This window comes from Psammomys obesus, unplaced genomic scaffold (assembly GCF_907164565.1).
Source record: "Psammomys obesus unplaced genomic scaffold, mPsaObe1.curated_primary_1811, whole genome shotgun sequence".
NCBI lineage: Eukaryota > Metazoa > Chordata > Mammalia > Rodentia > Muridae > Psammomys > Psammomys obesus.
Window position 1 is genome coordinate 12,294,149 of NW_026589732.1, and position 72,089 is coordinate 12,366,237.

The window sequence follows — 72,089 nt, forward strand, 5'->3', positions numbered from 1 at the left end:
TTTATTTGTCCATCTTCAGGCTGAAGAGTGGAGCTGAGAATGTTGGAAGAGCGAAGAAACAAAACAAAACAAAAGTAGGAAGAGGTGGTGGTGTACATTCCACCCAGTGTCTACGCCTGCTGGAGAAGGCTGAGGTTCCTGGCTCCTGCTATAACGAGCTGGAGAGATCTGTGCACAAGGACGTGGCTAACCCGGTTTCTTCAGCAAAGACAGCTACAGAAAAAAGCTCCAAGGGAGAGAGGCAAAGAGTAGAGAGTGGAAATAAAGAGGTAAGAGAAACACGGGAGTCCCCACGGCCACAGCCCCACCTAGTGGGTGCCCCACATCTAGCTCCTGGGAGGACTCTATTTCCTATGACATCCCTGACTTTCTTCCAGGAGCTTGACCAGAACCTTCTTAAGCTTCTAGACACTTCTCCAGTCCTGTTTATTCAGATTCTAGTACTCTGGAAAAGGACTTCAGAGCCCAGTCAAGACTGGTAACAAAGACCAGAATGCCCTGTTTAACTTTCCCCGGAATCACAATCCCCATGCCAGAAATAGTTCTCCCAGTGCGCAAGGTGAGTTTTATTGCATCTGCATATGCACGTGGAGCATGCACACCCACACATACACACATATCAGACCCCACCCCGGAGAACACTTCTGTTCCCGAATCCTGTAATGTAAGCTAAACAGTAACACCTTGGGAAGCACTCAATTTGGACAAGCTTTATCTAAAACAAAACAGAACAACAATAAAATAAACACAACAAAAAGCAAATTGGTGCTGTTTCTCAGGAATACTGTTCATCTCCGTTTCGGACAGGATAGCTCAATGGCCTGGAACTCACTGATTAGATAAGCTGGCTGCCCAGCAAGTTTCAGGACTCTACCATCTCTACCTTCCCTTTGCTGGGATTACAAATACACAGCTATAGCCATGCGGGTTCTGGGGGGGTCAAACTCAGGCCCTCATATTTAGCTTTATAGGCACTTTATCTCTCCAGCGCCCAGAGCCTGGTATTTTTAGCAGAATCAACCACCTCTCTTGTCTTTAGTCCTCTCTCTGAAGAGAGCTTCAGAGATTGTGGCGGAGACTGTAGGAGAAGGCCTGTGAAAGCAGATTTCACATTTCCAGGAATTCTGCAATGTATTCACTGCTGGGAGTATAATGAATACTCTGTAATGAAAGGACTCTCACCAAAATATAACCAAGCACAGCCAATCAAGTATTTCTTCTCTCACCGTCTTCTGGCTAACAAGCAGACCACTCACCCTGACCAAGCACTTTCAACTTGCCTAGGGACTCAGTGTGCCATGGAGGCAGGATCCTGGAGCCACAGAGCCCTGCACAGGAAGCTACCCGTGCAATCAGAAGAGCAGAGATAGAGGTTTAATCCTTTTCAACTGTTTTCCATATAGAGTAACCACACTGGTTAATTGAGAACCCTTCCCTTGGGACTGATTTATATTATGGCTATGCACATCTCCCCAGGATACTCTGAGAGCCAGATATTGAATGGCCAGGCTGTAACACTAAAAGTATGTAATAAATAAGTCTAGTTCACTGAACTGAATAGTCCATGCTGCTCTCGCCACCTGAGCCTTAAGATAAGTGTAAACACAGCAGCTGGACAAACCAATGTCACTGTGTTTTGTTTTGTTTTTGCAAACCGAAGAAAGCTATCAAGTTCTCCTGAACTGTGGCATTAACCATAGAGGGTGGCAGTTTGGTGACAGAGCTCAATGAGCACCTTGCCTAGCCACTCCTCTGATATTCAGAGGCTTGGCACTTTCCCTGTCTAGGCCTCAGTTTCCCTCTCGGGCAGCAGAGAGAGTTGAGACCCAGGAGTTCTAACTGCAGAGATCTAGGTATGCACACTCGGATCAGCTCAGCAAGCAGAACTCTGCACAGTTTTCCACAGCTCATTGGCCCATAGTTTCCTTCCCGTCACTGCTGCTGTTGTCCTGGGGATGGTTTGTTTGTTGTGACTGACTCTGCCCAGGATGCACGACAGATGCTGATGAAATTGTCCTCTGTGTTGCAGCCCTGGGCCACGCTATCTCGTAGAATCTCACCCAAGCCTGGGCTGATTTTCAGTCACTTTCCTAAACCAGGCAGTTTCAGACACCCTCGGCTTCAGATGAAGCAGGGGAGACTGCCTCTGTCAATGCCAAGACTCTCTCTTGAGGCCATACCTGCATCTGTCCTATTAGCCAAAAAACAAAAAAACAAAACAAACAAACAAACAAAAAAAAAAAAAACAGCGTTTTTATTTTTCCCAGCCTCATGACCACCCACAAAGCACCCAGTGCTGTTTTTGCACTTCGTAGTCATGAAGTTCCATACAGGCTTCTGATACCCTCTACCGTACCTCTCTGTCTGCAGTCTCTTCACTTACCACCTTTCTCCCCAGCTCCAGCCACATTGGCCTCTGGCTAATTGGGTTCTTGCTTCTCCCCAAGTCAGTCCTTTGACTGTCTGTTTAAATGGAACTTTGCCACATTCCCAGGGACTACCTTATATGAGTGGGAACCTGCTGCTTCTCTTTCCCAAGGCCAGTCTCAAACCAGTTTGTCGTCACCACTGATGATAGTATTTGTATACTTCCTATATGCTGTCCTTTCTCAAAATGCCAGTCTTTCTAGTTGCTGAATCCCCAGTGCCTAGGTCAGTCTGTTGTATCACAGACGTAGCTATTTGATCTATGATTGGGGAGAACTTTTTTTTAATGGATTTTGTAGTTGTGAACTTTCTCACTACATTTTTTTTTAGCTCCCCAAAACAAGGATTTCACAATTGCTCACAGACATATGTTGAACAATGAAAAACTTGCCAAAACGTCTGTCCCCAGATGAAGCAATATTGTCTTATTTCTGTTTTCAGCTACAAAAACAAATACTATTTGTGGTATATTTGGCTCCATGTATTTTACACTTTTGTGCCTTTTGTTAGTGAATTCATTGCTCCCAAAATAGTGTTTTATTCTCCCCCTCCCCTTATTTTGCACAGATTAGAGAACCTCAGGACTCACACATGACACAAGTGATCGGCCTTGTTTTTGATACTCCTGCGTCAGCCTCTTGATTAGCTGGCATTAGGCGCCTGCTCCACCAGTCCCTGTTCAACAGAACCATCTGGTATTTCTCCATATAAGAGGATATGATGGGGCTTGCAGAGATAATACATTTACCAAAAAAGCTTTATTCAGAAAGAGTGCAACTTGATTGGTCATGAGTTCAATGTTAATGAATCAACCACGCATATTAAGAGATCCTTAAATTAAAAACAAACCTACATGTACAGGTGTCCCATGATTTACAGTGAGCTTACATGCCAGTAAATCCATAATAGGTTTAAGAATGTTTTCAATTCAGCCTCCCTGCGGAGCATCACAGCCCTGTGATGCATGGGCTGCCTCTACTCATGAGAGCAAGACTAGCTGGGAGCTGCAACTCACTTTTCTAGTCAGCATGAGAGGGGCAGCATGCTGTATACTGCAAGCTGGGGGAAAGACAAACTTCAAAAACTAAGGTTCCCACTGAACGCACATTGTTTCTTCACCATCATGAAGTACAAGTACAGTGTAAGGCAAAAGGCGAGAGCCGTCGCTGTACATTTGATCTGTTGAAAAAGAGGTTAGTAGAAGTTTTCAGAGCTCAGCCTTTTACTTCACCAAGGATGACTGTAGAGTACTCAGTGGCTTAATGTTCTTGGAGACACAGTGACTGTAAACCAGAGCCACTACGACAACAAGAATCCACCCAGCTAGGTTTGAATTCTGAGCATTAGCTCATCAACCGTCGTCATGAGCTTGGCAAGTGACTCCAACTCTCTGAGCCCCGTGTTCCTAATCCATAAATTATAGTGATTATATCTATCCTCATGGCTGTCCTGAAGACTGAAGGAGATGATTGATGTAAGTGCTCAGTGCCTGACCCACAGAGGGTACACCATGGACAGCTACTCCCCTCGCATTCCTCTTGTTCACAGATGAATCTGCAAGCCACAGGGCAAATGCTATGTGGTTCTCACGACACTGAAACCACCACAAGCAGGGCCAATCCGTTCATCTATTGACCACAGGGTCTGTGCTGAGGATTGAACTATACCCTGAGCAATATCTTTTAAAGTAGTTTTTCCTCCTTCCAAAGGAACTTTGATTTATATATATAATCAACTCCCAGGAGAGGAGTTATATTCTCATGGGTATAAACACATGTGAAGAAGGACGGAGAACACCTTCCCACCAATGGCAATAGGAAGAGGCTTCTTGGCAGAGATGTGCCTGGGTGTGTGCATGACTTAGAGGTTATTAACGTGATTTATCCATCACCCTTCAGTTCCTTACTTTGCAGAGAATCTAGATCTTGGGGCGAGGAAGAAGTTAAGGAAAGAGAAAATGAGGTGATTACGATCACTTAGTTGAAGTTGAGGACCAGGCTTCTTCGCCACTTTCTCTCAGGCCAGTATTCCTTTCACTATACTAAGGCTAGGGTAAAAGTTAAGGGACTCCTCCAGGGAGAACAGTGCTACTTCCCTGTTCTTTTAAAACCCCTTGTTTTGCAGAAATGAGAGGATAGACTTTGTTTTCCATGGAGAAATTGAAGAGCCTCCTGTGTACCCTTTCTTTATTCTCTGTGTCGATACAGAAGAGAATGCAAGGGTGGAATTCAAATGAGGCCAGTACTGCATTGTCCTCACCTCTCCCATTCAAATGCTTCTCACTCAGTTGTTTCCTGTAGGAAGAACAAAGATTTCAACTTTGAAGCAGTACTTTTCTGATAAGAAGATAGTGGCTCGTACATATAAATCATTGTGACAGTAATTAATGGTTCCTAGAGAATGGCAGGGCCTCTAGGAGTCATCCACCCTATTAGGACAACTTTCAAGCTGCTCTAGAACTTAGCTGTCTTCTGTGTCTTGGAAAGTCCCTGATGATATCGGAGAACAGGAACCGGAAAGTTTAGGTTTCATATGAAGCTGCTTTTGGGCTCAGAAAGGACAGTCCTTGTACAGTGCCAAATCAAGAAATAAAAGGTCCCTTCGTAAGTCTATTATCTATTAATCTATTAATAGTTCCCATGCTGAAACTCAAAGCCAACAAACCCCAGTGCCTTGGAGCGACTGGGTGGTTAATGAGGAAGTCATTGGTTTACAAATACCTCTGCAGCTATCATCTTGGGGTTGGGAAGATATAGCCCAAGCTGCCATCAACACAAAGGCTACTATCTACTCAAGGACAGAGTCTGCACTTTTTTCTCTGTAGAAGGCAGCGGCCTTCTGGTTTTGCCCAAGATTGCCTGACGTTATAGAATGCAAGTGGGGAGGTAGAAAAGGAATAACATCCCTTGAAAAATATTCATTGTCCATAAAACATCTCAATTACCGTAAATATTCTGCAAAAGAAAAAAAAAACCACAAAAAGCAAAAATAATAATTTCTCCTCACAAAACCCAAAGCCTTCTTTTCTTCCCATTTGGATATGATTAACTCTTTTTTATTCAGATCAGCAAATGTCATTTATGATGTGGGAGAAAGGTAGACTTCTCCATAAAGCCAGTCCATATTTGTCCACAAAATTACTTAGATATTCTTATATTGATACCAGCACCATTTGCCAAGATTTAAGCAATCCTCTGCAAAGAGTCCACCAGCAGCTGCTGATTTGGTATACACTCAAATTAGAGAAAGATGTGAACAAAACATGAAGCCAAAAACTTATTCAATTTCTTTAACCCCTACTTCAAAGTGAAAAACAACAACAAAACCTATGGTACGTCCTGCCCTTGAGGAGCCTAGAAGAGAGACAGACAGATCAGGAAAAAAATTAGTGTTATGTTACAGGGCATGGATATAAAGAAGTGTAAATACAGAAGGAGAAAGATTTGATGTTGGAGGAATGGGGTGATTATGGAAGACTCCATCAAGGAAGTCTCCTCTGGCCCTGTGGGCCTTGTAGAATAAGCAGGAGTGTTCCAGATTAATGACATGTCAAGCTAACGTGGAAGGCACTAGATTGGAAGCAGAGGAGGCAAGCAGATGGAAAAGGTAAGAGGATGTCAGGATGAACATGTTGGGATGGAGCAGGCAGCAACAGCACACCTGAGAATTCTCCGAGGCAGCAGCCTGTGGACTTTACTAAGTAGGAAGCAGGCAACAGAGATAAGATCTTACAAAAAGATGAGAGTTTTCCCATGGCTTCTGGAGAAGCAAGGAAAGAAAGGGCAAAGGAAGGCATGTTGGGGCACTTGACTGGAGAAAATTGCCCAAGAAGCTGAAATCCTACAAAACAGGTCATGATCGTCAAGACAGATCTGGAAACAGCTGAGCTTGGTGACAAATTATTAGGTCCTCTAACCCATGGGCTTTGCCCCTGACTAATGCATTTGCAGTCTTACAGAGGGAGAGAGATGGAAGCCGCTCTTAGGTTTTCTATGGACCCAGTGGATGGACACCTCTCTGAGGCTCAAAGAAGGCATCAGCAGAAACCAGCTCAGGCTGAATACCACTGCTGAACAAGCAGCAGAGCCAGGATCTGGGGCTTTAAATGACTGTGATGTTACTGTTGTCACTCAGAAGGTAACTCTGCTAAGAAGCTTTGGGGAGCCTTAGACAAGGGCTTCATTGCCACAGACATTTGTAAAGCTGCAACATACTGGATAGAGTGTTCTTGCTTGATGGATTTTCTGAAAGAAGAAAAGATAATAAAGCAATAAGAACACTCCAAAGTTATATTTTTGTGGGAAATTTTTTCTCAATCCTATTCTGACTAATTTATTGAGTTTCATGTGCCTTCTTGATAATGTGGATGCTGGGGAAAAGAGAAACTGCAAAAGTATGCAAAGATAGGAACGGGTGCCAAAAATGAAAAGAGTGGTGCCCCACATATAATTCGTAGACTTCTTTTCTTCTCCTCCTCTTCCTCTTCCTTCTCGTCCTCCTCCTTCTTCTTCTTTTTCTTCCCATTTAAAGTATCAGTCTTCTCAGATGAACAAGAAAAGAATCTGATTCGTCCCCCCAGGCCAGCTCTATGAACATAGAGATGATAGCGACCACACTGTCTGTGTTGAATTCTGCCCTGGAAGTGCAGAAGAACACAAGGCTAAGGTTGCTCTGGTACACAATGGGGTAAACAATGCTGAGGGTCATAAATCATCATTTTATGGGATGCACCATGGAATATACTCGAAGCATTGTTTAAAAGGTTTTATTAGACCAATCTTTGAAAGAGCATGTCTTGTAATTTTAATTTCAGTTATTATAACTTGCATCAGTGGATTCTGGTTCTACAAGCCCTGCTACTCAAAACTATTTAAAACAATTGGCAATTCTTTCCTTTTGCAGCCCACAAATTACACTTGAAAGTATTGATAATTTCTACTAATCTTTTATTTTGAACATGACAAGAATGGAGATGGACGTGGGACTGAAATATTTTATGAAGTTTCCAGTTTTGATCCAAAGGATGGATTTGTCACCACATGAAAGCACAGTGGGTAATTACCAGGTGGTTGAAATGACAATTAACCCCATCCTTAATAATTATAATTTGACAGACAATAAATCAAGATGGCAGCCATCTGTAAATAAACGCCCACAGAGCCAGCTGAATAGAGTTGCACAATAGCTTACTCTCATAAAACTAGAAAACTAGTTCTGACTAGTGAGCAAGTAAATCTCCTAAGGACCAGAAAGAAACAAATTTTTGGGTCACCATGTTCCTACATTTGTCAGCTGGACACAATTGAAGGCCCAAGTGTTGTTTTGTTTTGTTTTTATTTGATTGTTTTCTGGGACAATTATTGCTATTTTCCAGAAAACATTAGCTCATTTTAAAATATGGGATTATAACTTTCTGGTTCAAGTGAAACTGTCCTATTAAATAGCTGGACCCAGCATGCCCTGCAGCGTGCTTGCCTCGGCCATGGACTATCTACAGGATCTACTGCTCTTATTTCTTTAAAAACTTTTGTTCATTTGTACACTGTTATAGCCATCCAATTCTTTATATGTTTTTAGAATTCTTTCACAGACGTTAGTAATTATGATGATATTTGTCTCAATAATGACAACAGCCCATATTTGTTATCACCTTCTATGAATTGATTTATGTTCACCTTATTGGTAAGTCATCTGAATTTAAAAAAAAAGAAAAAAAAAGATACCTTAGGGTTTTGTTGTTGTTGTTTGCTTGTTTGTTTTGTTTAGCTGCCCCTGAGAATTTGGAGGCTAACAATAACAATGATTCAGTCATTTTCCCCAGGTCTCACAGTTAGTGAGAAGCAGAGTAAAGATTTTAGTTCAAATCTCTACCCCATTTTCTAAGACATGACACTCACCTCTTCCTATTCCATTTACATTACATATTCTCCATTAAGTAGTCTTTTTAAAAATTGCACAAAAGATGTTTTCCTTGATCTGTCATAGGTACAACCACACAGCTGTCACATCATTGTTGAGGATTCCCGAATCTATCTTTAACCCAGATCTGCCTCCTAAATACCACATCTTCAGAGCAACACGCTGTGCTATGGTCACCGCCCAGACTCTTTCATTCACTAAATACCTGTTGAGTAACTTGTGGGCAGGCACTTTTCAAGGCACAGGGAAATAGAGTGGGAAATAATTCGAAAGCCAGCCCCTCTACACAGTGTCTGTTACAGAAACAGGCAAGTGGAGGAAGACATATATACTGAAGGTCAAATACAAACATGGTAGATGCTCATATATACAAAAGGTAAAACCGTATCAGAAAAGGGGGTCAGGTGAGTATAAGTAAGAAGGTGCCTACTCTTTATGAGTAAAATGGTCACAAGATGCTTCACTGAGGAAATGACAATGAGGTGAAAACCCAAAGGAGGTGAGGGAGATGACTGGATGGGTATTGACAAAGGAAGCGAGGGACAACTTTTCAAAAAAAAAAAAAATCATTCCAGACTGCAAAGAAGTCATCTCAGGTGCTCCTAGGAAGAAGTAGACTGGCCATGACTAAGGAGTATCAAGGACTTCAATATGGCACAAGGGTGTAAGAGAAGGCTGGGGTAGATAAGAGTATCCTGAAAAGCAGAGAGCTGGACTACAGAGGAGGACAGGAGTGTCAAACAGATCACTAGAGTAATACCTGGGGATTAATATGTGGGGAGGGACTCATGTTCCGTAGGTTTCAGACAAAGGGGTCATAATCTGGGTAATCTTTAAGAGGCAACATTAGCGGCTGTATTAAGGACAGGTTTGAAAGAGGGTAAGGTGGAAATGGGCAAGGAGTCTGGAGGCCATCACAGCTATCCTATAACTGCAGAGTGGCTGCAATGGTAGCGGTAGCGGTGGCTATGAACATGTTAAGAAGTGGTTCGCTCCTAACTGTGTTTTCAAGTAAGTGGCCAAAGAGTTTTCAGACAAATCAGGTATTAGACATGAGAGGGAGGAATCACAGAAGAATAAACCATTTTCTGAGACTGGAAGAGAGTGAGGATACGATCATAGGCTTAGTACTGAATGTTCTTAGGTGACTTTGATACATGTGTGCAAAACAGTTACCCACTGTTCCCATTCAGAACACCAACACACACACACACACACACACACACACACACACACACACATGCCAGCACCACCACCACCACCACCACCACCACCACCACACCACATCAAACCCTTACACAGGAACGGGGGCACATATCCCTTATCTCCGTTATATTTTTCACTATACATCTAGCTACTTAAGCCAGATGTACAGGATCTGAATGCTGCTCCCCTCATACCAACTTTGAGGATCTCTAGCTCACCCCTCTGCAGCATCAGCCAGCTGTGCCTGCATGACAACACCTTGTTCTTGGTGCCAGGAACAAATCCTTTCTTCAGTCTGGGAGATCCCTTTGATCATCTTTTAATTCATCTTCTTTGACAAATATCAAGTTACTTCTTAAGGAGCAATTTCAACAGGTCTCTTCTCTAAGCTTCTCATAAATGCACTGGCAAAATGGTTACCTCGTTCCTTTCGTGTAATTACTACTATTCTACCATTCAATATCATTTTTTTAGTCTGAACATCTGTTGGTACCCATTGGTAAAGCATGGGAGTTGGAGAAATAAGAAATGAGGTAAATGGAAGAAGAAATGAACGAGTTCTTGCAGGGCCTTGAAGGTCACTCTGAAGATTGTATTTGGTCTTAAAGTTGATAGAACTGATGGCAGTGACAGGATGCAAAAAAGCAAAAGGCTGGTTCTGGTGTCAGTCTTTAAAGACTGACTTCAGTGACTTCAAAGTAACTCAGTGGGATTCTGAAGTAAAGCAAGAACAGGGGCAATGGGGAAGGTGGAGTCTACTGAGCTAGGGTGTATAGAACTGTGAATAACATTTGTTGATCCTTGCTGTTTGTGAGACATTATTTCGGTCACTTCTATATTAATTCAGCTTGTTCAACTATTTCATGAGAAAAACAGTGATTTTCCTCCCTTTCAGAGGATTAAAGTGCAAATGCATTGAGTATGTTGCAAACGGCGCACTGCTATTAAATAGTAGAGGATGATTTTGAACATGGATATTGCCCCAGGACCCAGCTCTCTTTCTACTTCCTACAACATACTGAATTAATATAAAACTGTGTTTAGCTTCACAAGAACATTTTCCTAACCCAAATCAACCCAAACTGAATGTCTACTTCAATATTATTTTTGCAAAATTGCCCTTCCAAAATACACTGTTTGTGGACAGTACATGCTATATGACTTGTGTTTATATGAGCGCTTAGCCACCATGTGATGTTTTTCTTAGTCTTTTTTTTCACCTTCAGTCAAATGAGGGGAAACATGTAGCATATGGAAGCATTTCTACGCTGTAAGTCATGCTGAAGGGGAATATTATGCAATTTGCAAATACTGTCATATAAAATATAAATATGCATTACAAAAATGCCACACAGAGACAAAAATATCTTTGCATTCAGTCAATTGTTTTTGTCATTCAACAAATGTCCATCAGCCCATGTTATGGCAGGGGCAGTGGGCAGTGATGGAGAGCAAGGGATGACTAAGACTCCTTTATGAGGAAACTCAGTCTTATACTTTTTGTTTTTTAATTTTTAAATAATCATGACTAGATAAAAATATTCCAATTGAGTCTCCTTAACTGTCTCAAGATGAGACATGTCTTTGTGTCTTGATTGAGGTGGACCTGTGGTCTATGGCTCAGGTTTTGGCAGCAGGATATAATGACCTCTGAGGTTCAGCTTCTTCAACTGAGACAAGTCGGCCCTGCATTAGTAGACGGCTGTGAGATTTAGGGCCTATTCTCATCACCTAGAAATCAGTTTGAACCAATGAAATATTTAAATGAATGCTCACTGTGACTTTTTTCTTTCCAGTCACCAGCACCATTTCCAACAGGCCAGTCAAAATTTGCAAGTAGGGGAGGTGGGGAGAAGGCTCTGTTTGTAAAGTGTTCACCTTCACACATGAAGATGTCAGTTTGATTCTCTGAACCCAGGTGAAAAAACATGTGCTGTGGCAAGTGCTTGTAATCCCAGTAATGGCAAGATGGAAAAAAGAGACAGGCTGGCCCCTGAATGCTGACCGGCCAGTAATTCTTTTTTTATTATTATTATTGTTTATTATTATTAGTTACATTTTATTAACTCTGTATCCCAGCTGTATCCTGCTCCCTTATTCCCTCCCAATCCCACCCTCCCTCCCTCAGCTTCTCCCTGCCCCTTTCCAAATCCACAGATTGGGGAGCACCTCCTCCCCTTTCGTCTGGCCCTGTTTTATCAGGTATCTTCAGGACTGGCTGCAAAGTCCTCCTCTGACTTGCAAAGTTTCAGGCCAATGAGAGACCTCGTCTCAAACAAAATGTGCAAGTCATCCTAGAAAAACAACTTCAGAGGTTGTCCTCTGACCTCCATTTGCATATTTGTACTCCCACACCTGTGAACAAGGACAGACATACAATTCACAAGTATCCACTCATCTCCCCTTGTTTCTAACCTAGAAGACAACATCACCCACAATAAATGACAAATCCTCTGAGAGCTTTAGAAGGGAACAAGTAACCTATCGAGAACAGAACTGCTTGCGTTTCTGTAAAAACATGAGACCTTGTCAACACTCAGTTCACATGGGGACAGGGAGCAGTCGTTGAGCATCTGTACACATCTGCATACCAGTGAAGGGAACAGCCACCGAAGACCCTATCCCAATGTGAAGAGACAAAGTTGGATTTCTCCTCAAGAAATAGTGGTGGGTTCACATCACACTAAGAACGCCAACATAATTCCCTCACATAAGGACTCAACAGACAAGGTTCCAGGGGCGACATTGGTCCTCTCATGTCTCATCATTCCAGGAACAAATCTACAGGAGACACCACAGGAACACAGTACTGAAACATGATCACACAGGCTCTCCTACCTCCACATTTAAAAGGTAACTAATGGAAGAGCTAATGAGAAGAAGCCAACAGATTCCAAGCACATGAAATCAGATTTGTCTAGCTTTTTTCTTTGGGTGTCTATCATCAAATATTCCCAATAACTCATTGTTTCCTCAATAAAGAAACAGAGTCAGAGAGCCTAAGAGTTCTCCACAGTCTCCCCACTAACATGAAAACTGGATTCATATCTCCCTGTTCATTTTACTTATCCACTTTGTATTTTGGGAATAAGACCAGGTGTCAGTTACCTGAACTGTTCTGTTTCTCAGATTGCTGCTTCCCTGTCCCCATGACAAATTCCTGATCTTCTGTGTCCACTACAAGCTCCTGGAAGCTGATGTCTGTGCTCTATATTACTCTCCCTTGCTCTCTTGGTTTGTTTGAGACTGATCAATGGACAACACCAGCAATCAAGTACAAGGGAAGAAGAATTGTGTCCTTCTAGTACATGGAATAGCACAGTTACTTTCTTGTAATTACAGGTCTTGCCTTTCCATCCTAAAGCTTCAGCTTTCAAGTACTACCTTTTGCCTGTGTTGGAGAAGGGAGTGGCCAATAAGTTTCCTAAAGTAGACAAATTTCTTGACCAAACCTTTCTGGTTCTCTTGACCACCTTCAAGTATCTGTAGATATGCTCCTCCTGAAATCACATTCAGCTAAACCCATTTGGCTATGCTGAATTGTTTTCTGTTAAGACTTTATTGTTACACCATAGTTTAGACTCACGTTGGATCCTGAGTAGCTAGTAAATAGCATCAACTTGCATCATAGTGAAATAACTCAGCTGAGATCACAGGAGGCACATTTTGTTTGGATTTGTTGAGCTCACTAGAGGGACAAAAATTCCCCACATGTAATTGGCAGTCACTCTGGTGAATGAAATTTCCCAGTCATGGGAACGTGATGTTTATCCAGCAGCCTGTGCTACGAAGATGAAATCCAAAGAATATGGAAACACACTTTTCAGACCCTGCCAAGAGCTTTTCTAGAATGTATGCAAAAAGCTAGAAGGATTTGTAACTGTGTCCTAGAAAGGGAGGCTTTGGGTGGGATAATTTGCCTTGCATTGCTGCCACTGATGTGTGGAAACCACGAGTAAAGAATTTGAAAATGAACTGAGAAGTATTCCAGCCTTCGTGGCTGTTTTGAAGTTTTCACAAGGCTCCTTGCCATTATTGGTTTGTCCATTAAAAACTACATGAATCAAAGCAGACAAGTGTGTGACATGAAGTCCACCTCAGTGGGTCTGCAAGGGAAAGGCCAAGATTATTTCTAGAATTAAAATAAGTAAGATTGAGGTTCTTCTAAACTGTGTGCCTCCTATATCAAATGAAAGTGCACCACAGACTGAAAAAGGTCAGCATAGCAAACATCCCCTCCCTTAATCTGCATACAGTCCTACCTCAAATTAGTGACAGGTTTGGTTTGCAGAGGTCTTTCTCTTTGGAAAAATTTGGGGAGACTGCATTGTTGCTGTTGGTTTTCTTTAGACTGGTGGTTCTTGGCCTTAAGATAAACATGATAACTGCAATATCATGCTCTCATTGGAAAAGAAGGGTATGTTTATATGTCTTAGAAGAATATGTGGATTCTTCCTAAGCCATGTGTGGGTTCTTCATGCTCTATCCCTTCCTTTGTGCCTGGACTACACCATCACACTCAGTTTATGTGGTGCTGGGATCAGACAATTCCAAATGAGCTGGGTTCTTTTGAGTGTGTTTTAACCATCACACTTGAAAGCATAATACATCTAATTGTTCATAGCCAGTAGAGATGATTAAATATCATTTAAAATCGAATCCACATAAATAGCACTGTAAAATCATAGAGGTCAATCAATGTGCTTAAATTCATGTAAAGAAGTAAAGGACTAGAGGAGAATTCAACATGTCACTTGCTCACGCAAGTCAGTGATCAAAAGCTGATGAACAGAATCTAAAATATTCTAAATGACCATGAACAATAAAAATAAACCACACACATGCTCACATAAAGTTTCACTCGTTGGTGGCAGATAAGAATGGGTTGTGGGTTGCAACCAGTATATGCCCCAATAAAAACTTAGTGGAAAATTTTCCCATGAACACATGACTAGATAAAGAAATGTGGTAGATACGCATGATGGAATACTAGTCAATAATAGAGGCAAAAAATGTTTGCAAGAAAATGGATGGAATTGGAGATCATTGTGTTAAGTGAAATAATCAGGATTCAGAAAACCAAATATTGTATATTTTCTCTCACATGTGGAATCTTGATATTTTTTTAAGGCTTCAAAGAGGAACTCTTTAGGAAGAGAAAGGAGACAGAAAGAGAAAGAAGAGAGATATATTGGAGCAAAGTGTGCTAAGTAGGACCAAAGAATACTATATACATGCATAAAAGTAATATGAAAACATTCTTACATAGAATTAATATATGAAAAATAAAAAACAGAAAAGTTTCTGTTTTAGTTAATGGGGTATCAGAAATGAGGTTTGCAATGCTGCCTTACAGACAGTTTTAAATTTCCATAGTTGAGACTAGACAGAGAGACCTGTGTAGACATAATCCCAATGTACTTATCTAGCCTGTAATGGGCTGTTAAGGACTGTTTGAATGAATGGGGCTATTTGGCTAGTGTTGATACTTCATTCTACTTCAACACAATAGTCAATCCATCCCAAGGGACCGTTAAGGCCAGTTCCTCAGTATCTCTTGATTCCATCTGCTCTTCTGCAGTTCTCAGTGTTTAAGGCAAGAAACCCTTTCCACAAAATGCTCTAGCAACATTCCAGTTGGTTTCCTGCACCTCATGATCCCTTCCAACCCATCCTCCACAGTGATGCCAAGTAATTTTTAACAATGCAAATTGGACTTAGCATTAAGCTTAAACCCTCTCTTCAGCATCCAAATTACACTTAGGATAAAATTCTGAAGCAAGCCTTACCTTATCTGAGGTGACAAAATGATCTGCTTCTCACCCAGCTACCTCTCCAAGCTCATAGTCTACCTCTCTTTATGCTTTTGCATTTCAACTCCAATGGCTTCTCTCTCTCTCTCCTAAAGCACAACTGCATGACTGTTTCTGAGGTTTTGTATATGTGGTTCTCTCTGTCTAGTGCTTTTTTGCTTTTAGCCGGTCTTATTAGCAGGACTCCCTTACCATCTCATCCCCAACAGCAGTTTTGTAAGGGGGACTTCTATGACTCTCAGATGGGGTTAGATGTCCCTAACAAATCCTCTCACTTAGATGGGGTTAGATGTTCCTAACAAATCCTCTCACTTAATTCCTTATATTCACTTTGTTAGTCTGAAACAATATGCAATTAAATAATTGTGTGTGTGTGTGTGTGTGTGTGTGTGTGTGTGTGTGTGTGTGAAAATCTCTCTATTTAAGTTGTATGCTCCAAACAAATGGAGACCATACTGGCCCTCATCTTGTCTGTAAGCCCCAACACACTCAACAAGTACGGCATGCGTATCTGCTTAATATAGATATATTAAAGTGCTCTTGACTATAGAACGACATGTGACTTTGCAGTGATGTGAAAGAGACACACTTTCTGTAGACACTACCCTTCAAATTCTATATTTTTATCTTTTTCCTAGACTTGTAATATTTTCCAATACTGAGAAGCTATAGCTATGATTTGCCACATAATCAAACGTGTGAACAAATATCTATAATACTGAGTAAATTAATGAATTTGTTGTTCTGTATTTCTAGTCATCGATTTATAGGATTGTTTATATGGGGATCCCCAGTCTTCCATGTAGTCTTAACTACGTCACTCTTTTACCATCCAGGTGTTTGCAACATTAGGGTGTCAGATACCTTCAGACTTGTGTTCTAAATTAGGCTGTAGATCAGTTCAAGTCTTCATTCACGTCAATTCCAATAGAAAAGTGTGGCAAGAAAAGCCAGGAAAGCTCACAGGAAGCATCTTTCCATATTGGGCATTGGCACAAGAGTAAGAATAGATGTTAGGAAAGACTTCCAAAGTAAGAAGACGTTTTATGTGATCTGAAGAGTTGTTTATGAGCTGACCAGGGGTGAGGAGAGGATCAGTGCAGTTGGCATTCCAGGCATATGGAACAGCCTGTGCAAAAACATGGAAAGATGAGAGAAAAGAACATTTGGTTTAGTGCGGCTAAAGACCATGGGATGAGTGAGGTCTGGACAGGGGAAAAGTTTTGTAGCCATGTGAGGGAGGCTAGACTTTATGCAAAGTACAGCAGGGAGCTAATAAAGGAGACATGGCAAGGAAGAACATGACCAGATATGAAATTTTAAACAATTGCACAGACCAAGACTCAAATGAAGGAAAAGACACACGTTCCAAATTTAATTTGCTAAGTGTACTGAATTCAATTTAATACTTGACTTTGTTGGGGCATGTGTCTTGTGATCCTTTTACCACTTGCCAAATCAAATATGCCCACAGCACTGTGTAGCAGTGACATCATCTGCCACTTAACCCTTTCTTTCTCTAGAGAAGGAAGGATTGGATTAACATCTTGCCTGATGGCTTTCACGAACGAAAGCCCTAGCTGCCCTAGATAGAAAGCCTCAAGTTGCCCTAGATAGTTGGATTCTGCCGCTGGTTTAGTGGGTTTTGTTTATTTACTGGGAGCTAGAAACATGGAAACAGCAGTCTGCGTGCGCATCAGCGGGCTTCCCTGTGGGAGACTGAGCTGGCAGTGGTTTTAATTAGCAACAGATTTTATAAGGGCAGATTCTGAAGGGGGAACGTGTTAAGGCCTCTTCAGCTATGGGGTTTGGCAGACTCTCGTGAGTGTGCTTGGGCACAGTAGTCAGTTCTTGACTTCTCTCCATCTTTCTCTCAAGAAGAGCCTGTGCGCAGAAAGAGCTCTCTGTGTATAGAAATCCCCTTGGGGTTTGGAGGACTTATCAGTTTTACACACCATAGCTGAGGATTCAGATGGACTCTGGAAGCCAGAAAATAAAATACTATCCAGGTAGGCCTAATGTCATTTCTCTTTGACTCAGTACCGAGCCTGTTTCACCTCTAATTCCCTTCCTGAAACCAAAACTTCTAGCTACACAACACAGTTCACATTGTCTATCTAATGTCTGCTTTGCCCCTGGAAGATTATTTCTGCTTTTCTTGTCACAATGCTTCCTCACAAGCTGTGTGTATTTCAAATTTTATTGTGTATGTAGGTGTATATATATATATATATATATATATATATATATATATATATATATATATATATGTGCTTATTGATGAGATACGTCTAAGATGAGCGGTGAAGACTCAGCATCTTTAAATTGGTATAACTACACATACCATGATAAGGCATCCTAACTGGATGAATAAAATCAGCTACTATAGTCAACTATAGTCTGCTATAGTTGACAGGCTACTATAGTCTATTCACTCAGCTAATTGTGTAGTAACCTCTGGGCCTTATGAGTGCAAAAGATATGAAGAACCGGATGTCCAATCTTGGAAAACTCTCAATTTAATGGAGAAAGTGACTCGGGGTAAATTTTAAAACTAATCGCAAAGGTGATAATAGACGCATGTGTGGATTCTTGGGTTTGTGAGAGGCAGGAAACAACCTGAAGCAGACTAATAAAGCTGAAGGGGAAGAACTATTGTGTTGAATTCAAAGTCACATTTTGAGAAGAGAGTACCCTCCCCACAATGGTCTGGCGAAATATAGACACAGCAGTGTTCTCAGGATAGAAGACAAAGGAAAAAGGAAGAAAGGCTTGCATTGTAACTGTACTGCCAAATATGCAGGCCATGAAAATCTGTTGTGTATGTTCAACTTTTAGGCTAAAGATGCCAGGATTGTGACCCATCAGGTTGACTTAGCAACAAGTGTCAGAAGTCCATTAAGAAACAGTCCTATGACAATGGGCGGGAGCCCTGCTTTTCTAATTTCTGGTTTCCAATAAAACCTTGTTATGTTCCAAAACCTTCTGAAAGCTAAAAGGTTTTGTAAGGAGCTCTTCAGATGAAAGGAAAGAAGGGAGAGAGGAAAGAAGGGAGGGAAGGAAGGAGGGGAGAAGGAGGGAGGGAGAAGGCAGAAGAAGAAGACTTCCATCCTAGACCATCAACACACAAAGAATGAACCAAAGGGATAAAAGATCTTGTTAATTCACCTTTGAAATTATTTGAACACAGAGAGAGACAGAAAGAGAGAGACAGAGAGAGACACACACAGAGAGAACACAGTCTTGACTATTAAACTATTGGATACATGACCTCCTATTAAATCTGTTTTCTGGACATTTAAAAATTCTCCAAAATATAAAATTGCATTTGCTGTGGGAAGCCAGCAGCTGCAGGCAATAAGTGCAGGCCTTCTTGGGAAAGGGCACAATGAGAGCGGAGATGGACTGGCTACATATTCACTTGTGTGAGGTGGAGTCCACCCTCTCAAGCATTCATTCACAGTATAAATCCCCTTGAGGCCCCTCCTCTCCAGGAGGCTGTGTGGATACCCCTAAGACAAACAAAGCAGTCTCTGATCGCTTACACAGAAGGAGGGATGGACAAGATAGGTAAATGGATGCAGGCCACCCCGAGCAAGGGATGGAGTGCCCGAGAAGTTCAAAAGAGTAGGTCATAGGTAGTAACCTTGGCTCTGGAAAGTTGAAATACAAGTTTACATACCAGGCTAGCTATTTCTAGCTATGTGGCCTTCATCAAGATTTTGATGTTTTGTTTTGTTTTTTAATTGTTTGTTTGTGAGTTTGTGGATAGTGTCTCATTATGAGCCCAGCTAGCCTGGAATTCATAATCCTCTAGCTCTTCCTCCATAATGCTGCCGTTACTGGTGTACCTTTGACATCTTAGGGTTTTCATCTGAAATAAAAATGACAATAGTAAGAATATTTCTCAACCTCACAGGATTATGAAACATAATCACTTTATAATGACTAGAAAATCTTTTGTTTTGTGGATGAAATAGCATTTTTAACAGGACTCAGGGATGGGCTCCTTGGATAAGAACTCACATAAATAATGCAAATGCAGAATACATACTAACAGCATAGAATTTATGAAACTATAAGAAATGTTAAAGAAGAAAGCAAGCCTCCAATCCTGTTTGTAGCCCTTAAAACTATTGAAATTTTGGTAAACTACTGTCCTCTTTTTTTACCCTTTGTATTCTCACCTGTGAAAAATAGATGACAGACTTCACTTGCAAACCGGCCAGGTGTCCCCCTCTCACTGTCAGTGATGCTTATTGCACAGGGCCTCCTCCATCTTATCTAGTGTTTGGTTTAATACATATTGAAAATTATCATCTATGTCTTTCTTCATATCTCAAAACACCACCACAAGATGACTGCAGAAGACAGGAATAGAATAAGCTGAGAAGAAAACAAACCAAGAAAACCAGTTAAATAAAGAGAAATGCACGCTTCACTGCACATTTTTTTATTCACATGTTTCTCTCTGCTATGGAAAGCTCACAGGACTTTTAACTGGCCATTCTTTCTTGAAGAAACAGCTTTCTGGAAAGGTAAAGACTCTGAGAGTGGGTTCTCTGTAACCATCTTACCTCAATAGAATGTACAGATCAGGGACCACAAACATAGAGCCAAACCTCTGTAAACGCACATTCTCAGCGCTGAGCTACATCACATTTCAAATCTATTCATTCAAATCTGTCTCTAATACTCAGACTGAAACCCAGAGAGGTTAAGCAAATTGCTCAAAAGGACCCAGGCATACAAATGCAGAAAGCACAAGAACCGAGTGTATCCATTATTCATAGTGTATGTTCTTCCTTCGGGCTGGACTTCTCTAAGGCAGGTAATGAGAGTGCCACCATTTTACTCTGAAGTACTCAGTCCCCCATTAACTACATTCTGACACTTGCTCTGTTTCGTCATTATCATAACTCCTCCTCCTACACACATTCACAAACAGTAAGCGGGAGTTTTGGAGCAATCTAACTTCACAACAAAACTGTTTAATCCTGGGGGTTGGGGGTTCTTGTGGGCTCTGCAAGCACAGTCTAGCTAGAAGGAATTAAGGTGAGTCAGATTTCTCCTACTCTGGCTCTCACTGCTCACCAACATATTTGAAATGTCCCCTCCCTGCTCTTCCAGCCTGGTTTGTTGTCTGGTTTTGGTTTGTTTAGCTGGTTAGTTTACTGTGAGTTTGTTAAATTCCCTCAAGATATTATTAGAGGTTAGTCAAGTTACACAATCGCTCACAATATCAATCTTGGCTCTTCAAAGTACATGCAGCACCCACTGTTGTGAGGCTATAATTCCTCTTAGTTACAGTTTTTGACAACCGAACAGAACTTTTGTTCTAAACAAAGTTGCAATTACAAATTATTTTTAAACAAAACAAAACACAAAAAAAGAAAACACAAAAAGAGTGATAATCAGTACCTAGAAAGGTTGTATCTGTGAAATTGACTCTCAGAAGTGGGGCGGGGGGGAGGGGCAGAGGAGAGGGAATTGTTTGTCCTGAAATGCAGAGTCACCAGGCCAGGCAGCCCAGCTTCACTTCTGTGGCTGAGAACTTCGGCTTCAGCCTGCATCTGGTTTCCAGAAGGAAGGGAACTTGTCGAATAAGAGGCCAAGTAACTTCAGCGTGTGCAGAGCACTGTGAACACACACACCAATCAAGGAAGCCAGAGGGAGCAGACTGAGTCCCCCTCAGTATAGCTGAGGGCGGGAAAGAAGCAGAACGCTGTTTGGCTTTTCTGAGTAAGTTCGCAAAGAACCGTCCATTAAACTTCATCAAGTGACCAAACAGCTAAGGACATGGCTCTGTGTATGAGAACACTTGCCACACAAGCATGAGTTTGAATCCCCATCACACATGTCAAAAGCTGAGTATGGCCATACTGTAACCCCAGCACTGTGGGGGGTGGCGGCAGGGGGATCAGCCTAGCTCCAAGTTCAGTGGGCAACCCTCTCTCAAGGGAGTAAGACAGAGTCACAGGACCTACAGGCACATGCACCTGAACAGACATGTGGTCATATACAAATACACATACACCATACATATGTTCCTACACATACATACATATACACATATATACAGTTGCCAAAGTGAATACGTATTCGTACAAAAAATTACATTTTTTCAACAATACAGTGTTACCAGGTGCTCTAGAAACATGAAGTTCAGAGTCTTTTTCTAGTCACAAGTTGTTACTAATGGATGCTGTCTTTGTTGTTTCTAAGTTTTGTTTATGTTTGAGACATGGTGTCATATAGACCAGGCTTTACTTGAAGTTTTGATCTTCTGCCTCCACCTCCCAAGTGCTGGGGCCACAGGCATTTGTGTCCACACCTAGGAAAGCCTTGGTCCTCATGACTGAAGTTAATACTATGCAATGAGTGCACAAACACACAACAAGATCTATCTCGCGACCCTTTCATTCTGTAAAACCAGAAATGTAAATGCAGAACAGAGATGCCGCTGCCCCAGAGAAGAGGCCGCTAGAGTGAGATCCTCCTCTGTTCTGATTTTGGAAGCATACATGTACAAAAGAGTCCCAACTTACATCCAGATGTGTGTGACGTGAGCCAGTCTATTATCGAAACGGATCCTTGAACAGACTCCTTAAACTGTTTGAAAACTATGGAGAGTGTCTCATCGTTTCTGAGATTTCTGTTACTGTTGCTCAGAGAACACAGTGAACACCCTATGCACAGCAGCATTTACTACGTGCAAGGTGATGCTTTTCTCTAAGACTCCAGTTCATAAATCATGCAAACAATGTGTCCAGCTCCAGGACACCGCCACTCCTCATCTCTGCCCACACCCTTGCTGTTTCTGTCACATCACCCGCAGTGGTTCAGACTGAACAATTATGAAGTACTCTATGTGGAATCTGAAGCTCCATCAGCGACAGATGCAGATGCTGAGGTAGAGGAAAGACGGCATTCATCCAGTCGGTGACAGATCCGAGGAGTCCCCCAGTACACCAACTCTCTTTTTTTTTCGCCCTCATGCATCTTAGTGCAGTCACAGTAAGTCCAGTCACCCTTCTAGGAGGCTGGTCGCAGCATTACAGAGCTGCAGTAGGCTTGCAAAGGTGCCTATAGAGCAGTCCACAGCAAAGAGGAAGACAATGCTGCTGAGTGTCCGCTGAAAGAATAAGAAACAGTGACTTTGGGGTTAAGAATATAACTCAGAGTTAGAATGCTTGCCTAGCATGCTTGAAGCCTTAGATGCAACTCCCAATACCACAAAGAATAAAAGGAAGAGGAATGGAGTGGAATGGGAATGGAGTGAAAAAGGAGGGAAGGAAAGACAAGGGGAGGGAATGGGAGGAAAGAAAGATAAAAGTGGGAGGGGGAAAAAAAGGACTTTACATCAGTTGTTAAGTGAAGGATGTTGAGATGAGGTGCTAATTTTGAATTACCAAAGCAAACCTGATGTTATCACGACAGACTATATGATAGGAAGCAAAGGGAATCAGAGTCAGACAGAAGAACATTTCTCAGTGGAAGTGCTGTTCTGATGGGTTTTGAAGAGGAAGGAGCCAAGAGTTAAAAGCTCAAGAACCCACTAAAAAACTGCAGCCCTTCAGCACCTCCAAGAGGAACTAGACTCTGAGAGGCAGACCTTAGCCAAGAACACAGGTTTTGGATTTCTGACCTTTAAATCTAAAAGAGGATAAGTATATATTGTTTTAACTTCCTGAGTTTGCTGTGATTTTCTATAGCAGCAGCACAAAGCTAATATAAAACTATAGCCTTGCATTTCAGAACCACTGGGTGACAAACACAGGGCCCAGTAACAAAGAGTCAGGTACGGCATAGCAGAACATAACACAGACTTTAATTTATTGATGAAGGAAAATGTGGTTTATGTTTTAGGTACAAGGGCAGTTTATAAGGCTATATACAGAGTATGGCAGCATTTGGAAAGAAAAGTCTCTATTAGTTAGAAAGAGCATTAACAACAGTGAAGTTTTCTACTCTTCCAGTAAGTTACTATATTTTTCAACTATAATGTAATATGTTTGAGTCTTACAATTAGAAATGCAGTTTTTGATCAACTGACTGACTGATTACAAAAGGTTCCTGCTTTGTAGCACAGGTTGGTCTCAAATGTGTGATCCCCCTGCCTCAGTTTCCTTAAGTACTGAGATTAGGAACATGTAACAACAGACTCAACCGAAGAACTTGTTTTGTTTTGGCAGAAGTTTATTTTTTTCACTCTATGAAACATGAAATATAAATATATGTAAAGCAGAGAAGTTTCTGGCTCAGATGACAGCTACACCAAATTTTGCCTCAGTTCAGAAAGCCTGGAAGCCTAACTTTAAGTTAAGAAGAGAAAGTTAAGAAGTCAAACACTGGATCATCTTGATCAAAGCTATTTGTTCACTTAGTGTATTTTAAAGACAGCAGCAGGCATGGTAGCATCAGAGAAACAAGCTTCCCCTTTCGCTATTTTAAATCATCTGAGGCCTGCCCTTTCGTATCAGGACAGTTAAGTGCCTTCATCCTTAGACCGGTCATCAGGAGCTCTGCGAACCATAATTGCATGTGGCATTTTGCAGACTTGCACAGGATTTCCCAGTGTGGATGCCGCAACGAAGGATTCTTCACTGAAGAAACTGAAGTTACAAAGTCTGTGGGGCTGTGAAGATAGCTCGGCAGTTAAGAACACTCGCGGCTCTTTCAGAAGGCCAGAGTTCTGTTGCTAATACACACATCAGTAGCTCCCAATCACCTGTAACTACAGCTCCAGGGAATCTGATGCTCTCTCATGGCCTCCGTAAACACCTGCATGCATGTGTGTGTCTGACACACACATACACACACATACTACATACATACACACACTTACACCCATCCACACATACACCATGCACACAGACACACACAGACATCACACACATATGCACAACAAACACACATATAGACACACTACTCACGCATACACAACAAACACACATATACACATACATTACACACACAGAGATACACAGATATACCATACATACATGCACATACCACACACAAACACACCATACACATATATCCACATACAACCTACATACACGTACACACACCACACACATATGCTTCACACATACACAGCACACACACATACCACACATATGCACACACATGCACAAACATACACACTACATACATATGCATACATGCACAAATATACACACATACCATATACACACATATACCAAACACACACACACACATACACATACCACACTCACAAAGTAAATAAATAGTACAATCAATCCAAAAACAAAACAAAACAAAATGAGAGCCTGTCATTTACAGCTTGTAGAGCTGAGCCTTAAGCACTTCCTGTTTATTTACTGCTCCTCTGACTGACCCTGTAGTCATGGGGTATCACCCCATCTTTCCTGCCATAAAGACCATTCTGTCTTTATTAAATATGGAGGATTTTCCAGCAACTACAATGATCCATGCACTGAGATTAGAAAGAATGAAAAAGAGTCTTTGTCTCCAATTCACTTCCCATCCAGCAGAGCCATTTCAGGCCTCCGATCCTACATAGGGAAGGCACATTAGAAACTCTCCTAGACATCCAAACACCGTAAGAGTGAGCCTGGGACTCAGCGTTTTAACCAGGAGTAGAACATGTTGTGGGGAAGGGGTCAGGAGTCATTAGTTTCTACACTCAGGAACACACTCCTCACCCTCCCTCTCTGTTCCAGAGCAGAAGGCTTCATTTTCCATGTTCTTTTGCCAACTGGCTGTGGGCGAGGTTCAACCAAAACGAAGCTCAGATAGAATACTGGAGACGGCAGGAAGCTGGAATATGCCAGTGTCTGGTTGTTTCAGGTAGCATAGGGCAGTGGCTGAGCCTGCATCTCGCGCACGTGTGCGCGCACACACACACACCGGTGACACTGACAGCCATAGTCTCTTCTATCCAGGAACACAGCCTTCTTCTCTGGTCCTCTAGCTCCAGGAATCCTAGAAGCTTCCCGCTGGTGCTTACATCCCATAGTCGCCACAGTATCTGCTGTTAGACACTAACAGCTTTTCCAAAGCTTTTGGAATGACTGGAAAGATGAAATCCTTTGTGTTAACCCCTACAGGTGGGGCCTGTCTTACTGGACACTCTGAAGTAACTGAGTAAAACAGAGTTATCCACTGGTGAGGTAAAAGGAGAAAGTCTTCTGTGTACCAACGACAGCAGTCTGGAGTGGAGGACTGCGGCAAACAGCAGCACAGTGTTCCGAAGTCTTCAGGAGAATCATCTTAGAGAATCCCACCTGGTAGGATCAGATCACAGAGGTCTTGCGGCCAGATGGAGGGTCATGGATTTTACTCCATGTGCCTGGAGATGTCATTTGGAGCCCAGTGATCTGACTAGACCTGCTCTTTAGGAATATCTACCCAGAAATGGACAGAGACTGTACCCTGCAATGCTAGAGAAGAGCACACTCAGGGTGGTGTGACAGCAGGCAATCAGCAAAGAGGAGGACTTTCAAGGGTTTGGCAAGACAAGAGCAAGCTGCTACTTGTGTCCAAGAGTTGTTGAGTCCCAATGGCTGAGCAAGGTATCAAGCAGGGTGACCAGAAGGAAACCAGGAAGATGGGTTGGTCTAGTCACTCATTTCAGGTTACAGTTCATGCTTTCAGAGAGAGATTTATCTTAGAAGGCGCTCTCCCACAGACAAATCAGTTGATTTGATTAAAGGCACACTTTGGACATTCCTGTTGACATAAGGCAATCACCCTGATTAAATGAGGACATTATAACTATTTAAATCATTGTCTTATTAATGACCAGCTTGTAAGAATATAGCGCTTTCGTGGAATGGTAATTGTTTCTTTGTACTACCTTTATTGACCTATGCTGTGGAGAGGTTTATGCACTCACACGGTATATGGCACATGTGTGGAGGTCAGAGCATCACTTTCTGAGTCAGCTCTCTCCTCCATGGGTCAACAGGTTTGGCTGCAAGCACCTCTACCGCTGAGCCGCCTCACCAGCCCCACGGCACGGTCGCTTTATCATTAACTTGTTTTTGTTAGTGTTGTAGATAGAATGAAGAAGTGCTTTCATGGCCTGTATTTTAAACACTGGAATGAAATCACATTGCTTTGTGATAAGAAAGAAAAAGGCCCTTGACCAGATATTCTTCCTAAAGGGAACTTGCTTTTTGGTCCATTTTCTGTATTCCAGAGCAGCACTAAGAATACATGAAGAGCTAACATGTACACCCATCTGGCCTGTTCATCCATCTCCCTGTACCCCAACAATACTTGTTATGCAAATGATCCCAAATGTCCTTAGATGAGTAAGCATCTAATTAAAAAATGTGTCAATAATTCTCCTTATAGAGAAGTTAACAGTTTTAAAAGGAATGATGTATTCCCCTATAATGCTACTGTAAGCTGATCCTAAAGACTGATATTGTAGAGTTTGTAAGAGCTTTCTCAGAAATCAATGACTTTAAAGACACAGGCTTTGCCATGAGTCATGTCAGTTGCTTGTGTGCATCTAAGATCCAGTTCTTCCCTGGGCAGACCCATTTGCAGGGATTTGACAAGAATTATGTACTGACCTAGAAGTGAGCAGTTTTAAGACTGGGGACATTTGGAGCTCTTTCTACCCATTTCATGGAGTATTAAAATAAACCTACAGGGAGCTGTTAGCTACCCAAATGTCACGGCTTAGTAAGTTGCAGGACCCAGAATCATTGGCCATCATCCAGCATTCTTACTATGAACTCACATTGGTCTTTAACCTTTTGAGACTGTCACAGCATTTGTCACCACCTTGCCTGAAAGTAGAACTTATCTGAGAGAAGGCAGGGAGTCTGCAAGATCTGTTACTTCCTTCTGATGACAGGTAGAACTCAGAGCAGAGACAAGTCATGAAAACTTCCAATAGTGAAGACAAAGATTCATTAACTTTGTCTGTTGCTGCTCCTCTTCTCTACTCTGTACATGCCCTGCTGGGTTTCCCACAGATCTGTCAACCATTGTTCTGTATCTCAAGACTCAAGATGACCCTAGTCACCTCACTGGCACACAAATGCCACATCATGGCCAAGGGAGATACTGTGATGTCTCAGGTCTCTAACAAAATGAGTGTAAAAATGTGCAGAATGTATGTGGATTTTGAACTCATTCTGCCATAGATTCAGAAAGGTTCTTCTTTATATAAGCTCTTTTTTTGCAGGTTGTGATGAAATTCTAGCGCTGCTACAAAGCCAGTAATTAGTCCAGTTTTCTTTATGTGTCAACCCTTTCAGAAAGGCCCCCAGATATCACCTTCCTTTCAGATAATGGTCTCAAAGGAATGGTGAGCTGGAGAGATGGCTCAGCAGTTAAGAGTTCTTCATCCTCTTTCACAAGACTGGAGTTCAGCCCCAGCACATACATCAAAAGGTTCACAACCACCTATACCTCCAGCTCCAGTAGAGGCAATTCCCTGTTTTGACTTCCCACACAACCATGTATGTGCACACAAATACACACATAAATAAAACAAATATTTCAAAAACAATGAGTGACTCTTCCCTGAACTTGCTCCCCTAAGGTTTCCTTTCCCTCAATGATTCCCATGAGGGGTCTTGGCCTTATATAACCCATATGTGATTGGCCAGAATCTTCCTCTGCTGAAGGAACAGGAAAGTGTGTGTGTGGCTGAGTATCATGAGCTGGTGGACCCTGTGGGAAACTCCTGTGTTAAAACCCTAACACCCGGTATCTCAGAGTATATTTTAATCAAGGGTCTATAAGGAGGCAATTAAAGTTAAATTCAGGCATAATGATGGCCTTTAATCTGACATGACTGGCATTATTTGTCTTTGGGGAAGGGGAACAGTTTGAAACAGGGTCTCTGTGTAGTGCAAACTTGCCTGAACTCATGATCTCCCTGTGCTTTCTAAATCCTTGCATTAGAAACATGAGTCACCATGTTCCACCAACATTCTTAGTAGAAAGATAAGAACACTTGGACATGCGTATACAGACAGAAAGGGCTATATGAAGACACTGTCTACAAGACAAGGAGAGGGGCCTTGGAAGAAAACAAACTTTCTATCATCTTGCTCAAATGGGGAAAAGATAAATTTCTAGGATGATTTCTTTGTATGTTTGCTTGCTTGCTTGTTTGCTTGTTTATTTGGTTTGGTTTGAGATAACCTCTTAAAGATATAGTCCAGGCTGGCCTCTAACTGATGAGGCTCTTGATATCGCATCTTGAGTGCTGGGATTGCAGGCATGCACTGCCATGCCTGGTTGAGTATCTGTTGTTTGAGCCACCCAGTCCACGGTAATTTACTATGGAAACCCTAACACATCAATACATTAGCCAACTGGAAAAGTAACATGAGTCAGACCGTGATTCTAGAACCCCTCATCTATAGGGCAGGAATAAACTATGTGAAGTAGGTCACTTGATATGGTCAAATCTTGCCAAGTTTCCAATCAAAGAAACACAAGCCAAGATCATCAATCTCTCAAGTAATAAATGGGAAGAATGGTCCTTGGAGCAAAGCTGATTTCTTTTTGGCAACCCCAGGGCAATCATATTTCAGGCAGCAACACATAGCCAAAGAGTCTCTTGCCCAAGAAAATATCCATCATAATAAGCCATTTCAGTCTGTATCTCACAGTCCTGGCAAATGAAGACCTTATTAATGCAAACTTCCCACTCATCTGCACTCAGTGATAAGAGTTATACTACACTTAGTCTTCATATAGGAAATGAGTAGATTCTTGAAGGACATCAGTCAATCAACTGCAAGGAACATGGACTCCCTGCTTAGTTAAGCGTCAAGCATGTCAGAGACACACGCGTGGCATGCTGCAACTTTGGTGTAATTATCTCCTCCCAAATTTCAGCTCTTCCTTTCCTACCTTGGAGGGCCACTTCTTAAACTCTGCTCATTTTGAAAATTATTTAAGAGAGATTAGAAAAATAACGGAAACAGAAAATCCCAGAAGCATCAAAGACCAATATCATTTATTGTGCTTAAACATCTTCCGATACAGACAAACACACACACACACACACACACACACACAGTATAGTTAATATTCCATAAGCATTGTCATATCAATTCCATGTAGTATCAAATCTTTCCTTAATTACCCTAATGATAGATTTTCACTCTTGAAATTAACTGAAGCCCTACAAAATCCAAATGTTTAAGAATCATAGAATTAATGCTAAAGCTGAGACTACCATCTCCAACTCCAACTCCTGCAATCTAATGTCTAATAACTGTGAACTCAAGAGACTTCATTCACTCACTAGTAAGCACTTTTGTGTGACAAGGGCTGGGCTTAATGCAGAAACGTTGTTGACAAAATCAAGATGCTTGACCTCCGTCTCCCTCCACTCCCACTGAATTGCTGTCCCTGGATTAGCTTTGTTTCAGAATTCACCATTGTTATTAGGCAAGTTTTCCTTGGTCTCTGGGTGAGTTTAGGATTGGCTGCTGTTCCATGGGTGCAGTAGAATCTCATCGTACTAAAAGGAAAAGAATAAATCTCTAAATATCACTAAGGTCTTTAAAGATGCCTAAGCAGCGTTACCGATGTCATGTTCTGAGCATGACAGGGTACCAGCAATTCTTGTTAAAGTGAACTGAGTATGAAAGCATCAACTGGAAAATTTGAGGAGATATTGGTTGTGTCAGTTACAGTGAAAACATGGAGATAGAAGTGGAGAAGCAGAGGCTGAGAACAAACACTGCCAACCCTTTCATGTGCTTTCTAGCTGACGTTTAATAATTCAGCTCTGACTTCAACAGAATTTATGAACAACCCCAGGGAAGCATGCTTTGCTCCCACATTCAAGCATGGACCAAACACATCACTGCATATGCCCTACTTACAAGCTGGCCATGGCTTATTGATGCCCCCAAGAAAGTAAAATGCAACCAGCACACATGCAGGCTTGCAAATATGCACATATCTGCATGCATACACACACACACACACACACACACACACACACACACACACACAAACCCACTGTGTATTTAGTGCTATGTATTTAGTGCTCTGGTAACAGAGATTTTAAGAAAGTAACAGAGATTTTAAGAAAGACTATTTTGCAGAGTCCCACAAGCATTATTTTCTTTTTCAAGGACAAGACCTGTAATGTAGCCTGACTGCAAACATGCCTTGTAGCTGAGGATAGACTTGAACTTCTGATCCATCTGCTTCCACAATCCAAGGGCTGGGATTACAGGCATGTTCCACCATTCTCATTATATAATGTGCTGAAGATTGAGCTCAGGACTTTCTCTGTGCTAGACAAGCACTCTGTCAAAAAGCTACAGCTGCAAACCCTGGAAGAATTTTGAAAAAAGAAGGGAAGCAGATGTTGATTTGTGAAAATGTTTCATATTTGCAATGACTATAATTGAAATTACATCTTGCTTCTTGTTTTGACAGTTTATCTGATAACAGAATGAGCTCTTCAATTCTAAACCTTAAAAGTAGCAATGAGTAGAAAATTAAACTTAAAATACTGTTTGCAATATTAAAATCTAAACTTATTAGAAAACAATTAAGGAAAGATGCACTCTATCTTGAAAACAAACTTTTTGAGAAAAAAATTAATCTAAATAAATTTATATGCATATGTTTTATAGACAAAACACTTCAATATTGTTAATATTCTTAATGCCAGTAAGCTCCATATTGATAGTAATTATTTATAAAGCAAAAACTCAGTATTGTTAATATTTAAAAATCTAAATAATTGCATAGATAGAATGTTATGTTTGTGGATCAGAAAACACAACTGATGTATAAATTGATCGACGCATCTAACAGATGTCCATCAAAGTTCTAGAAGGTAAGGTGAATCACAGCTTCATCTAGCAGTGCGAAGGACCAAAACAGCAAAAGCAGAAGTGGAAAAGGACAGAAAATTGGTGTGAACCCTACTGGCAAAGAAGATATCCAAAATAGACAAAGAACTTAAGAAATTAAACATCAACAAATCAAATAATTCAATTTAAAAATGGGGTACAGAGCTAAACCGAGAATTCTCAACAGAGGAATCTCAAATGGCTGAGAAACACTTAAGGAAATGCTCAGTGTTCTTAGCCATTCAAATCAAAATGACTCTAAGATTCCAGCTTACACCAGTCAGAATGGCTAAGATCAAAAACTCAAGTGACAGCACAGGCTGGCAAAGATGTGGAGAAAGGGGAACACTCCTCCATTGCTGGGGGTAGTGCAAACTTCTACAACCTCTCAGGAAATCAATCTGGCCTTTTATCTCAGAAAATTGTGAATAATTCTACCTCAAGACCCAGCTTTACCACTCCTTGGCACATACCAAAAGATGTTCCACCATTCAACAAGCAGCTTTATTTGTAGCAGCTTTATTCCTAATAACCAGAAATTGGAAACAATCTAGATGTTCTCTAAACAAAGAATGGATACAGAAATTGTGGTACATTTATACAATGGAATACTACTAAACTATTAAAAACAAAGAAATCATAAAACTTTCAGGCAAATAAATAGAACTAGAGAAGATCATCCTGAGTGAGGTAACCCAGACCCAGAAAGAGGCACATGGTATGTACTCACTTATGCGCACATATTTGACCAATAGTACAGGATTACCATACTATAATCCACAGACCCAAAGAAGCTAAGTGACAAGGAGGGCCCAAGGGAGGGTGCTGGAATATCACTCAGAAGGGGGAACAGAATAAACAACAAAAGTGGATTAAGAGAGGGAATTGGGCATTAGATGGAATTGGGAGGGAGCCAAAGGGAGACAAGGGTGGGGTTTCAGATATGGGGAGAAAGAGAACAGAGGTCGGAGGTGAGAGGGCTGGGAACAAGAAGGGAAACTGAGGGGGGACATCTCTTTGTCAAGTTGGAGGCCATCGACAGGGTAGGCTCCTCAGAGAATATGGGTGTGACTTTAGGTGAGATGTCTCACAGTGTGTGTGTGTGGAGGGATAGGACATGAAGTCCAAAGTGACCACCTTCTAGCCAGGCAGGACTAGTGGAAGAAGGAGAACAACAACCCACCTACAAAACCTTTGATCCAAAACTACTCATCCTAGAAGAAGTGCAGGAATAAAGAGGGAACAAAGATTGAGGAAATGCTCAACCAATAATTGGCCCAACCTGAGACCCACCCCATGATAGAGAGCCAGCCCCTGACACCTGACACCCTGACAGCCCCACATTAATGATGCTCTTGCAGACATGAGCCTAACATTACTGTCCTCTGGGAGGCTCCAGCCAGATAGAGACAGATGCTGGGACTTGCAGCCAAGCATGGGAGGAACTCCAGGGGTCCTGTGGAAGTGTTGGGGGGAAAATGGAAGGACCTGGAGGGGACAGGGACCTCACAAGAAGACCAACAGAGACAACTGACCCATATCCATGGGGGCTTTCAGAGACTGAGACATCAACTAAGGAGCATACATGGTCTGGACCAAGGCCCCCTGAACATATGTGGTTGATGGGTAGCTTGGTATTCTGGGTCACCTGGCACGTGTGTGTGTGTTTGGAGGTGGTGGGGGCTGTTTCTATCGTGGACTCTGTTGCCTGCTTTTGGATCGCTTCTCCCTGGCAGGTCTGTCTTGCCTGGCCTCAGGGAATGAGGATATTCTCAGTCCTGATGTAACCTGATGTGCTGGGGAGGGTTAATATGTGGTGAGGGCTCCTCTTTTCTTGGGGGAGGGAAAGGGAGAGAAGAAGCAGAAAGGTGGGGGAGAGGGGAACTAGGAGGAGAGGAGGGAGAGGGACCCATTGGGGTGTAAAGTAAATAAACTGAAATGAAATAAAATAAAGAAAAGATGATTTACTATGAACTTTAAGAATCATTTCAGGTACACACATAGTTCACATACATGCATGGAGGCAAAACACAATACACTTAAAATTAATACATCTAAAAGTTTTTCCAGAAAAGATCCCTGTGTCCAGATTTTTTGGTTCTGTTGCTCTCCTTGTGCATGTAACCCATGGCAGCTCAGTGTCCAAGTGGGTTCCCTACTAATGGGAACAGAGACTGTCTCTGACATAAACTCAGTGGCTGGCTCTTCGATCACCTCCCCCTGAGCAGGGGAGCAGCCTTACCAGGCCACAGAGGAAGACAATGCAGCCAGTCCTGATGAGACTTGATAGACTAGGGTCAGATGGAGGGGGAGGAGGACCTTCCTTATCAGTGAACTGGGGGAGAGGGATGGGAAGAGAAAGAGGGAGAAAGAGGAGGATTGGGAGGGGATGAGGGAGGAGGTTACAGCTGGGATACAAAGTGAATAAACTGTAATTAATAAAAATAAATTAATTTTTAAAAGTTTTTAATGAGTTAAATATTTAAATATATACTTTATAAGACGTTTTCAAATGAACATAAAAGCAGAAAAGATAGAAAACACCTATACAGATCGAAACCTCAAATAGATATTATATACCCATTGGAATGGCAAAAAAATTAAATGATTGACAGCAGCAAACATTAGCAAAGACATGGAGCAATTCATCACCGCAGCCTGATTTTCCAAATGTTGCGATCACTTCAGAAAACAAGTTGGTGGTTTCTTTTAAAGTTAACCATACATTTAGTATATGCCAACAACTACAGTCCTGGGTATTTACCTTCTAAGGAAACTGAAAGTATATTCACAAAGACTTCACATGAATATTTAAAGCAACTTTATTTATAATCCTCCATGCTGGAAATAATACAAATGATAACCACCTGGTGTGTATAGAGCCAACTGTGGTATACTCAAATAACAAAAAAGTTTTAGTCAATAAAATGTAACAAACTAAGACACAACCACAAAAATAAATCTTAAATATTAGGCTAAGTTAAACCAAAAATGAAAAAGTATAGCTATTATGATATAATTTATATGTAGTCCCCTGTGATACAAAACTAATATTTAGCGAGAGAAATCAGGGAAGTGTTTGTTGGAGGCCATGAGTATAAAGGCTTCAACTACTAGGGGCATGCAAGACATTTCAGTAGTGGTGAAACTATACTGGGATTAAAGTGGCAGTTATGCCGACTATGCAGTTGTCAAATTTTACCGAGGAGTACACCTAAAATGTTATCATTGCTCTGTGTGCCAGTTGTACTGGAATTTGATTTTAAAGTAAATTCATAGAAAAAAAAGCAGAAACATATATCCTTTATGGTTTGTAATGCATCTCTTTCTTCAGCTGATCTTAACTGTTACTACTGCCTTGAATACACAGATTCCCTTGTGGAAATATCATATAGGATTCTGTTCTGTGATTTGTCCTTGAGATGTGGAGTCTGACTTGAGTCTGGGATTTGTCAGCACAGCCTGAAGGAATAAGACAGGGGCCCTATTTTTCATACGCATAAATTATAAAGGATGCTTTGGGTGGTGTGGCACTCATCTAGATGAGGAGAGAAAGGGGTCCACATCAACAGGAGACAGGAGTTACACTCAGTGTTGGTTATAGCAACATGCTATTGGCCAGACATAGTGCCAAGATCTTTTCTAGCAGTTCTCAAAAGACTTCTGGTAGGGGATGGGGGGATAGACATCATGGTTTCCATTTATGGAGAAGGAGCTTAAGCCTCAGAGAAGGAAAGAGACTTGCTCAAAGTAAATAGCTAGTAAGTAGCAGAGACAAGGACCAGACCTGATGGGCATCCAATCCCTATTCCTTCCATGGAAGCATACTAACCCTATATTTGGGATAACTGGGGCTATCTCTTTCTTGGCTAAAGAAACCCAAAAGAGCTGGCTAGGCATGGCCCTTTGAAAAGGATTGAGGTGGTCACCGAACAATTCTAAGATGAAGATGATGCTCTGTACATACCGAGGACCATGCCGGGACCAACACATCTGCTGCTTGATGGATGGAGTGTCAGAATAAAGAGAAGTACCACTCTGAAGGAGCAGGAAGCACTTGGACTCACTAAGCCGTGGCACTGAGGTAAAGAGATATGGGAAATCGGAGCCTGGCTGAATAACCAGGAGACCTCAGAGATGCTTCTGAGAAACTAGAGACACAGAAGCTTTGTGAGATGGAGAGTCCTTGATAACATGTAGTTCAAGTAGCTCCACTGTGCTCAGACTCACTGTCTAGAGACCCATTGTGCTGGTTAATTTTTGTCAACCTCTCACTCCAGAGTCATGTAGGAAGAGGGAACACTAGATGAGAAGTTGCCTGCATCAGATTGGCCTGATGGTGTGATATCACACCAACGACATGTTGGTGTGATATTTTCTCGATGAATGGTTGATGCAGGAGAGTCAAGCCCACTGTAGGCAGTTCCACCCCCAGGCCCATGGTCCTGGGCTGTAGAAGAAAACAGGCTGACAAGCCAGGGCGAGCAAGCCAGTAAGCAGTGTTCTTCCATGGCCTCCGCTTCAGTTCCTGTCTCCAGGTTCCTGCCTTGAGTTTCTGCCCTGAGTTCGTTCCCTCAGGGATCAACTACGAGGAAAGAAACTTCCTTTCTCCCACATTGCCATTAACTGTGTTGTCTATCACAACAACAGGAAAACAAATGAGAGCATCTGTTTTTTTTATTTATAGAAGAAAAATTCAAGCATTGTGGATTATTCAGATTTGCGATGGTATATCATCAGGTGATAAGAATTTTGAAACTAACAATAATAGGTTTAAGTCTGGGGGAGGGGGTTGTTAGATGTGCAAACTCTTGAGTGAGCTGCTTCACCTCTTCCGCCTTCCTTTCCTCAGCTGATGGATACGGATAGCGGTCTCTGTTTTATGGCATGATGGGAAGCAAATGTTTACATAGTGCCTCCCTCAGTGACTGGCAACTGAGCCTACTTTGACTTTCTCTTCCTCCACTGGTTACCTTATCTGGAATCTTGGGTTTATACCTTGATTTGAATCGCTGTTAGTGCTGGTGGTAACGAAATTTCAGAACCCCAGCTATTCCCATGGAATGGGGTATCATGAAAGCCAGTGTGCTCCCCCCGAGTCTGTACAGTGTGCTTATCACCACAGGTCTCTCTTGCTTCTGGAACTCTCAGCTCTACCCTGACCTTATCATGTCTCTGTCAAGCATCTGCTTAGAGGTGTCCCCCAACATTCCCTGCAGTAGGAACTAATGACAAGGTAGGATCAAGTTTCTGTTTTGGTAAAAATTCTTATCATAAAGGCCTATGACTGCTGTGGCCATGCATTGCAGAAATTAGGGAAATAGAAGCTTGTCCATACTTTGCTTTTTGTTTTTTGTTTTGTTTTCATTTGTCTAGTATATATTTAATATAAACCATGGCCTAAACTTTTTTGTTAATAAAAGGCAAAACAAATGTTCATTTTTTTCCTTAGACTTATAAATTTAGGTTTGTCGGTTAGGGTTTTCCAAGAGACTCTCAAAACATTGCAGGCTGTAGGAGTCAGCCACTAAGCCCAGCTCTCCCTTGGATCTCTACGTTTCATTCGGAATTCATCTGAATGTCTGAAAGACATTGTCACATCTTTCCTGCTAGACTGTGAGCATACTTAGGAGTCTTGTGCAGCAAATCGTGGTATCTAGAACAGAGGGGGATTTGGTGAGTGCTTATAGAGCAAAGACATGACTGTGACAAGAATCCAAAAAATCAAGAAGCATGCTTGATAAATGGCAGCTAAACACCATGTAAGTAGACTGCGCATCTAGAAGAGAAAAATCATGGAGTTGATATGTACAGTCTGTGGCCAGTGGATCCTGTGCATCCTAGAATAGGTACAAATGTAGCCCAACACATTTGTAGATGAGCATATCATGTCACAATTTAAGTGGTAAGACATCTCTAATGGACAAAAGAAAGCAAGAGTGGAAAATCCCATAACCAGCTTTGTGTGAGAGTTTCGAAAGATGCCAGTGCAAGGAGCCTACCACAATCAGGGCTGTGGGACCACCCTGCAAAACAACGCTCCCTTCTCAGAACTGTATGGAACCCCCAACTGCCACCCTCATTGTGTCCTCAGGCCACACAATCTGGAAATGTAGTGTCACATATTTTTGTCTGTGCTATGTGCTGGCCCACTCTAAAGTTAACAGGAACAGCATTCTCCAGGCACAAAGAATATACCCAGGCCCACTGATTAGGAATGTATTTTATAAACTGAAAAGCTTGGGAAGAGTTAAGCAGCCTGGAAGCTTTTAGAGATGTGTAACAAATGGAATTCACACAGAGACCTCCCAGAACAGAGGACTCATCCCAGACAGGAATCAAAGCTGTTCCAGATCTGCTACAGATTTCTAGGAGCTTAAATAATTATCAGAGAGCTATTTGTAGTGGGAATTATTGTGAGTGTGAAGACTCCTAGGGTCTATTTTCACATGAGTCCTATAGTGTCTTGCCCAGCTCATAAGCAACATTAGCAAATGCAGGCTTCGTTCATAATACCAGTGGATCATTAATATACAAAGATTTTAGAACAATGCTCCTCTGGCTGTGACTTGTACTTATCATTGGTGACTATATCACATGAGTATTATTTCTTTGTTTCTAAAATTCAGACCAATTGAAATTGGGTTCCCAGAGGACCATACATTAGGACAGTAGTTTTCACAGCAGGTCAAGAGAGTGACTTCTCTGGTCTCAGGACGTAGCTTAAACATTGGTGACACAACTTTTGTTTGACCTATTTTCTCAGAATCCATGCCTCAGTTTCCACATCTGCAAAATGGGAATGATGAGGAGATACCCACAGTAAAGGTCTTGTGTTAACAAATCTAAACTACTATGTTGGGATCTGAGTAGCCACAGAACCAGGATAGGGGTGCTGCTTGCAACATCATCCAACGACTCTATGACCCTGACTATAAGGTCACGTATTCGGAATGACCCTCTGTTTCAGCCAATAACTACTTACTGAGATGATATGCCTAATTGGTACAGGCTCTGAGGCTACAAAGAACAAAGAAGAATGTCCTGGTCCTCTCTCAATTCACTGATGCCTGAGAAAAGTTCCATCCTACAACAAGGTTCAGCTGGTAAGTCAGGGACGAGACAGAAGAGCAGAAAGCAGAGAGACTGAGAGGGGAAAACTGCTTCCAGAGGCACACAGTGAAGGGGTATTTTTTTAAAATAAATAAATAAATAGATAGATAAATAAATAAATAAATAAATAGATAAATAAATAGATAAATAAATAAATAAAAGGGTGAGAATGTGAAGCTGAGCAGCCGAAGAAGGAAGGAAGAACATGGACAAGGCAGAAGTCACAGTGAGGAGCAAAGCAAGAGAGGCGATACCATCTGGGAGCTGTGGGAAGGACCTGAAGAGAGGAGTGTGACTTGCTGTGGCAAAGACCAAGCTGACATGGGCCTTGGAAATGGCAGGAACTACTACATAGAATTCATGAGCTAAGCATGTTCCTGAACCATGACATTCCCAAGAGACAGACTGCCAAGAGGACCTATGCTGGCACTGGAAGATATTTTGCCCTGGTTCTTACTCATGGGTGTCAGTAGCAATCTCCTCCATAACATGATCCATTCTGACACATGAAACTGTCTCTAGATATTGTTGAAAGCCCCAGGTGGGAAAATCACCCCTCGAACACCTTGCTGGTAAGAACTGTACTAAGCTATGGATTTTGAAATTATGCCTAGTGGACTAGAGACTCCTAAGGTTGAAGTAACAAGACCAGGTAGCCACTAAATTTAGATTGTTTTGGCTCAAACAACAGCATAAAGAGAGGCCATCTGGTTCACAGACAATTACAACAGTCTAGGAAAAGAATTATAAAGAACATGGGAATGCTAATGAGGGGATGTGTGTATAATCGATAATTATCATATATGCTAATGATTGTCCTAGCACATATGATATATTTATATTTTGTATGTAACTGGGCACAAACACATTAATCAGACCTACAGGAAAATGTGGGGTGGTTAGGAGAAGAGAAGGGTTATTGTCTTCTTTTTAATACAGGAATCTTTTAAAAGATTCTTTACAATTAACTAGAAAATTATAAATGCCACCATTGTACTTTAAATTTTTACAATATTTTTAAAGATTTATGTTTTGATTATGTGTATGTGGGGTTAGAATGTCTGCCTGTGAGTTCAGGTGTCTGAAGTCAGATCCCCTGGAGTTGGAGTTACGAGTAATTGCGAGTTACCCAATATTCTCAGTTACAGGAAATCGCGAGACACCAAACTCTGGGTGCCGGAAACCAAACTCTGATCTACAAGGGCAGTGTGTGCTTCTAACCACTGAGCCGAATCTCCAGGCACTAAACTTTAAAAACTGATAAATACCATTTCACAATTATTCTCATTGCATTCTCATCACAGCTTCCTAAGAGCCTTGGAGAGTCAATGATTTGCATAAAGTCACAGAGCCTGTTAGCTGTAGAGTGTGGACTCTCATCTTAAGTCCGAATTCCCTTCTCTGTCGCCTGTCTCCTGGAAACCTACGGCTCAGCATACTGACTCATAGCCATCAGTTCAATCTGGGGCATTTCAAAATTAACTTCCTGTAGTTTTTCAAACAATACATTTCCAAGCAAATGATCTCATAACAATGCACAGGGAAGAGAGCCACAGAGCACTCTGGGAAGGGCTTTGTTATGGTGTTAATTAAGAATGTTTTGTTCTCTTTTTCTCCTGCAGTCCAAGCTCTGGAAACAGCCTAGCAGCCCGGTCGAAGCCACGCACCAACAAAGTGCCAGGCTCTGGAAAACTCATGCATCTATGCTGCTGGCCAAAAAGGACACACAGGTCAACTTCTTACTCAGTTTGTTTGATTTTTATTTTATTAATAAGAACTCTTTCTGTTCATGTTCAAATGAAGAGAAAAATAGTGAGTTTATAAGGTTGTTTAATTTTATTTTTAATCAACTTATAATACTTATATATTTACGGTGCACAATGTGATATTTTGACTTCGCATGTTCAATATGGTATTTAGAATAACTCCGTCCATTTAACAAATTTATCACCTCCAATATTCGTCATTTTGTCTTGATAATATTTAGCATCCTAGACATTTTAAGACAATTGTGGAATGCATAGTAATTACCCTAATAGTCTATACACAAGATCACTAATTTCATTTTTCCTGTCTAGTTGAAACTTCATGCTCTTTGACCAACATCTACCCTTTGCTTATCAGTTTTACTCCTTTTAGCTTAGGCGGCCACCACTCTATTCCCTGTGAGCTGAACTTTGTTAGATTCCACACATACGTAAAATCAGCTAAAATCAGCTGTTCTGTCACAATGGTGAAATTGCCTTTTTTTTTTAAGGCAGGAGAGTACTCCATTACATGTAAATATCTTTTTCTTTTTCATTCATTCACTGATAACAGACACAAGGTACAGCTGTATCTAGGCTATGTTGAATAGTGTCATATAAACAGGTGAGCTTATATGTCTCTTTCCCACACGGATTTCAATCCCTTTGTTACCTACAGACATGGCATTGCTATACTGTGGGACAGTTCTATATTTAGTTTTCCAAGAATATTATATATTCTTTTCCATAATGGCTTTTTTTTTTTTCTTGGTGCAAAATTTTCAGCTGATAAATCTGTCTAAATGCTGTTAACAGGTCAAGTGCACTAGAGGCTTGCTCACTATTTTGCCAATCTCGCAAGAAATATGAGTATTTCCCCCAGCTGAGTCCACATCTCATTTGTTCCATTATTTGAAGGCTCAGCTAGTAGCTGCAGCCTCCCACACCCCAACTGGGATTTTAAAGCTTGCCCCATTTCTAGAATTTTTCAATAATTCTGGGATTTAAAAAAGTGATGGGGCTGGAGAGATGGCTCGGTGGTTAAGCACACTGGCTGCTCTTCCAGATGACCCAAGTTCAATTTCCAGCACCCACATAGCTGCTCACAGCTATCTATAACTCCCATTCTCTGACATTCTCATACAGACATACATACAGTCACAACACCAATGTACATAAAATATATATATTTTTTAATGGAAGGAACTTCAGCATTGCCCTGCATTGGGACAAGAAATAGCTCCGGTGTGGGATATCCTCAAGCTATACAGATACCCCTTAGCATAAATTTTTCTTGTGTGTTGTGTTAAATATTAGAAGCTATTTTCTGGTGAGAATTTTGGTTTCTTAAAAATAAAAAGTTACGCTATGTGAATATGATTTTGTTTTAATTCCATGTGTGGGATATGGGGCTACTTCAGACTGTCCACAGCTGCTAAATCTCATATGTTTTATGCAGAAGGCATGTGGCAGCTGCTCCTCTCCCTGTTGCTGTCCCTGCTGCTGCTGCTGTTGCTGGATTGCTGTTTACTGGATTGCTGGTTGCTGGTTGCTGGTTGCTGGTATTCTGACAAAGACTGGATTTGCTGCAAGGAATTCAATGCCCCTAATCAGCAGGAAGTAGTCTAAAGAGGTCTATGCCCCTTTTCGCTTGTAACCTACCTAGTGTTGGGGGCTGGAAAGGATTGTAGTGGAGAAGGATGGATAGAGGAACCCCATAAAGTAGCCAAAAAACCTGGTTACAGATCTGCCCACTGGAGATTGAAAGAAATCAGTATTTACATAGACTTATTATAGCTTAGGACTTAGGCTAAATGGAGTGCCAGTGTGCCACCTTAACCCTAACCCCACAAGAAATCACCCTTAAGTCTTTGCTTTCTAAAAGGAAATAAGACACTCAAAGAGAGCAATAATCTTCCCAGAGACCCCTCAGAGTGTGAAAGGCAGAGGTGATAATATTCACTTTCTCATTCAAACATTGGTTGACCATCTGCTGTGGCCAAGATCCTTCTGGGCACCAAAGACACATCTATGACTGAAACTTAGGAGAGACCCTGAGCCCTTACAGCCACCCCAGATGGGGAAACACGCAACAACCACAGCATATGTAGAGGGTTTCATGGTGGTCATGGGTGCTATTCCTCATATTTTTCTGAGAGTCAGCTTTCAGGAAAGAACAGTGCCAGGTACCACTTCTGAAATGAAGTTTGCCTTCACTGATGTTAGCTTCTCCAGAGCAGGATAGGGGAGCTAGCTCAGTAAGGAGAGTGCTTGTTTGGCAAGCCTGAGGGGATGCCTGAGTTCCAGCGCCAGCATTTATGCTGTTTTGTGAACTTGTAATCCCAATGCTAGGAAGGTGTAGAAAGATGGGGATCCCTGGCCCGACAGCCTGCTCATGAGTCCCACACATGAAATACCCTCTATCTAAAATTTAGTGGATACCAGAGGATAGACACTGAAGATTAACACCTCTGGTCTACACACACACACACACACACACACACACCTGAATCCTATTCACCATTCCCACCTAAAATCCAAATGGAGGTGGCCACTTTGGCTGAAACCACAGGGAAGAGCCACATAGAAGCTCAGTGAGAAAGTAGCAATGCCATTAAAATGAGAGACGCCCAAATACTATGAGTGGATTAAAGTAACAGACATTTAATCCAGTAATGCAGTAAGCTCTACTGTGATTCCCTGCCCTGGGGTTCAATGCCAAGTGCTAATAACTAAGGCAAGGCAGTCTTTTGGGAAGGCACAGTGAGAGAGATGAGAGCATTGTCCAAATCTTATCTGTGCCATTATTCAGCTGAAGAAAATCTCTGTCCTTGAGTTATAATGTTATAGCTCAATTTTACTTGTAAAGTGCAAAGCAAAAGACTCACTTCATAGAATTGCTATACTAAGGTCCGAACCAAGTAGAGCATATGAAATGAAGACCTTCAAGCTGGAATTCTGTAACTTCCAGTACTGCCTCATCCCCCACCTCAGGGACCATCCTTTGTCTCTCCCTTCTTGGGGTTGTAAATCCTGTGTTGTCTGCCTCAAGCTATGACATGACTTCTCCATCAAATTGCTGTAATTAGTCTGCCTTTCCCCTTCAAAGTCAAGACCTTGTAATCTTTGCTCTGGTTTGTCTGTGTCTCTGCTTTCTGCTTTTTCTTTTCTTTTCTGTTTTTTTTTTTTTCTTTTTAGAAAACTATTTATGAGTCCAGTCCTCAGTTTAGCATTTCTCCAACTAAAAATTCTCTTCAGGATGGGTTTCACGTTATGTGACAAGTAGGTATTTGTTCTTGCTTTTTCTGTCCTTCTCCTCATTTCTCTCACTTCATGAGGAAAAGGAAAGAAGTTTCCTCCTACATCACCCTCGCCTCTCCTGGGACCCTGTCAGCCAACTAAAATATGTAATTGAATTAGGCAGGTTTATATCTCTGCGTCCTGTTTCCTGTGTAATTTCTGTCCTTCATTATACATCTGTGAGTAAAATAAAAGGAAAGTGTCTTCACTGCACACAGAGTTTAAAATGAAGTTGTATGTTTTTATTTGCTGGAATAGAAATGAAGAAGATGGTTGAAAATATTCAGACCATCATTCCAAGTTCAGTAGTTCTCAACTCCTTTGAGGTTCGAGCCACCCTTTCACAGGGGTTGTATATCAGATATCCTGCATATCTGATATTTACATTATGATTCATAAAAGTAGCAAAATTATAGTTATGGCATAGCAATGAAATGATATTATGGTTGGGGGTCACCACAACACGAGGAACTATATTAAAAGCATTGCATCATTAGGAAGGTTGAGTACTAGAATCTGGCTTCGTGTTTTATTAAGCAAAATTATACTGATTCTCTGATGGACATTAGATATCAATCATCAGCAAGTCTCAGTCCTAGGAAAATAGTTCAGTGTCTAGGAAATGGACATGACGTGGCATGTTGCACATGGCACGCACAAGGATAAGAGAGCATGTGGTAGGGGTAACCAAGGAGGAGGCAAATGGAGCTGCAGTGTGGAAGTGCTGTTGTAGAGAAAGCTAGAACAGAGGTGCTGGAATGGAGGGCCTAGGTTCACTGAAATGAGAGAGAGGTAGGGTTAGAATGACCAGACACACTCATTCATAAAAAGGACTCTGGTACCATAAGATTGGATGGGGGGGGTTTCTAGGGGGAAAATAAATAAGAGACTAAAAGATTTTAGGTATTGAAATGAACTCTATAGGGAACTTAGAAGCAATAAACCAATGAGATTCATTACACTCTGCTGGGAAATTAAACATATTATTCTCATTGAATTCCTATACCACACCCCCATCAAGAACCAGCTTCTCTAAAAGTTACTATGGCATCCATGGTATCTAGGCAAGGACTATGGTTTATTATAAAGATGAGTAGGGAGGCATAGTCCTTTGTTTTTCAGAAAGGCTGTCTCTGGAGATTGGCATGTGTCTGGGATCAAGACGTCTTTCAGGCATGTCTTTGGGTTAGGATGTACTCGGGTGTCCTGGATTAGGTATACCATTATCTGTGGGAAATCTCTTCCTCAGGATTGTTAGAAATCCAAAATGTCCTATCATGAGTGGTTTCACCACTAAAATGTCTCCATCAGTGTTTGATGCTTACTGGTCTTTCAGTTGGACAGGAGTTACATATAAGTGGTATATAAAGGAAAGATGGATTCTCAGGAAACTCTGCCATTACCAAGGAGGGCACACTCCCAGCCAGAAGTACTAGAGCCACTCTCTCCTACCATTTAAGCCTGCAGCAAACATGCTAAAGGAGTTTAAGACCCAGAACATAAAAATGGGATAGTCACAGTTTAATTGAAAGGCATAAATAGTTTTTGCCCTGGAATATAAAAAAAGCACCAATGGGAGGGGCAAAGCAATCTCCCAATATCTTCCTTATCATTGTCATTGTCATCACCAGTGGGCCATGTGTTCCCTGATAGAGAAGATGGAGGTATGAGGGCTCCAAAATCCTCCTAGTAGAGAGCAAATTTTATGAGAGATTTCTCCCTGGGGTCGACCTCTGTCTGTGCATTGATAAAGGTGTGAAGCTTTTCTCCACTTAGGAGAAGAGATCTCCTCACTCTTGATCATGCCCATCCTGACCATCCAAGGCCAATGAAGACAAGTTGACCAGTGAACCTGGTACGTGTCTTAAGCCACATTCTCAAAAGGCAAACTAATTTCAAAATTTGCTCTGTTTGTGTATTTGCTTACTTGTTGGTTCATGTGTAGAAGCACATGTGTAAAAGTCAGACAACATACTAAAATCTGTACACCTAAAGAAGCTAAACAAGGAGGACCCAGAGTAAGAAGACCAATCCTTACTTAGAAAGACAAATGGGATGGACATTGGAAGTAGGAGAAAATGTGAAGCAGGACAGGAGCCTGCCATAGAAGGCCTCTGAAAGACTACATAGCAGTGTATCAAAGCAGATTTTGAGACTCCTGGCCAAACTTTGGGCAGAGTGCAGGGAGTCATATGAAAGAAGAGAGAGTTAGTAAGACCTGGAGAGAACAAGAGCTCCACAAGGACCAAACTTATATCTGGGCACAGGGGTTTGTCTGAGGCTGATTCTCCAACCAGGGACCATGCATGGATATAACCTAGAACCCCTGCTCAGACATAGCCATGGCAGCTCAGTATCCAAGTGGCTTCCCTAGTAATGGGAACAGGGGCTGTCTCTGACATGAACTCAGTGGCAGATTCTTTGACCACCTCTCCCCGAGGGAAGATCAGCCTTACCAGGCCATAGAGGAGGACAATACAGCCAATCCTGATGAGACCTGATAAGCTAGGGTCAGATGGAAGGGGAGGAGGAGCTCCCCTATCAGTGGACTTAGAGAGGTGCAGGGAGGAGATGAAGGAGTGAGGGTGGTATTGGAAGGGAATGTGGGACAGGGCTACAGCTGGGATACAAAGTAAATAAACTGTAATTAATATAAAAAAATAAAAATTAAACCTGAAAAAAAAAAACTCAGAAAACAATCAGTGGCAGTTGATTCTCTCCTTCCATTATATGGGTCCTGAGAACCAAACTTAGTCATCAAGCATAGGAGCAGGTAACTCTACCCAACGAATCATCTTACCAGTGGTTTTTGCGTTCCCTTTAGATTTGTCACCAGTAAGAACAGTGGATGAAGACTAAACACATGGGCCTTGGATTGTATCACAGCTACTTGAACAAGCATCCACTTCTCCAGAAACTTGAGTTGACTAGAGCATGCTCAGTTTTGTCACCAATCATTCAATATGTGTGCAGATGTAGGCTGCTGAAAAGGGTGGGACTTGCTCAAGGAAAGGTGTGCTAGAAGGTAGGAGAATCCATCATTCTTCCTCACAGCTAGCCTTAATTAGGCACAGTTGCATCAGACCGGGTATAAGTCCTTCTATTTTCTGTTTCCTTGAATACTATTATGCAAGTTTAGCCATCCAGACCTGCACTGTGTTTGGAAAGAGCCATGACTCCACAGATGTTTCCTGGGTTTCTTTGTCTAACTAGTAAACTTTTCTTTTAATTTATGTTTATTTTCTTTTTTATTTATTTTATATCCCAAGATTTTCCCCTCCCTTTCTCCTGCCAGTCTCCCCATTTCCCCCTTGCCTTCTCCCTTTCTCTACACAAAATGAGAGCCCCCCCATCCCGTATCAACCTTTCCCAACACATCAAGTCACATCAGTCATCATCCCATGATGCCAGGCAAGGAAGCCCTGCCAGGGGAAGTGATCCAAAAGCAGACAATAGAGTTCATGTTATAAACAGCCTTCAGACCTCTTCTTGCCAGGCAACCTATATGAAGACCAAGCTGACCACCAGCTGCATGTGTGAAGGGGGCCTAGGTCCAGACCATGCATGCTCCTTAGTTGATGTCTCAGTCTCTGTAAGCCCCCAAGGGGCTGGGTTAGTTGCCTCTGTTGGTCTTCTTGTGAGGTTCTTATTCTCCCAGGTACTTCCATCTTTCCCCCAGCAGTTCCACAGGACCCCAGAGGTCTGTCCTATGCTTGGAGAATTTTTAAGATGGATAGAGTAGGTAGGACCAATGTCCTTATGGGATAAATGGGGACTCTTAAAAGGTACCTTTACCATAATAGAACACAGCCACAGGACACATCCAAACTGTGTTTTCCCCTGTGTGCTTTGGGGTTGAACAGAATGGCCCTATGTCTTCTCTTGGCTACTGTGTACTTAGAAGCTGCAATTTAAAGCCATGTCATGCCCCACTCCTTTCAAAGCATCATAAGAAAATGGATGCAATGCAGAAGTATGCCACGGTGTTCAGAGTCTATGAGAAGAAAAGCCCTTCTCCATGTATCTCAGGATAGAGGAAATAAGATACGGGTGGAGACTGTTTTCTTAATCTTGATGTCTAGGAATTTCTTGTTACTTTCCTTGGGGCCATCTCAAGGCAAGGCTCGATGTCTGAAAAGAATAAGAATTTTATTCAAGTTGGTTTTGCTCTTGTCCTTTTTTGGAGGAAGGATTACTGTTTTGGAAGACGAGATGAGGGAAGCGTGGTTGTTTGAAAGAGTGTCTCACTGTGTCTCAGGCTGGAATAGGACTCAAATCAATCCTCCTGCTCCTGCCTCCCAAGTATTTGGGTTAAAACCATTGGCCCAACCTATCCCTCTTCCTTGGTTACCTCATTTTTCTGTAGTAACAGTATTGTTCTGGCTATCTTGAATTCCTAATTAAAACTTTACTTATGCTTCATTATTTAACCTTCTAAGGACATGAAATACATCATTTCAGGGGAGGTAAGAAGTGCAGAAAATAAAGTCATTTGTTCCCAAGCCTGAGGACCTGAGTTCAATCCCCCAGACCCACATGGTAGAAGAGAACAAATTTTACTACTTGTCCTCTGACTTCCATATGCTTGCCACATGTGTATGCCCCCCCCCACACGCAACACATGAAGTAAACACATCTATGTAAAATGAAGGGGGTCATTTAAGGCAATGCATCTTTGCCTTAGCCCCACTCTGAGCACTCTCACCCTTCTTACTGTATTATTTTCATTTTTGTGCAATTCAGGCAACTAGACCCTCACCACCTTTATCTCTTGCCTGTGACTCATCACGTTTTATGACATGAGATTTCTTTCCAGCTCTCACACATTCTGATTCAAAATTATGTGTTGCTGTCTTGTAACATTAAAGGCACCTTTACTTCAGAAAAAAAAAACATGATTTAAAATAGATCATAATCTGCAATTGTTTTTCTACAACTCTAAGTGAAAATGGGTGTATTGATTACCACAGAGCTTCTGCTGGTGAAAGACACAACGCTGAAGCAGCAAGTAAGCAATTCTTCCCTTCCAGACAGCAGAGGCTTGAAAGCAAAGCAGAACCTGACAGAACTGTGCTGGATTTGGTCTAAGAATGTCTCTGTACTTGGATAATAAAATATGTTCCAAGGAACCTCCATATATGGTGAACTGTACCCCCAGCTTGAGGTGCAAACAAATTATAAGGTGACCTAAGAGTAGACACTCTAGTAACCAGGCAACTGAATCTCAGCCAGTCACAGGCTGCCAGTTGACTAAACCATGCTCACCAAAGGCAAATGCCAACTTCAGGCATATTTTTGTATGTCACCTCTTTTTCTCTGACTATAAATACAGCCTGCACATGTGGTGGAGTGAGGAACTCAGAACCAGCTTGGTCTGGAATGCTGCCTACTTCGAAGGCCTTCTTCTTGCTCAAATAAACTTTGTTAAATTTAACTCATGTTATATATATTTTTCTTTAGCACCCTCAATCTTTATTTATCCCCTGAGGCTCAGATACTAAGGTTAGCTTTCAAACACTACCCTCAGACACCCTGTCCCAGAAATATGTGTGTTATTGTGTTGTGTCTTTATTTATTTGACATGATCCCTTTCAAGTGGTTTGCTTATGAGATATAGCACAGGCACAGGTGACATGAAAACAAAGGGCACTGAGGAGACATAGGGAAGAAGATAGGGAAGATAGGGAATAAGAACAAAGCACATATGGCAATGCCAAGAAGAACCCTATTAGTTTATATGCTAATTTAAAAATGGACTACAAATATAGTATGTTCATTTATAACCTGGATGTGGTCTAAGTTATCATTAAGAAAGTGTCTCTGGTGAATAACGCATACAAGCGCACAGCTGTCCAGGTGACCCACTTACAGGGCACTGTTTCTCTTGTGACTGTATTAAAATGCTTTCCATGTGTGAAGACAGTCTTGTCATTTTTCTATATACATTTCCCATTGTTCCTTTCTGACAGCGAAGCCAGCAGGCGTTAAGTCTCATAAGCAATCTTCATGGCACTGCTTGCCTATTGGCCAAGTAAGTGAGAGAATAAGATTTATGACCTTCAGCAACATGATTTGGGGGGAGAGTAGCTTGATTTAAAAAGAGATGAATTTAAATTGCCTGCTCCAGAAATACAGCTGGTTAATAACAATGAAGACTTGAGTGAAGTCTAGGTTTGTTCCAGAGCCTGGCTACTTTGCAGGACTGGATTAGGAAGCCATTTTGTGTTTTGAATACGGTCTCAGCTTTCTGTTTTACAAACAGAATAAAAGAGGTGAGAGTAGGATAGGGACTTCTCCAAGGTCGCTGGGAAGATCAGTGGCTAGGCTGCAAAGAGAACATAGACTTCTTGTAGATTCTGCCCTTTCTTCTTCTAGGAAGATGTGGGACCATTTCAATTTCCTCCTTAATGGTAGGCACTGTTTAACTTCTCCTTGGGATGTTAAATGACTAATTCCAGAGACTCCAAGCAATGCAAATTGATGTGGTTTTACACATCAGTAATGCATGATCTTACTGCTTCCTCAGAGGAAGAGATTCTTTTGAAAGGATGCTGCAGTAAAGTGAATCCGTTCAGCTGAAAGCATTGCAATAAAGGGTTTGGTTCTTAAAATCAGGTTAATGACATTTAAAATTTGGTTTTATCTAACCAACCACTTGGTCTTAGCTTCATTATAAAACTTTTCAGCTGAACTGAAGTTCGTACCCAGCCTGTATAGATGCTCTACATTCCAAGTCCAGCATCATTTTTCAATTCACAGCAGTCTATACCTAGGGATGTAATGAACACAATCTGATTGAAAGCTTAGAGAGGAAAAGTGGCCACCAAATTTCTCAAGTGGAAGGGAAAGTTTTTGAATTTCAGTTCATTTTTCCTGTGTTAGTTCCTGTACCCAGTGCCTGCAAACTATATTCACTGCTGATTCATTCTCTCGCTAGTTCTGGGGGCATATATAGGTTTCTCAGGTTCTGTTGTAACTCTGCTGATAACTTCCCTTCTGCTACAGCTCCTGAACCAGCAATAGCATTACTCATTTTTAAATTTTCTTTAATTTATTCACTTTACATCTCTATCTTAGCCCCCTCCCTTGCCTAATCTCTCTCTCTCTTCACCTCAAGTCCTCAGAAAGAGGTAAACCTCTTCCCTTACCAATTGACCCCAGCTTATGAAGTCTTATCAGGGCTGGCTGCATCCTCTTCCTCTGTGTGCTGGCAAGGCTGTCAGGGGGAGGTAATCGAGGAGCAGGCAACAGAGTCCATGTCAAAAGCAGCCCCTGCTCTCCTTACTAGGGAACTCTCATGGAGACTGTGCTGCCTATCTGCTATAGCTCAGCTGGGGGTCTGGGAGCTCTCCATGCGTTGTTGGAGCACCCGTCTCCAGAGGTCCCCATGGACCCAGATTTGTTGGCTCTATTGGTCTTCTTGCGATGCTCCTGCTTCTATCTCCCGACTCTTCCATACGACTCTTTGTGCTTTGCCTAAAGTTTGGCTGTGAGTCTCAGCATCTGCTTTGATCCCCTGCTGGGTGGAATGTTTCAGAGGACATCGACGGTAGGCTCCCATCCTGTTCCCTTTCTTCAGCCACTTCCTGTGCTGTTCTATTCACCCTTCTTAATGATAATTAAGCATCCTCCCTAGGGCGTTCCTTGTCACTTAGTTTTTTCAGCCCACCTTAATCCTATTCACAACAGTATACCCATCTGTAGATATGTGACTACGAAATCACTATTCATTGCATAATTGGATATTCTGGCAAGTAAAAACAGGCTCTCCTCTAAAACAAAACTATTTAGTGTTGTGCGTTGTTTAGTAGGAAAAAAAATAATTCTGGGTTAGTGCGAAGGCTCAGTAGTTGAAGGCACTTGCACCTAGCCTGACAACCTGAGTTTGATCACAAGGACTAACCTTCTGGAAAGAATCAGCTCCACAAGTATCATGTGCCCAGACACATACAAGCAACCAAAAAACTAGTTAATTAGTGTAATTTATTTTTTAAATAATACTTTCAATAAACGGAAAATGCACTGTTTTATCTTTAAAAATGCAAGCTTCGATAAAGTGCAGTTAACTCAGTTGGTGTTCAGCTAGAGAAACTGAAACAGGGGGAGGGAGGGTGTAAATTCCATACCAGACAGAGTTACACAGCAAGATCTACACTTAAAAGCTAACAACTTTTTTAGATGATTATAATTTGATTGTGGTTTTTTTTTTTTTCAAGACAAAATGTATAATGTTTTGTATATCTTTTGCTGAGGCATTCTGGTAACATCTGTCAATAGTTGGAACATTCTCATCAGACAGACAGATACAATCGTAATTGAATCCATTCAAATGAGCTACAGGATGGCCATGTTTTACTTAGCTGGTGCAGAAAGCCAACGCTAGTGTGACTAAGTCTGAAGCCTGTGGCACCTTGTGGGCCCTCTGCTGATCAGCCCTTTGTCCTTTGCCATTATGAAGAAGAGCTTCCAGTGTCAAACCTTCCTTCAGTTTGGCATCTGACCTAGAATAGTCATCCTGAGACACAGATCTCCAGAAAGTCCCCAGTAGACAAATTGAATTCCTATGGCTGCCACTTTGTACATGAACACAAGCCTTTCCAGCTATTTTAGACATCAGAGTTTAACTCGAAGACTGCTAGTCAGTGCTTCATTAGTTTTCGGGAATTAGGCATCTGAAGCTCTGCCCAATTTCCTGTCACTTGTTAAGTTATACCAAGTGCAACTTTACTGTCAAGTGCTATTACATTAAATGGAAACATCTGTACACTTGATGACGTCATTGGAACGAAAAGACCACTTTTCCCACTTTTGTGTGCCTCTGTGTTTGGATGAGTGAGTCGGCCCATGCAGATTCCCATGTCCAGATCCACACTGTCTGATGCCAACTCTCAGGAACATCCCTCCACCGCCAATCTCAAGTTATGTATGGTTGATGCCCCTAACGTTTGCTTCACCTGGCAGTTCTTATCTATAGACTTGGGTTTCCTTTGCTGCAATTCACTCAGGTTATGAAATCCTCCCTTCTTCTTCACCCTTCATACCACCTTGTGTCGACTGCCATTGATTTGAGAACTCAGTGTGAGGGAACCATTCAAATCCATCTGAACACAAAATTTCCCAGAAACCTGATAGCCTAGTAGAGGTTTTTAAGAAAATGTGGCCCTAGAATTTTTCTCATACATAAGAACTGGGTGTTCTTGGTTGTACACACATGAATTCATTTATAGCAACAGCAAAGAACCCCGTATCATTTTCATACTACAAATAACAACCAAACGTCTTATGTAAAGTTGCCTACCTAAGTGACAAAGCCTTTAGAGCATTGCAGCTCGCCACCATGGCCACAATAGAAAACTGAACGATCCATGGGAATCAAAGAGTCACACTTTCATACAGTACATGATGTTGTCACTACAACACATAGAACAAGAAATTAGATTTGAGTTGTGTTTCTCAAAGCTCACACAGTTGAGCACATAATCCTGACAGGATCCACTATAGAAAGCCTTTCTGACTCTGAAAGATGCAGTTAGGCAACTGATTCACAAAGATCTGTTCCTACCCCTCACGCCAGGGATCCTCATTCATTGTTTCAACCCCAAAGGCTCTGCTTTCACTATGTCCTCATTCCCATAAGAAAAGGTGACAGTGGGTAAGAATGATCATGAGTGTGCTTTCATTTGTTTCCCTGTGTGTGTCTGTTTCCCAGAGAGGCCTTCAGCCCTCCACACTCATCAAAGGTGGGCATCCTGAGTGGGCGTCTTAAGCTCATAGGTAGATAACTCACCATAAACGCAACTGTGGCTCTTGCCCTGCTGGTGACAACACTTGTTTAGTTCCTGCCACAGCTTGTGCAGGATTTCCACTGGGACATAGCGGGGCTAACCTTTAACCCTCAGCCAACACTATGTGGCACGAATGTGCCACAACACAAAGGCACCAATGTGGCAACTTCATAAGCCTCAGATCAGGAGTAGTGCGTTCAGTTTGTGCATAGGAGAGGCAAAGTAAGGAGAGAGGGAGGGAGGAAAAGAGAGATGCCACAGTTTTGGCAGCTCACCTTTTCCTTTAAAGAACTTCAATCTCCCATTCCTTGAGATGTCAGGATAAATGCAATTTTTTTTAACTCTTGGCCTCTTCTTCCCAAGGGTCTGCTAAAATACCATTAGTCACCACAATAATTTGTTTGGTCTATCTTCCTTCCTTTTTTTTTAAGTCATTAATAAGGGCAAAGGGAAGAGCTAAGGGCTAAAAGTAGCTGATTCTGAGGTGTACTGAGCCTCGATATGTAATCATAAACCAACAGAATTCTAACTGGAAGAGAGTGAAACTGCCAAATAACAGGGGAAAAAAGGTAAGAGTAAATGAGCTTACAAAGAAAAAGCTTGCAGTATTCACATAAAAGCTCAAGAATTGTATTAGCATCAAAGTCATAAGCAGAAATTTTGGAACCAAGGGAAAATTGAGTAATGCCTTTAAAATTCTGAGAAAAAAAAATAATGTTTTATTCTGAAACTTAATGACTCAGCCAGCAATCAAATGCAATGGCGAATAAAGCCACTTTTACAGACTCTAGATCTTAACAGTCAAAATCCGACCTACATTTCCTTGGGAAACTATTAGAGGATGGACACCAGCAAAACAAGAAAGCGAGCCAAAGATAAGCCGTGACCCGACACAGTGCAACACATGAAACCAACACATGACATTGCAATGGTTTGAGTGAGAAGTGCTCCCACAGTCTGGGGGTTGGTCCTTCTTGGCACGCTTTGGGAGGGCTGGCCTTGATGGAGGAAAGAACTCACTGGAGGTGATCTTTGAGAGTTTAAACTGTGCTATTTTGAACTCTCTCTGTTCCTTTCTTACAGCTCAAGAGGTAAGCCTTCGATTTCTGCTTAAGCTAACATGTCTGCTGCTTGCTGTCAGGCTTCCCTACCACAGCAGACTCTTATCCTTCTGGAGCTGTAAGCTAAATGAACGCTTTCTTCCATAAGGTGCCTTGATAATGCTGTTTTGTCACAGCAATAGAAGAGCAGTGACTATAAACACCTCACACAGAGAAGCAAATGTTGCATGATTGCATTTACATGATATATCTAGAGTAGTCAAAATCACAGAAGCAGAGAATAGAATGGTGGTTTCTAAGAGATGAGTGAAATGAGAAGTTGCTCTTCTATAGCTATAAAGTTTTTCTTTACACAAATAAATAATTTTAGAGAGTTTCTGGGAAGCATTGCATATCTTTATCATATTAAGCACTTAAATTTTGGTCAGCCAGGTAGAGCACAGATTAGGTACTCCCACCTAGAATTCTCCCACAATAGAAACAACAGGAACAAAATTTTATGGAGTTTCTCCAGGAGGATGGGGAAGGGACATTTCAAAATGAGTTGCAGAAACATTACCTAGTGACTGATGCTAATTAGAAAACTGACATGCAAGGTTTTGTTTTTTGTTTTGTTTTGTTTTGTTTTGTTTTGTTTTGAGATGAGTGCTTCCAATGGACTAGGAAAAAGGAAGAAGGAAGGAACAAGACTGAGCCATGCCTTGGAGTATTGCAGCCCATTGGAATTATCCCACAGGGGCTGAGGTAGCTTTCATCAGTAACTAAATAGGGGCCAGCCTGCCCAGGGCCTGCTCCGCACAGCTCTGCAGCTAGTGTCAAGGAGCATTGCTGGTGCTCAGCCATTGACTCAGTCTCTGCAGCTGGAATGGAAAGACCCTCAGAGGAGGGTCCTTCTGAGACGTACATCTCTGGGTCTACCACACAGATTCACACCAGAACAGATGAAACGCATCCAAAGAGATGAATTTAGTATAAAAACTATTTTAAATGTATACGTTAGAAGAATATTCTTGGGGCTGGAGAGATGGATTAGTGGTTAAGAGCACTGGCTGCTCTTCCAAAGGACCCAGATTCAATCCCAGCACCCACGAGGCAGGTCACAACTATCTATAATTCTAGTTCCAGGGGATCTGTCACTCTCATGTAGACATACATGGAGGCAGAACATCATTGTAAATAAAATAGAATAATAATTTTTAAACATTTATAAAGAAGAATATTGATGATAATTTGAAATTTAACTAATTTTTAAATTTTTTATTAAAAATGTTTTTTTTATTAATTACACTTTATTCACTTTGTATCCCCCCTGTGGTTCCCTCCCTCCTCACATCCCAATCCCTCACTTCCTCCACCCTCTGCATGCATGCCCCTCCCCAAGTCCACTGATAAGGGAGGTCTTCTTTTCCTTCCTTCTGATCCTAGTCAATTAGGTCTCATCAGGAGTGGCTGCATTGCCTTCTTCTGTGGCCTGGTAATGCTGCTTCTCCCTCAGGGGGATGTATTAAAGAGCAGGCCAATCAGTTCATGTCAGAGACAGTCGCTGTTCCTACTACAATGGAACCCACTTGGATTTTGAACTGCCATGGGCTACATCTGTGCAGGGGTCATAGGTTATCCCCATGCATGATCCTTGGTTGGAGTCTCAGGAAAGACCCCTGTGCTCAGATTTTTTGGTTCTGTTGCTCTCCTTGTGGAGTTCCTGTCCTCTCCAGATCTTACTGTTTCCCACTTCTTTCATAAGATTCCCTGCACTCTGCCCAAAGGTTGCCCATAAGCCTCAGCATCTGCATTGATAGTCTGCAGGACAGAGCCTTTCAGAGGTCCTCTGTGTAAGGCTCCTGACTTGTTCCCTCTTTTCTCCTTCTTCTGATGTCCATCCTCTTTGCCTTTATGGATAGGAATTGAGCATTTTGGCAAGAGTCCTCCCTCTTGATTAGTTTCTTTAGGTGTACAGATTTTAGTAAGTGTGAGTGAGCTATCCCACAAGCAGAAAGATGCACACAGTATATACTCACTCATATAGACATATAAAAATTTCTTCACACAATGTATCTGATACTATTCTTTCCTCCCTCCTCCAACTCTTCCCAAATCCTTTCTTCCTACCTATACAACTTTGTGATATCACTCTGTCAAAATAAAATAAAATAAAAACAGGAATAAAATAAAAACAAACTAAAAAAAAAAGAAAAAGAAAATCAGTAAGACAAAGTATACCAAAAGAAAAGAAAGGGTGCACAAAAATATATGGAGTCTGTTTTGTGTTGGCCAAATAATCCTGGGCTTTTGGCCTGTCCTGGATTCCTAGCTAGCACAATAACAATTCCCCACAGAAGTTTCTACTTCCCACATCTGTCATGTCAGCCCACGGGTCTTCCAGGAGCATGGGCCAGGTTCACCTGCCTCCAAAAGCCATTAGCTACTCTCCAGCATACTTTTAAGAAGTAATACTTATTAAGAGCTAACACATTTTGGTCACTGTTTTAGATATTGGTGTTTAAATAGAAAGCAGATAAGATAAAGGTCCTGTGCTCACAAGAGCACTTAGCTCACTCTTCCAGATCAGAAGTGAAGGGTGAAAATGAAATCATACATCACCTTCACAAAAGAAATTTCATTTGCACTCATTTTCCCTTGAAAATACCTTTCTCCTTGAATATAGGTCTGTCCCAAGCAACATATATTATCTCTCTCTTTTTTTTTTTTTGGACTGAAATCATATTTACCAGTTATCTCAAATTCAAAGATACAAAAGAAACAATAATCTTTCAATTATTTTACTGCTATTACTATTTCTAATTGGCTCAAAAATCTAAGATCATCCTTAGATCATATACTAGAAAGTAGCATTAAACCAGTCATTTGCTATAGGTGTTTTACATAATATAGCTTTATCTTATCTTAAAATACTGTGAGACTTAAGATTTTATAGATCATGAATGTTAATAAAATGAGCATTTCAATATCAACATGGATATTATTCTAGTAATCAACATTCATGTTCCAATGTGCTTAGCATAATAGCTTAGCATAAAAATACTTTTACATTTTTACACGATTTAACAATGTCTCATGTTTTTAAAGGGTATTGTAGTGGGTTACTATGAGAGTATGTACATTATCATATGCTTTGTTAAATGGAGGACGGGCCTGAACTTTTCACTCTGTATCCAAGGATTTGGCATATGTTCCATAGGGATGGATTTCTCTTACAATCAAACAAGTTTCACGGCACACAGAACAAGGTTACCGTCTCATATTTTTATTATATTTTAAAGCAACGAAAATGCCAGTGATCACAGCTATCTAACTTCTTCCTTGCAAATGTGTGACTGAGGACTCTCTTCTCTGTACCCGGAAAGTATCAGTTGACTCTTCGAGACTGCAACACAGGGGAGAGTTCCAGTGTCCTGCAGCCCATCTTCCTAAATTCCACAACTCTGTCATGTTCAGCAACTCAAGTCGCAAGTGACAGCCATTAAGCAGTCAAGAGAAAGGGGCTGGAGAGAGAGATCAGTAGGTAAAGGTGCCAGCGGCTAAGACTATGACTTGATTTTCATTCCCAGGATGCAAGACGGTGGAAAGAAAGAACTAATTCAAGATATTTTCTAACCTACACACACACACACACACACACACACACACACACACTCACATACAAATACACAGAAACACATACATACACATATACTCATGACAGCTGTGAAACAGTGCATAAATAAATAAATACATTTTAATTATCTTTATATTAAAAAAGAGCATAAAATACTAAATGTAAACAACAGTTACTGCCATTTACTATATATACAAGGTATCTTAGTCACTAGTTAAAAACCTTTTAATCCCTCATTAAAGGCCAAAATAAATAAAAAAGTTTAAAACCAGAGAGGTGATGTGTCCTATCTAAAAATACACAGCATGCCATTATCTGAGACTGAAGATGTGAGCTAGGGTCTAATACGCCAGCTCTCTTTCCATGCAAAATGTCATTTCCGGGATCTAGAGGCTTTCACACCCAGAACACTAGGCACAGCAGCCAAAAGTCTTACTCTAACACTGTCCCAGAGCTTTCATTAAGGGTAAGGACGGGGTGTGGGGGAAAACCAAGTCCTTCTTTGGTGTCTTGTGAAGAAGGTTAAGGAAATATTTCAGTCTGTGGAGCACTCACGGAATTTCAAGTCACTGAGAGTTTCCTTCAGTCATTGAGGTCATTTAGAGGGGAAATGACAGTAAATGCCTCTGATGGTAAAGATGGAAAACTACTGTAGTCTCAAGAAATTACAGGTTAGCAGGGAAATATGAATGACGCTTTACTCACTGTCGGTGAAAGGAACGAGTGTTCCTAGAAACTTCTTTCTCCAGGGAATTCCTAATGAAATGTTGAGGTCAATGTCTGACGGGATATTGAAAGAGGACACAGGATAGATGTTAGAGTAATCAAACAGAAAATGAGGTCAATTAAGGGGAAGAGAGTCATGTGACCCGTGTATTCCATTTCTAGAACAAAAAAATCATGATTTGCTTTTTTGTCAAGGCAATACTGTTTGTGATCTTGGAAATGATAAAAATGCTAAATCGTGTGTGGCTGTGGTTGTGTGTGTCAATATGTGTGCATGTATGTGTGTGAGCACACACCTAGAGGTCAGAGGTCAACCTCGAGATATTTCTCAGGACATCATCTTTCTGTTGTTGCTGTTTTAGACAAGGTCTCTCACTAATACAGAACTTACTAGTGAGCCCCAGAAATCCACCTTTCTTCACCACCACAAAGGTGGGATCACATGTGCATGCTACCTGGCCCAGCTGTTTTTCCATGGCTTTCGGGGCCATATCCTAGGTCCTCATGTTTGCATGGTGGGCTTTCATACTTACTGAGCCCTCTCTTCAGTAGCTGTTATATGTAGCTGATGCTCAAATTCAGAATATTCATCACCTCTACTTACTTTTTGATTTGGGTATGATTAGGATTTGCAGGACATTATTAATTTTACACATCCATTTTTTAAAAATTAAAGTAGTTTTATCTAAGCACAGTTACATGGGAACTAATTGCTGAGCCTTTATAAAGCTTTTCATGTTTGGGTTTTTGCTATCTGTTGTTTTATACATGACGTTCAAAGACTCTGTCATGAAATTCTCACAACCAGGTTTTTCCCTCCTGTTTCAGCAGTTCTTCCAGCTGACTTTCCCAGCAGGACATGGGTCAGGGGCTGGAAACTTTCGAGTAAAGCCCTGCATGGCGCGTCTTTTGCTGATTCCATCTCTCATTTCTTAGCAGCCATTCACATTAAAATCTATTGCCATCTCTCTTCTCCTAACTCTCTGAAGAGTGGAGGTAGTTCCCACCTTTTCCTAGTCTTCAGTTTGACATCGCATCTTTAGTCCTGTCAAGTACTGGCAGGATGTCTCTGGAGGGATTCTAGCCAGCCTGAGCATGGCACACGTGGCTCTGGCCATACTAAAAACCATTAGATTACATTCCTACAACTATCCACCAAAATCCATTCCCTTATGTGGTCACTTCCTCCTCCAGAGGTTGACTACCCAGGTCCTGCAATCAGAAACCCCCCTCTGGCCACCTAATTAACAGGTCCCATCAAAATTTAACACCTTCCCTTATCACAGGGTTTTCCCCTTTATTTTTATAAACTGCCATTTGCCTATAAGCCAAATCTGTCTCCTCTCTATCCAGAGGCAGTCCTTTGCCCCTGTCCCCTTTCCCTTTCTCCATTGTTCCCATCCCCTTCTCCATAATTCTCTCCTCCTGTCTTTGTCTGTTGTCCCTGCCCCTTGTCCATCTGTAGAAAATTAATCTCCTTTATGCTGAGAACTTGGTTCTGGGGGTCTTTAGCCAATACCAGTCCTTACAGTCATGTCCTTGACCTTCTTGGGAAAGGAGATCATGCATGGCTGGGACAACAGTCTACAGTAGATTTTTCTCAGATCTCAGTGAAACATTGAATGAACTTGGATGAAACTACCATATTGCAACATTCCCCTTCAGGCAAACACCCAAATCTAACCCACTCATGCTCACACCAAATCTGACAGGTCTTCCCCCCATAACTGTGTCGCTACCCCAGGAACTCCTCTCCAGATGACAGAGCAGTCCGGGTCACTGGGTTGGAATAAAAATTGCACCATGCTTCTCTCAAGACTTCTCTCTGTGGATCAAACTCCCATCTTGAGTGCTGGAAAAGGAAACTCATAGATGTTTTACTTTTTTATTCCTCACCCTTCCTCACAACAGTGTGAACCCCAGAAAAAAAGGGGGAGCTTAATAAAGTTACAGAATAGAGTAGAGTGTTGATCTTCCAAAACATCTATACCTCCCTCAGTGACTGTTAGCTCCCCAGTGACTTTGAGCAACTTGAGCGTGGAAGCTCCCCTCTTTATGCCTGCACCTCAGTGTTCCTCAGCACTCAACACACTCCAGAAAGCACAGCCTCAGGGTCTTCTCCATAAGCTGACATGCATGTGAGCTCTGACCATGTCTGATTATCAGATAGGAAGCAGATTTGGCTTCAGTCAATGGTATTCTTAGTAACTTCCAATGGTACAGAGCTCCAGTCTCCAGCAAAAAAAAAAAAGAAAAAAATGTATTCTACTTCCAACTGGAATAGTGGGGTACTTCATGTAAACTGTTGAATCAGGCAGATTTATGATAGTTCTGCAGAAGTGAAAGTTTACAAGGTGTTTTAAAGAAACTGATATCACAGGCTATATACTTTCCACAAGCATTGACGTGTAAGACTGTGTCACTCACTCCTCTGCATCTGATGGTGAGGTAAGTGCAGGCGCTGAGCACTCGGCCCTCCACCCCCAGTCAGATGGGATGATGAGTGGATATAAAGTTAAGGAAAAACCAGAATCAGTGTTGGAAAATGGGAAGAGTGCCATACATATGCCAGCATGAAAGAGAGCGTATACTTCATTTAGGCAATGAACAGAAGGTACCATTTAGACTGTTCACAACTGTCCTCGTGACAGAGGAAACATTAAGAGGATGTGGAAAAGTTCAACAGTTCTGCTAAGAGTGACTAATTTGGAGGGATGAAGTCCTTGGGAAAGGAAACCTCAACAATCCAACCTCTGCAGTAAGTACTAGTTAGCAATCTAGTTCTGCTTTCCTGCTTTCTCCGTGAGCTGGGAGACCCCTCACGCAGAGGTTTGTGTCTGCCACAAATGCTAGTGGCCATCGCAAACAAGACGACTTTGGAGTTCCTATGCCATGAAAAGATGTCACGAGTCTAAGCAAGAGCACCTCGAAGACGTGGGAGTGGGAAGTGACATTCCTTTCTTCTGCTATTGCAAAGTACCATGGTAGAAGATCTTATAACAAAAGACAGGTTAGCAAGAGAGGTGCACAGCACATGAATTTCATCAGCTTTACATTAGGGTTTTACATAACATGGCTTGGCTTCAGAGATGAGGAACCACAGGTGAAACGGTTGTTATGCTTATGTTCAATGGAGAATGGAGAAACTTGAATGAAGCAAAGCATAAATCAATGCTGATAAACTGGTGTGGGAAAACAGTAAGACCCCATCTTTTTGCATTTCTTTTTTATTATTCTTTATGAATTACACTTTACTCACTTTGTATCCCCCCTGTGGTTCCCTCCCTCCTCCCACTTCAATCCCTCCCTTTCCTCCACCCTCTGCAGGCATGCCCCTCCCCAAGTCCACTGATAGGGGAGGTCTTCTTTTCCTTCCTTCTGATCCGAGTCAATTAGGTCTCATCAGGAGTGGCTGCATTGTCTTCTTCTGTGGCCTGGTAAGGCTGCTTGTCCCTCGGGAGGTAATTAAAGAGCAGTGGAGAGAAACTTAAATCATTCCCACTGAAATCAGGGACAAGGCAAGGCTGCCCACTCTCTCCATATCTCTTCAACATTGTTCCTGAAGTCCTTGCTAGAGCAATAAGAGAGTTGAAGGAGATCAAGGGGATACAAATTGGAAAGGAAGAAGTCAAAGTATCACTATTTGCAGATGATATGATAGTATACCTGAGTGACCCCAAAAATTCTACCACGGAACTCCTACAGCTGATTAACACCTTCAGCAAAGTGGCTGGATATAAAATTAACCCCCAAAAAATCAGTAGCCCTCCTGTATACAAAAGACAAAAGGGCCGAGAAAGAAATTAGGGAAACAATTTCACAATAGCCACAAAGGACTTTTTTGCATTTCCTTTGGCTTCTCTATGCATTACTCTCTCCATAGGGTTTGAGGCAGGTCCCTTTGGAAGGCAGGTCTCCAAGGAAGCAAAGAAGAGCCTTCATAGGATCACTCGCTTTAAGGAAGATACTCTCTAGTTTCCATTACACGACTTGAGGAAAAAGAATTGGTCTTTATAGTTGCTCCAAAAAGGAACTGAAAGGACAGAAGACAAACCTCAGATGGTAGAAGAAAGAGAAAATCTGCTTCAGTCTCCTCTATGTCAAAGAACATGTCATGTTGTGTTCTGAGCACCACAGATTATTTACTCCAAGTAATGTGGAGATGTGCATGCTAATTTGTATCTCAAAATGATTCTAGAAGCAACAAGTTTTAATAGAATCTGCAGTACATGTAGAAAACACAAGTACCCTAATCTCAGGGGCCATCTGTCCATTTCTACCTGGGTGCAGCCTCATGGGCAGTTCCTGACACTACAATAAAAGCAGAAACAAAGTGTCTTTCCTGGGTTAGGGCTTAAAGGAGACAAATGCAAGACCTTCTCCTCTACAGATCCTTCTGGTTTGGCCATCTGAAGAGAGAAGACTCAGAACCCTCCGGACAGGTGAAATGGTTCAGAAGGTGAAGGCACCAGCTCACTGAGCCTGATGGCTCAAGTTCTATCCCCACAGGGCCCTCATGGTGGAAGGAAGAGGTCACGGCACAGTTGTCCCCTAACCTCCGCACGGGTTTGCAAGCATGCACACACAAATGCAATAAAAAATTGTAATAAGCATGGATAGGAAACCCTTGGAACCCTGAACTGTCAGATAGAAGAAAAACGTTAACTTCTAGTCATTATGTTGAATGCTGGAGATTGTAAGCCTGTGTAAGGTCTGTGTAATGACTGCAGATTCTCCCCTCCAATCTGTTGCCACTTTTGCAAAATGATTTTGTTCTCTCTTTTGTCCCCAGGAGGACCGACTCTGCCTTGGTGGGGCCTTGGTGACTATTTGAACCAATAGAGGGAGCACAAGAAAGAGGTAGGGAGCACAAGAAAGAGGTAATAATGTTTGGGGCCTAGGCCTTGGGTGTTTGTCACCTCTTCCAACCTCTACATCAGCAGCCAAGCAGGCTGCTGGGTCCCCTGAGAGGCTGAATGAGGAAGTCCCTGTGACAGTCAGTATGAGAACCTCAAACGTGTGCTGGAGGCCACCCCTAACCTTTCTAGCCCCATGTGATTGGCTGATGATGTCACCTACCGGAATGGGCATCTAGAAACTGGGAGAAAAATGACATTATGGTAAAGCTTGGGGTGAAAATCTTCAAAGATAAAACATAGGCTGGCCACGGATGCCCCTGCATTAAAAACTTGTAGGAAACAGTGGCGTAACATCTAGCATGATGTGTCTTAATCATTAGAAGGTTTTGCAGGGAATATAGTTTATATGAACACTATTGTATGTGTATGTACATGTATACATTGCAAAACGATACTGGAACCATTAAATGGATAAACTTAAAATTAATGTTAGCCAAAAGAAAATTGATTGCATTCATCAATGACTGAAAAACGTCTTTCTTCCTCCTGTAAATAACTGCTAGCTTGAGGAGAATGATTGCATTTGCTCTTTGTGAATTTCTAGTCTCCACACCTGACAATCCATAGAAGTGATCTTTAGCTTTCTTGGCTATGGTAGTGAAATCTTCCGCCTGCCAGAGTCATCAGATAAATAAACCCAAAGGAAAGAGGTGTGCCCTAGCCTACACTTCATAATGGGCACACAGATGTCTACTTCATCTACCAGTTATGTAACTGTTTTGTTGAAATTTGGTAGTAAATTCCCACCTTCCGTGATATCCATCAGCTGTGCTTGGGAAGGCATGAATGTGTGCAGATATTTCCTTCAACAAATCAGTTTAGAATTCACTAAAGCTTTTCAAGGGTTTAAAGCTTCTCTAGCAGTGTTTTTAAGTGTGTTGATATGAGAGATTATTTTTATAGGTGTAACATTTATATCACTTTCAGCAATGTATCACATAGCAGTGGAAACGCAGGGTAACATTTCCAAACATCCGTTTTGAAATGCTCTGTTACCTCATAATGTGGTTGATGGAATATTCCTGCCAGGAAAAAGGAAAGCATTAGTTGGGTCATTTTCAGAAGTGTGCGGAGCAGAGAAGAGGAGTTACTATCTTCCTTCTCTTGTGTTTACCTCATAATCTCTTCTCCTAACCTGAGACTTTTATTTTTGGAATCCTGGGGACACTTGTCGGTGCTGTGAAATAGTTTGCATAACAGTAAATTAAGGAATGCTCAGGACAGCCTCAGAACGTGCTCTAACTCTGATGAGCATCTGAAAGAGCACGAAACGTGTGTCACTGTCGTCACCCACCTTCTTCCTGTTAGTCAAAGGACAGTATCTGTTGTCTACGTATCTGTATGGCACCTGCATAAAAGGCCAACATCAGTAAAGTTCACCGGCTTTCTTCATTTAAAAACATTTGTTTAATATCTTAACATATGTGTGCAGTATGAGTGTTTACATACCTGTCCACCCTCTCCTTGTGTGTTTGTGTGTGTGTGTGTGCGCGCGCGCACACACACACGCGCGTGGGCGTGCTTGTGCATACGTGTAATAGCCCAGTGCTGACCTCATGTGTCTTCTTCCAGGGCTGTCCACTTAACATACTGAGGTTCTGGTTACTTTAGCTAGCCAGCTGTGGGCATCCCCTCTCTCTGTCCCCAACACTGACATTACAGGCAGGTTGCCACACACCATCAGCTTTTACTTGGGGTTTGGGGATTTCAGCTTTTCCAGTCCCCCTTTTTGCATGGCAGGAGCTTTCCCACTGAGCCATTTCCCAAGCCTTACTTCTCTAAAAAGTGTTTTCCCACTTGAGGGTTGAACTGTGCCTTGATGTATGGGTGTAACTGTTAGGAGCCATTTTATTGCTATGTTCATTTAACAGAATAATAGTAGTGGGCTTTCCTCTAGGGACCATGACCTATCTAGTCTATGGCTTTTGACCTCACAAACAGTGTCAAGTATGGGTTCCATTGCATGGCGCAGGCCTTAAATGCAAGCAAAAAGTTATAGAGACCCACAACTGGAAAATGTGCAGAGAATGAGAAACCCTGGAGTACTCAGCCCTAATTGGGATGTTTTTATCACACTTCTCTCCCCAAGGCTCTGGAATCTACGTGGGAGAAAAGACAGAAAAATTGGAAGAGCCAGAAGTGGCAGGTGACTCCAAGGAAACAGTTTTCCAGACCTGAGAGGGCTGATGCGTGTGTGAACTCAGAGACTATGACAGTGCACCACGTAAGACCAGCATAGATTGAAATCAGACAAGATCCCAAAGGAGAGAGAGAAAGGGACACAAAGTCCCACCGCCAACCAGGGAGCTATTTGCAATTGATAGCAGCTGGGAGAAGGAAAAATCACTTCAATGGAGTGACACTGGGTACATCAGCTATCCTCTGGAGCAGGCCCCGCGGTGGTGGTGATCAAGACCAACCAGAATGTGTGTGTGTGTGTGTGTGTGTGTGTGTGTGTGTGTGCTGTGTGTGCACGCTGTGTGTGTATGCTCTCTGTATGTGTGTGTGTATGCTCTCTGTATGTGTGTGTGTGTGTGTGTGTGTGTGTGTGTGTGTGTGCTGTGTATGCTGTGTGTGTAGCTGTGTGTGCTATGTGGATGCCGTATGTGCATGATCTCTGTATATGTGTGTGTACGTATGCTGTGTGTGTGTATCCTGTGTGTTTATTTGTATGTGTGTGTGTTCTGTGTGTGCATGCTCTCTGCATATGTATGTGTATGTATGCTGTATGTGTGTGCTGTGTGTATGCTCTGTATGTATGTTGTGTGTGTGTGCTCTCTGTATGTGTGTATGAATGCTGTGTGTGCATATGCTGTGTGTGCATGCTCTCTGTATGTGTGTGTGCTGTTTCTGTGTTTGTGTGTGTGTGTGCTGTGTGCATGCTCTTTATATGTGTATATATATGTATATATATGTATGCTTTGTGTGTATTTGTACTCTCTGTATATGTGTTTGTATGCTGTGTGTGTATTTGTGTGTGTGTGTATGCTGTGTGTTTATTTGTATATGTTTATATATATGCGTGTGCTTTAGCTTGGTTTTGGTTTGGGGTATTTGTTTGGAGACAGAGAAAGAACATGAAGTTAGTCAGTTGTGGGGGTTGGTCTCTGCTGAGTTGGAAGCAGGGACAGAATATGATCAAAATATATTGTGTTGGAATCTCAAAAATAAATAAAACATAACAAGTAATGTTGTAAAAGTGTTTTCCTCTGTGACTCTCAGGAATGTGACTCTGTATTTCAGCTGGAGTGTTTACATCTGGTGTTAGAACAAAGTTTTAGGAAAATAAGTCAACATTGTAGAAAGAGTATAGAAACATGACCCATGTGCACCTATGGCAACAATGTGCTCAAGTGGAGGGAAACAGAAATTTTACTGCAAGAGACACTGCTAAAGCCAATGTACTGTATTATTTTGCAGAAGAAAAACAACAAAGGTAGGAAAACACCTATTTTTGCTTATCACTCCCCCAAAAGGAAGTAGAAATCACAAAATTACTATCCTTTAAGAGAGAATATGCTATGAGTTGTATGAATGGGACTGTAGAAAACCTGAATTCAAATAGTTTTACACATGAGTAGATGTGTGGCCTTGGACAAATAGCTTAGCCTTTGTTTCTATCCCCTCATCCATACTATGATGGTAATGGGAGTGTCTATTTGCAGAATTCCTTTGTAAATCAAAAAATGTTCATTGGTATAAAATAAATGATACCCAACCTGACACACAATGCCAGCTACCAACTGCATAAGCGACAGCCTCCCATTCACCCAGTAGCCCAGATTTCCATCTCTGGTTTGAAACCCCATTCTTATCATGTGCTGAAATCTAGTGATCTATTTGTTTGCCTCAGCCTATCCCTATGGTATGGTGTGCTTCATTCCTCTCCATACAGAGAGAGTTTTCTTGTTCACCTTTTCCAAATACACAGTTTGTCTGGATGAACATGAATGTATCTCATCACATTTCAAAAATAATTCAATTGGAATTTTAATTGCAATTAGGTTGAATTTTCCCATTCTTGAAGGCAGTTAACATCTTTACATCAAAGTAACTTGAAAGTGATAGCAGTTTAATATCTCTGAAGCATTGTCTGATTTATTTAAAACTCAGGAACATTTTTCTAACCTGGACAAGCCTGTACTGTCTTCATTTAATCAGATATGCAGGGCTCAAGAAAGCTCAGTAGCTCTTGGAGCTGACAGTGACAGAGCCGAGCCTTAGATCTGACTCTCACATGGGGCAAAATTCAAGCAGTTTTGTTATTTCATATTGGCCTAATATTTTTTTAAAAGGCACCAACTACGGATGCTGGAAAGATGCTTCAGTCCTTAAGAGCACACACTGTTCTTCCAGAGGATACAAGGTCAGCCTCCAGTAGCCATGCCAGGCAGCTCACAACCACCTGTCACTCTAGAGTCAACAGATCCCAATCCTTCTTCTGGCCTCCATAGGTACTTGCATTCAGTTCACATGTGCATACACATACCCAGAAATATGCAGGTTCATATAATTTAAATTTTAAAAATAATGAAAACCAACCAGGGCATTGGGGGTTTTATATGTGAATCTCAGTTCCGCTGTGAACCCACCTCTTCTCTGCTCTGTTCAATGATTGTTCCCTTGCCTGTGCTGAGTTTGGCCAGATTCTTTGGCAAGTCTTTTTCTTCTCTTAAGATCTTCTTTAACCCCTTCTTAAGTATGCATACCATTTTAAACATGATGTCAAGATACTGTAATATGTTTCCTGAGTAGAACCTACATATGTCCTTGAATATATGCTTAATTAGCATTATCAAATGAATATTAAAGTAGCTTATTGAGATGATTGTAAAAAGCTTTATTTTCATTTTATCCTCATGCTTGCTTGCAAATAATTGGAAAATAATAAAGAAATCTCCAAAGTGGTTAAAATTATTATTTTGATGAAACTCTGAAATCACTCATCAACATTAAATCTTAAAATTGTGAATTTCCCCTATATGGGTCTAAAGCAGATGGGGTCCCAGTAGAGTGAACACAAACCTCCATGTGTAACCCAGAAGCTATCTCCAATTGATACCTACTCACAGAGGAAAAATTAGTCCTCCTCTGTGGAGTCTCACAGGGTAAGCATGCCATTCTTCAGGCTAGGTCCAGTGTCCATCAGTGGGTGCCAACACAAAAGGAACTCGATGGTGTGTTTGTGGATTTGATTTCTGAGCTCTCTATTGTGCCCCATTGGACAATGCAGCTGTTCTAACAGCAACATCACAGTGCTTTCTCTACCAGTGTTTGCCATATAATCTGAAATAGAGAAATAAAAAGCAAAATGAATAGTGAATTTTCTTCATCCAGCTTACTGACTATTGTAATGATTTTATTCTCCTCAAAGAAATGGAAGTTGAGGCTACCAGTAAGCTCACGACACAAAATCATTCCAAAACACCGGTTCTATATATCATGGAGATTTTGATCAGCACAGACTTATAGTTTGGAGAGCCAAACTGTTCCAGACATCACAGTTACAGTTTTCATCCCATTTCCTGCATACAGACTTCAGCAACATTATAGTCTTTTTTTTAAATCAGATTTTCAAACCCACACATGTATATATTATTCCAATAATGGTAAAGCAGGATATGAGAGCACTTCCAGATGAAAGAAAATGATCAGGAGAAAGTGTCAGATTTTGGAATAGACTTAAAATATTGGTGCAGATATATCAAGATAATGGGCCACAAAGACTATAAATTTGGGCAGAAAATAGAATCACCTTCCAGTGCCCACAAGGCACCATGTGAGAAACAGATGGGCATTTTATTGGTGCTGTTAGAACACAGAGCATCACCCTTGCTAAAAAAGGATTGCAAATTATTTTTCTTTAAATATCACATCAGACTCTTTTAGGAGAATTAGATTTGGCTGAGATTCTGAGTGAAATGTCTGATTAATTAATCTTTTAAAATGTATTGAGGCCATGATATCTGAACCTTCACACCAAAGACTGGGACAAAAACGTAGCTTCTACTCCAGAAGTGGGTGTCCTTGGTGTTTTTTTTCAGGCATGGCTCAGAGACTCAGAAAGATGAGACCTGGGCTCAGTGTCAGTGTTTTTCTGACCTTAAAAATAGCCTCAGAAATCAGGGATGATGATACTTCCAGAATTCTTTTATTGTACAGAATTGTTTTAGCTATTCTGTCTTTTGGTAAGATGGCATTTTTACTATGTTAATTGTACCAATCCATGAGCATGGTAGGTCTTTTTATCTTCTGATATCATCTTCAATTCCTTTCTGCAAAGACTTGAAATTTTTGTCATATAGGTCTTCACTTCCTTGGTTAGAGTTATACCAAGATATTTTATATTGTAACTATTGTAAAAGGTGTTGTTTCCCTAATTTCTTATTCAGCTCATTTATTATTTGTATAAAGGATACTGATTTTTTTTTCCTTTGAGTTAATTCTGTATCTAGCCACTTTGCTGAAGGTGTTTATCAGATGTAGGAGTTCCCTGGTAGAATTTGGGTTGTTGCTTATGAATACTATCATAACATCTACAAAGAGCGATACTTTGACTTCTTCCTTTCCAATTGTATCCCCTTGATCTCCTCTAGTTGACTAACTGATCAAGCTAGAAGTTCAAGGACTATATTGAATAGATATGGAGAGAACGGGCAGCAGCATCTTATTCTTCATTTTAGTGCTTTAAATTTACCTCTTTTTGATTTGTCGGTGTTTAATATCTTGAGTTCTTTATATAGTTTGGATATTAGCCCTCTGTCAGATGTAGAGTTGATGAAGATTTTTTTTTCATTCTATAGGCTGCAGTTTTCCCTATTGACTGTGTCCTTCACCTTACAGAAGCATTTCGTTTTCATGAGGTCCCATTTATAACTGCAGATCATAGGGCCTAAGCTGTTGGTATTCTGTTCAGGAATTTGACTCCTGCACCAATGTATTCAAGGCGATTTTCCACTTTCTCTTCTGGTATATTTAATGTATCTGGTTTTATGTTGAGGTCTTTGATCCACTTGGACTTGAGTTTGTACAGGGTGATAAATATGAATCTATTTATATTTTTTACATGTAGACATCCAGGTAGACCAGCAGCATTTGTTGAAGATGCTATCTTTTTTCCATTGTACGCTTTGGCTTAATTGTTAAAAATCAAGTGTCCATAGGTGGGGGGGAGGGCTATTTCTATTGTGTGTGTGTTTTTTTAGTTTGATTCTATTGATCAACTTGTCTCTTTTTATGCCAATACCACGCGATTTTGACCACTATTGCTCTGTAGTACAGCTTGGAATAAGATCCAGAAGTTCTTTTATTGTACATGATTGTTTTAGCTATTTTACTCTTTTGTCTACTTGGGGCCCTGATCCTGAGTAGAAGAGTCTGAACTCATAGCAGAAAGAGGAGGCAGAAGTATTTGCATGGGAAGTATCCCTGTCACGATGGAAATGAAGCTTCCAACAGGAATTTCAGTACTGGCAGCCCCAGGTTGCCAAGGGATAGCTAATGAGTACAAGAGCCACCATAGCGTGAGGAAGCAGAAAGCAGAGGCAGCTGAGATCATGAAGGATAGAGGAGACAAGAACCAGAGGGTGGAAGGCAGAGGCTCTAAAGAGGTAAAGATGAGACACTGCAGGCCTTACATGCCAGAAGAGTTTCAGAGATCTGAGCCCTGTAGGAAGATGGTCAGATACTCAAGTCTTGATGGCTGTTTCACTGCGTGCTGCTGGGAGTTGAAGGTCTCAGCCCTCAGGACTTGAGAGTCATAATCCTGATCATGGCCTCCTACTTCCATTGCTTTCTGTTACAGTCAGGGAGCACTGGCCATTGAATGCAGGGCCAGGATAGTCAAGCATCTGATCTCAAAAGCTTAAGCTATAGGTCTCTAGCCTATAGGGACTAGATCAAATGTATCTAGTCCCATGGACCTAATACCATAAGCTTCTAGGTCAATTATTCCAGTCTACATGCCGTTGGCACTCAAGACCCCAAATAAGGCAACACCATGGAAGCCATGGTTTGCTTATGCATGATTTCTAACCATATAGTGAGAGAACCCAAATCAGCTGATTGGCAATAGCTGTACATGATTACTAAGCACTAAAATAAGACTAAAGCATCCAAAGCCTATTTCTTTAAGTCAAAGTCGCCACATGTGGCTATTGCTCAGCAAAGGCTTATACTCACATATAATGTTACAGTAACTCAGGGATGTTCTGGTGGCGGTAACAGTGGATGACCTGAAGGTTTGTTTTAGGTATATTATATCTAGAATAATGTACAATTTAGTTGTGTTGTCTATGGTCATTAATTGAATAAAATAAATCTAAAAGAACTTAGAGACTAAATATTTTTATCAGCACATTTACATTTCACCCATTTTACTCCTTTTCTTTTATATGGTCTGCATTCCAAAAGCAACAAGAAATCTTGGCTATCAAAAATATTCTACAGGAATTGGCCATGGTCACTACAGCTTAACTGTAAACAATGAAATCTCTTTTAATGCCAACATTCCTATTCAGAACTGCATCCAACGCAGAGACAATACGCAAAAATGTAAGCAATTATGAGTTTTTTTCTACATATACGGTGCATTCATTTATGTGCTGTAAGA